Below are 72,089 nucleotides of genomic sequence, written 5' to 3'. Positions count from 1 at the left end.
AGCATCTGCAGTTCTGTGTGAGCCCTCTACTGATGGCTCAGGGATCTCTGACAGTGTGCAGGAGATCCTCAGTTTCAGTCACTGGTGGTTTGTTAGCAGGACCCCCCCACACACACACACACAGTCATATGTTGTCAGCCAACTTCACATGCCCTACATATCACATACATTATTATGTCACTGGCCTATGTCAGGTTTTCTGGTATGTATGGCCATGGCCTCCTACACCATCTACATAGTAGGCCATCTTGGCCAAAATAATGTCACATGAGTATTTGTCACCTCTGCCTCTTTCTAAGAGGAAGGAGCCCTGTTTACATAGTGCCTGGATGATAACTTCATTCCCTGCTTGACTGTATGATGTTTTACAGTATATAAATGTCTTGGGTGCCATAGCCCTGTATGAGTTGAAACATATAAGAAACGTAAAATACACAATTAAGACACAAGTGATTGTTAACAAAACAAATATGCTAACAAAACAAATATGTATGTATAAATGTATCAATCATGTACAAAATAATTAAAAAATTAAAGCTCCATATTAATACACACAAGTAAATACAGAACTCCACTCACCAAAAGAATAAATGAAATGAAAAGCAAGTATACAAGTTATGTAAGGAAAACAACAGGTGTGTAACTGTGTGAAGCATTAACAAAAGCAATGTATACTTTTACATTACAAATGGCTAAAACTGTTGTTGGATGTCTGCTTGTGTGGAAGGGGGCATAACACATTTTGTGGGCTACAAACTTCAAAACCCTGACCTTACTATTAAATGATACAACACTGTTCTGCAATAACTGGTCAGATGTGTATAGAAAATTTTCCATAATGTCATGTTACATTCTTCAGAAGGATTTGCAATGGAAAAATAACTGATATACATGACTATACCACTTGCAAGGGGCAAACAATGCAGAGAGTAAAGCAGGGGCATATTGTGAAATACAATCCATCAGTAAAAAATAGCAATGTACCTTTGGATGAAGTCAGTTGTGGAACTAGAAAGAAGTTTTGCAAGCAAATAGCAGCATGGAACTCTGATTCCAATCAGTCTCTCTTGCCACAACACAATTTCCTTACCTACAGGATTATCTTGATACAGTCCAGATGCAGCCCTCTGAGCACTGTGAATCTGTAAAATAAGTGTGAACTCATTATCGTTTATGAATTCCAAAATCTGCACTAAGTGTAGGGAACTTAAACATGGTATAAGGACCTATACAACTGCATGCACGTGCCTTACCTCTTCAAGGATGAGCACTGAGAAGTGTTACTTGCTAAGGGCTTGCAAGTGTGAATGATTACTCTGACTGCATGAGCAATCAGTGTTTCACAGTCTGTCCTCTTTGATGTACTCTTATCAAGGGTGTGTCAGGGAGAAGAGACTTAACACTAAATTCAGGGATTACATTAACTGAGTTAGAAGAACACTATTCCTAATATTTTCATGAACTGTTTATGACCACACTTTGTGCCCCTGAGCAACAATTATTCTGCAATTCTAAGGATGTACTATACTCATTAAAACACGTCAATAGAATTACAAAGGAGATACCACTGTTCTTAGAAAATCATAGATAAGGGAATGTTGTTCACAAAATAAAAGAGGAAAACATATTCAGTACTGAAATATTTGTTTTATAACCTGTGAGGAAAATCACACATCTACTGGCACATTACAAAGAACAGTTTGCAGAGCTCATTTTTGTTGCATTTTTAATGCAAATTGATACAGTCTCACATCTTCCTAATATGTAATCTAGTTTCCTTTATTCCTCTCATATGCCTCTGTCTGTGGCAAATACTGATATTTGTTTGTTGTTAATTCACTGGTTTGATGGTTCATATCCAAAGAAGGTTCTGTTTGTGTGACGTTACTGATGCTTAAGTAGCATATGCTCATGTTGAAAGACAACAAAGTGGAGGTAACATCTAGGGTTACTACCTTTCTATGTGACAAAAAAAAACAGATCAAAGCCACACCCCCTTGCATTTCCTACAACCCTGCCTATCGCTGCCTATTTCTCCCATCCACCTGACCCACTTGCCCACCCATTTTATGACATAAATGCTTACATCACCTCACAGTGGAACACCTTCCTATGCTTTTTTCTCTAGTTTTAACCAGTCCCATCACTTTTAGTGATGTGTTTCAATTGAAACGTTTTTCTGTGGCTGCTTTTTACAAACTCCAGCATTCTGTTTGTGCAGATAAACAGAATACCAGAGTCTGTACACTGCTTTCTGGACTACCAGACCACCATTCTGATTTCTGGGTAGTCTGAAAAAATACTGGGTGGGTGGCAACACTAGTAACATCAGAAACATACATTTTAAAGAAATGTTTCACAATGTTTCCTTTACTTTATATAATTTTTTTTTGCTGCATCCTTTGCATGCCTTTTGGTATTGAACACTGTTGACTGACAGTGTTCCCTAGCAGTGAACAAATGTTCACTTCCTAAGGTAAAAACTGAAAAATTGAATGTTAAATTGCACCAGTAGTGCAATTGAGACTGGAGCTTGTGCAATTTCTTCAGCACTTTGGACAGTGCTGAGTGATGAAATTCTACCTGTCACCTCTGTCTGTGGCACAAGTTGTGAGTAACGTAAGCTTAGAGAAAGTGGCCACATGATGCAGGGTTCAGATCCAGTTTTCAGGTATTTTTTTATGACCGGATTCAGAATAAATACTGACACCCAGTGTTGCATATGAAATAAAAAGGCTAAAGTATGTGATAAATGATATAAATCTTACCTGTAGTGCCTGTGAATTGATGTTACAAATGTGTTGTTTTTGCAAACTCACCTCTTCTCATTAGTCAAAAGCAATATTGTGCCATATATGCTGGCAAACATTCATATTTCACAAGTATTCATCATGACAGTTATACAATATATTGCAAACTTTGATGTCATGAGTAATTGTACACACTGTGGCAAGAATGACTTCCTATAATTTCTTATGTGTCTCTTTTCAGAAGAATTGCAATTATATGAAATCCTGATTATGTGTAACCTAAATGTGCATGTGATGTTGCAAGCAAATGTGAAAAAGATGACTGTATCATGCTAATGATATAACACATTTGTTTTTGCTGCATATACTAATTACACATGCTACTTTGTAATACAAGCTAATTTTTTTAAGTTATTTCTTTTTGTAGTGCCTTTTGCATTAGTGCTCAACAGTACACAAACATAGTTTACTGCCTAAAGAAAACAGCAAAAAAAAAATAATTTCACCTGTCGTTTGTAGCACAAACTAGCCTAGCACTGTTGCTCGGCTGTCAGCACTCTGGATAACACTCATTGAATAAAATGCACCTGCCAGGTGACTTTCTCTGTAGCACAAGGTATAAATGCAGTGAGCTTAGAGAATGAGAACAGATAATAAATCCAGTTTTGACATAATTTTACTGAGGGGATGTGAATACATATTGACACATATGTTGTTACATGATCGTGTTGTTTGATACAAAACTATTCTCACTGTTGCTAATAACATATGGGCTATTATCTCTCCCCTTTCCTATTATTTGTCATCACACAAAATCCTGATAATGTGTGCCAGAAATTAAATTTCTGATGTGGCAAAGGGATGTGAGGATAAATGTATCACCATAATGCACTTCTTGTTTTGGTCATTGTTGCATATATACTCTTAATTCATTTTTCTTTTTATGATGCCTTTTATAATTCCTTTTGCATTTGCCTTCTGCTTCATAGCATGCAAATATGATTCACTGCCTAAGGAAATGTGAAAAATTTCATTTGAACCAACTTTTGTAACACAAATGAGCCTGGTGATGGCGTGCAGCTGTCAGCATTCTGGATAGTACTCAGTGAATAAATTCCGCCTGTTAGGTAACTTTACTTGTGACACAATGTGTAAGTGCAGTGATCCTAAAGAAAAAAGACATGTGATGCAGGGATCAAATCCATTTTACAGATATTTTTACAGAGAGGATCAGAATGCCATCTGTCACAACATTTTGATTAGGAATATAGCAATAAATGCAAATGAGTACCATAAATATGTTTATTGCAAGAAATGTATCATTACTGCTTACTATAGAAGCCCAATATAATGTGTGTAAATTATTTTAAACTGGACAGTGATGATATTTAATGTGGAATGTACTTTCATAGTTAATAATATGCACAATATTGTTGTTACAATTCTTAAGACTTGCCACATATCATAAGTATGTGTTTATGTCACTATGTCTTGTGAAGTATATATTTTACCTAACCTACCATGTGTTACTCGGGTCATGCAACTAAATGCATCTGAAATGTCTTTGCAAAGACAAATACTGCCTTTTACATAGAAGTGCACTCCCATGACTAAGAAAAGTCATAGACATACAGGCACCTCTGACTTATACCTCTAGTCATTGTTACATCATTATACCTCCAACTACCATGTTAAAAAGCAATTTATCCTGTGGCACTGACAGTTAATAATTAAAGTTTAACAGTTCATCCTTTTTCTTATGAGTTCTATTCCCAGATTGTACTACTCAAGCTTACCAGTGTGTAACTCCCAACAGGCCAATATACCACAAGTCATACCATTTTTACCTCCAACCAACCATGATTATAACAAACAGCATAAAGCATGTCATTGTTTAACATTCAATAGTTTTAGCACTATTCTTGGGCCAATATCACTGCCATATTCCATAACTGTGCTTTTAGATGTAATCAGTGCCAGTGTGTCTGGCGTGCCATTGCTGTGCTTCCAATTGAACAAATGCAGTTGGCAAAGCTGTGTGTATTTGTGCACAAGTTGTTACACATGAGATCTGAATTAGGCATCAGTTCAGACATATTTCTAGCTTGACTGCTGCAGACATGGCTGATGATGGTAGGGATGGTGTTCCATTTAGATCACAAAGGCGGGGTGTTAAGGAGTCAAAAGTTTTTGTGGCAGTCCTCATGAAGCATTATAGATGGAGGTTGCAGTGGGATTGTACAGGGCCTCAGTTTAAGGAGTCAAGGATTTTTGTGGCAGTCCTCATGAAGCATTATAGATGGAGGTTGCAGTGGGATTGTACAGGGTCTCAGCTTAAGGAGTCAAGGATTTTTGTGGCAGTCCTCATGAAGCATTATAGATGGAGGTTGCAGTGGGATTGTACAGGGTCTCAGTTTAAGGAGTCAAGGATTTTTGTGGCAGTCCTCATGAAGCATTATAGATGGAGGTTGCAGTGGGATTGTACAGGGTCTCAGCTTAAGGAGTCAAGGATTTTTGTGGCAGTCCTCATGAAGCATTATAGATGGAGGTTGTAGTGGAATTGTACAGGGTTTCAGTTTAAGGCTGAAGTTTGGAATAGCTTAGCCAAGGCTGTCTGCAGTGCAACATCCCATGAACTAGGAAGCAATGTTGTCACCACTACAGCAACTTGAAAAAAAGCATAAGTAGGATCTCCTGAGTTGATGAGAGGATGCATTTAAGACTGTAAACACCCCTCAGGTGTCTACATATACTGACTCATCACTTGTGCATGATATGGCATTAATTATGCAGTTATTCATTATACTTGCATGTATCTATTTTTTCTCTACTGTACAGCTGTAACAGACATAGCAGAAAACTGTGAGGTGCATCAGGATAGTCAAAGTCTTCTCAGAGAGGCACTGGGTAATTATGCATCATGTCTAAATGTAAGGCAGAGAAGTATTTTCAGTCCATCACTCTACTATATATAATCTTCAGCAGGCATACCTTAACTTTTATAACAAGCATACATGCCTGCACCAATAGCTCTTGGTGATTGCATAAGGCAATGAGTACATCAGTTGAACTGTATGTGTGTTCAAGACACAGACACAGCATTATAAAACTACCCCCCATTAATATTCAAAAATGTGCACGCTGATTGGTCAGTGTGCACATTGTAAATCCAAGTTATAGTAATGGAAAAAGGTCCGGTCGCCCAGACTTTTTCCATTACTATAACTCTTTCAGCAACACTGTCTTGCTATGTTAAATGAGTTTAACATAGCGAGACAGCATTAAAAAAGCAACGGAGATTCTCCGTTGCTTTTTTTAAAGTTGTCTCGCTATATTAAACCCATTTAACATAGCGAAAGAGTTTGTAAAAAGCAACGGAGATCTTGCTTTCTCCGTTGCTTTTTTCAAAACTGTCTCGCTATGTTAATTGGGTTTAACATAGCGAGACAGCTTTAAAATAAGCAACTGAGATTCTCCGTTGCTTTTTTTAAAGCTGTCTCGCTATGTTAAACCCATTTAACATAGCAAAACAGTTTGTAAAAAGCAACGGAGATCTTGCTTTCTCCGTTGCTTTTGCCCACAGCTCTGATGTACTGCGTAGGCATACGCATGACCAGTACATCAGAACTGCCGCAGAATACCAGACAGCTGCGGAAGGGCAGCAAGGAGGCATTATATAATGCCATTATTTAAGAAAAGTAATTATTTTTTTTCTTAAATAATGTCATTGTATAATAGCAATAACCCACTTCTGGGTGTGGGTAATGCTGGATTTACCCACGGCTGGCTTTGTTTGGCCACTCGGGCTTTGCTCTCGTGACCAAACCACACCAACCATGGGTAAATACAGCATTACCCACACCCAGGCATGGGTTATTGCTATATTTTATAACAGGGTAGTATTTATTAGATATTAGAATCAATACTGCATGACATTAACAATTTAATTTTTGCAAATGCAGTTATTAGCTTTAAAAGTAGATGTCTAATACAGCATAGTCAAATATATCATTCTTTTTGTCATACCTTATCATACCATTAGGCTCCATTGATGGTATAACACATTAATGCCTTCCCATCATATCTGGATGTGGCCAAGGTGTACTTTGTTTTTTTTTCTCATGCCATCAATTTAATTCTCTCTTTTTTGCCTCCTTCCACCCTATCTCTCCTTTTTCATATATACTTTTGTAATACATTGCTGCTAAAAAATGACCATCAGCACAGAGAGGTAGACAGACCACTGGGGTTTAGACTGCAATACCTCAACAAATGGCTGAGGTGGAAACACTACAGGCAGGGCAGACACGCAGCAGAACTGAGTCACAACCTGTCAGCATTACCTCCACAGCTCCTGCACTACCTGTGCCACCTGAATCATGTAGCTCTTCCCCAGGTGCTGGTGCACTGGTACCTCCTGACAACACTTTGTCCATCACCATCTCTGTCTGTCTTGTATGTCCTGCATGTCTGCACCTGCAACCTAACTTACCCTACCTACCCAACCTTCTCATTTCCAATCACCTTCCCCAACATTCTTCTTTCTCCAAACAAAATTTTGCTCCATGCATAGCTCTCCACTTCACCTATTTGACATCTTGACAAACTTGATTTGGTCCAATTGTCTGTTCAACATTATTCTGTTGCTGCCACCCATCCCTGGTGTGGTGACTCTCCAAATTCATGAAATTCTGTGTGCAATACTACACTTATGCTGTGAAGAGGCAAATAGTTATGGTGTTCTCCCACCACTCTCCTGCAAATTCCTGTATTCTTTCCCCTGTGTCCTACCCTCTGCTTGCAATCCCCATTTTCACCACTGTCCTATCAACCCCTTTTTCACACATTTAATCTGGTCTAAAAATAGAATCACACACAACACACATGACCAGAAATGGCCCATTGAAAAGCCTTCACTTTTTGTTCTCAGCATTTGGATAGAGGTTGGCACTGTGCACCAGTGCTGAGTGATTTACTTATTTATTTATTTTATTTATTTAATTTGTTAACCAGGTAGTGTCCAACTGGGCCAGAAGCCCGTTTTCAGCAGAGACCCAGATGAGAAAAGCTCCAAGAAGGTTACATTTTACATTTGAGATAAGCAAATTTTAGAAAGAAGATATAAAATAACTATGCAAATAGAACTTCAAATTATAAGGTTCTTAACATGGTGTCTATAAAGTAAACAAAATTAAACAGTTTTACCATACATTTCACATTCAAATTACAAGGTTCTAATACATTATACCTATAAAGTGTGGAAGGATTAAACAATCACTTTTAGCATACATTATTTTTTTGAATGGGAAGTTACGTTCTGATGGTGAATGGCATTTAACTTCCTATGGCAAAAGCTGAAAATTTTAGTTTTCACCACAATAGTCTGGTTACTTTCACTCAAATGTGCTTATGTCTGCTGCATTGCAAGAATACAGAATAAGAGCAGTAATGTGAAACAGTTACTCTAACAGTTGTTATGCTACTGGATGTAATGAACTGGAAGTTCCTATGTGGTGTTTTCAGATTCTTCCCCTCTTTGAAGAATAATATTTTGGCTAGTGTCATGGGTCTGATTACAGCTACATGTCAAATTATTATTTCATGACATTTTCTATTCTTATTATATGTTTAACTGCAAATGTCTGTATTTATTTCTATTTACTACATTACATGAACATACCATATGAATAGTGCAACAAGAAAGCATTTGCAAAAAACATTCCATCCCCAGCAGAGAGACTATAATATTCTGTTCATGCCTTAATCTTGTCTCTAATCGCCTACCTCTTTTTGTTAGCAAACACTTCATTTGTACAGAGAATGACAGATTAATAATAAGACTCTCTTCACTCCTTCTGCTTCAGTAATTTGTCAGTGTCCCTTCAATTGTGTGACAAAGTGTGTGAAGTAGGAGTCCCTTTGTGGCATGATATGAACACATTTAGATTTTTGTGTACTTTCAAGGGATCTAATCTGGGCATTAACAAACTGTTATTGACTGTTTTTAGTACATTATTTGAAATGTAGCTGTTGCCTGCATATTCTTTTGTGTCACCACTGTTACTTGCCCTCTGTAACATCGATGACAAGCAGGCGGGGTATTTCGTTTAGATGTTTAAATACATAGAAACACATCAGGATGGATAGCAGCATTATAAAATATAAACAAACCAGTTAACAGACAGACCTTACAGACATGCATGCTTACATCTCAACAGCTTACTACAAAATGGCAGACTCGCAGGTACTCAGTATATATACACTTGTGCATGCCCTTGGATAGCTTCTTAAAGGTACATACACACATTGATCTACAACCACTATCCTACTTCTGTCAGAATCTAATTGGTCTCTGCCTCCTTCTCCCCGTCTATGTATTTTCCCCTTCAGTGTCATTAGTCTTCCTTCTCTGCATTTGCACAGTGTCTGGCACCAAGCAGTATCTGTAACTTAGGGGAAATGGAAGTAACAGCTTATGGCAAAATCTTGTGAGTTTTTGCCTTTAGCCAGCTTAATTTGTTGTCCTTCATATGGCTGTGCTTAGCCTCACTGCCCTATGCACATTCAGGCCAATCTTCTCTTGAACAGGCTGAAGAGCTGAATGTCCACCACACAGGATGTTCCAGTTGTTAGCAAGCATGCTGTCTATATATTCCTGGCTTCTTGACAAATGTGTAAATCATAACACATAACCACTTAACATATAGCACATCTCTGTTCTGTACTGGATCATTTGTCATCCTGCTGGCTGTAATGTAAACATTCTGCAATGTTAAAATTGTCATTATTGTGATGAAGGCTGATGCTTTCATTCTCTCTTGCCTCATTTTTTGTGACTGCTCACTCAAACCAGTATAATTAACATTGTGAAGTAGCAGTTCCTGTGTAGTTTGTTAACACAAGTCACATGTCTATAAAATTCTTATAGCATAGCATCAATGGTTTCCATCCAGAAATATGTGAAAATAATATTTAATGTTGTATTCATATTATTAGATGTGTAAATGATGTCTGCATATATTCTACTTATGTCTCAGCCATGGTTATAAATTCCAATCCTGATTTTCCCCATTGGAAACACTTGGCTGTACACAGCATGACAGATTACCTATAAGGAAAAACATAACATACCCCAAGGATGAAAAAATGCCCCAGAAAAGTATAACGCTCTTTTTGCTGTCTTTATCACTGTCTCCATATCTCTGTATGTTCCCTCTTCTGTACCATCACTTTTTACTGTTTCAGATTTATTAGGCTAATGGATGTAATGTACATATTACAGAATTTTACAATTGTGATGAGGGCAATGAAAACTAATACATACATCCTTCCTGACTTTAATCTGTTGTCATATTTGAACTTTGTGAGGTAGGAGTTTATTTTTTCTTTTTAATTTCTCCAAATCTTTTGGGTTTCTAATACTATGATGGGAATGGACACCATTCTTAATTCAAAGTATGATTAAAGTTCATGAATTTAGTATTGTTTCACTCTTTGATGTCATCCAGAAGTGCTCTTCGTAGCACCCGCAATGTGCCCAGTAATGACTCCTTCTGCAATTCGTAAGGAGTTACGGGTCTACTTTAGGACCTTGAAAGCTTAATAGCTCAAATGCATATGGCTCGAACCATATGCATAAAACTATTAAACAATCGAAGTCCAAAAAAAAAAATACACAAAAAAAAAAAGAATTTAAACTAGTGTAGGCGGGGGGGTGGGCAAGCCCCCCTGCACTCCCCACACCTCCGCTACTTAAATATACCAACTCCGAGATCACACTACATTGAAGTAAACAGAAATCTCCACCTACAGAGATTTCCGTTTACATTTTCGATGTATTGCACTTTCGGTGTACTCGTGTCGAGAATATCGTATTCGATATTCTTGGACTTCGAGCACATAAAGTAGACCCAGGAGTTACATGTATTGTTAGCATATCTAAATAGGATTGTAGACTCTTTTATAAGACCCATTGCTCCTACTACTATTGGAACTATCTGGGTATCTTTCTGCCACATTTCTCTCATTTCTGCTTGCAAATCATGATATTTTATGACTTTGTGTCTCTCTGTATGAAGGACACTGCAGTCACAGGGTACGGTGATTTCAATGATCAATGCTACTTTTGTCTTCTTTTCCTGGATCACTATATCTGGTTTTCTAGCATCTATCTTTTGAACTGTTGGTAACGGATGATCCCATGTAATGTAGACTTCATCATTTTCTATGATGCTTTGTGGTTCACGTTTCCAGTGTTTTTCAGACACTTCAGTACCATAATGTTTGCACAATCCCCAGTGCAACAGTCTTGCCACATTATTATGCCTTTCAGTATACAGTCCTACTGACATTAGTATGTCGCAACCAGCAAAAAGGTGTGCAACTGTTTCCAATTCTGTTTTACAAAACCTCCATTTGTCTGTTTCTCCCACATGTTCCAAGAACTTTGTAAACCATTGTGTATGTAACCCACTATCTTGTGCTGCCAATGTTAACCTTTCATCTCTTGGTTTGAATTCACCTCTCCTTAACCATTCTTGCATTCTTTCATGATCAGCATGAGGATTTTTCCAGAAGTTTTCTATACTTTCAACTATATTTATGCATTTTCCATATTTCTTGCCTTCTCATCTAGTCCTTCACCTTATATTTTTTTCTTTTGTTTTTTTGGCAAATTCAGTTGCTGCCTTGTTTTTCTTCACTTGTGGTCTGATTTCCATTCCTGCTTGATGCCGATATGCTCCTACTAGCCTAAGCAGGGAAGTCATCTTAGATTTATTCTCCTCATGTTTCAAAACTTTAATTACATTTGGGTCTTGTGAGGTCAGCAGATATGTGTGGAGTCCCTTGATGCAGCTCTGTACATGTAATCAGTTTCAAGGAGGCCCATCCCTCCTTCAGATCAGGGAATATATAATCTTGATATGCACTGACTTTTATAAATCATTTGGTGAGCATGACGCATCCTTCTTGTTTTCCTATCTAATCTATCCAACATGTTTTGGGGCCAGTCAATCACTCAAAAACTAGTAAGTTAGGACAGGAACAGCAAACTGGTGTATAGTTTGGATTTTGTTCCTAGATGTCAACGCTGTTTTCAGGATTAATTTAAGTCTTCTAAAGTACCCCTTACTAAGTTTTATTCGCATCTGTTCATGTTTTATTGTTGATCCTTCATCAATTCCCAAATATTTATACACTCCCTCTTGCTCAAGTTTTTTATATCACATTTCTGTCCCAAACTGATGTTTTCTTGGTGCTGCAGTTTTCCTGCTTTAAAGGTTGCTTTTGTACATTTATCAAGACCAAATGGCATTCTTCTATCATCTGAAAAAGTTTTGACAACTTGCAGTTGTACTTTCAGTTCCTTATCTGATAAGCTATAGTTTCAAATCATCGACAAAGAGAAGCTGAGAAGTCTTTACACTTTGTTGTTTTCTAGGAGCCAAATTATAGCAGTATCCTAAGCTGTTAAGTAGACAGCTTAATGGGTTAAGGGCAAGACAGAATAGCAGCAGTGACAGAGAGTCACCATGGAATATCCCCCTTTGAATTTTTATCCCTGGAATAATAATTTGTCCTTTATCATGGCTTAATTACAAAGTGGTCTACCACTGTTTCATGGTCACTGTAATGTAGTTAATCAGTGTAGGGCGTATCTTATACATTTTTAAGCACTCTTTTATCCATGAATGTGGGATACTGTCAAATGCTTTTTTGTAGTCAACCCATGCCATACTTAAATTCATTCCCTTTTTACAGTTCTCCACTATGACTTTATTTAACAACAAATTATCCTTTTTTCCATATGGCTTTCTTTTATTGCCCTTTTTTTCTATTGCCATAATTAAGTTTTCTTCTAAATGACTATAGACTCTATCGGCATCAATTCCAGTGTATAGTTTATACGTTATCGGAAGGCAAGTTATTGGTCTATAATTTTTAGGGTAGCTTGCAGGTTCATTCTTAAGTAGGAGTATACTTTTTCCTGTTGTTAGCCAGGTTGGTGTCTGTTCTGGGTGGGCATATAAATAGTTCTTACTCATAGCTAAATCTTGAAGCAAAGATGTTAATACTTTTAACCAGAAGTTAGGTACTGCATCTGTGTCTGGGGTTTTCCAATTTGAGGCTTTTCTTAACTTTGTTTCAATCTCTCTGGATGTTACTTCATCCCATTTCATATCCTGTACTTTTAAACTTCTTATTCTTTCTTTTACTTCTTCTATCCATTTAGCATCTTTATTATGTTCCACGGGATCTTCATAGATATTTCTCCAAAATGTATTTATTTCTTCTTTTTTTGGTGGTCTTTCAATTCCTTTTGCCTTGTTTTCCAGTTCTCTATAAAACTTTTTTGGGTCATCAATAAATTGATTATTTTCTACTTTTTCTTTATATTTATCTTCATATCTTCTAAGTTTTTTCACCTGTGCTGAGATTTTTAGTTTGTAATTTGCAATAGTGCATGATAGATCCTGATCTGTTTTTATACTACCGGATGTTTCTATGTGGTGTGATTAGGTAATACTCAGATCTGTAGATTTGTTTTGGAATAATATCAAGGATCAAATCCTGATGTATGCCAAAGTGTTTTTGAATGTTTTGTATGACTCCTATGGGTGTAAGTGCTGGCTACAGACTTTCTTAATACACCATTAACTTGTTGGTGTATTAATGCACTTGCTCCCTGTTGGGAATGCTGTACAGACCTTTATGATGATAAACCAAAGAGTAACACAACTAACCTCTTAATATGTCTGTTTGTGCATTCCTGTCACAAACTATCTACCTTTCTCCACCTCTTCTGTATCATCAAATAAACCTCCTTGATTCAAAACTGTTTCCATAAGACATGCTTCCATTAGCAATTATGTGCTTTGCCCATCTTGTGTTTCATAATACACCTATATCATACAAGTTGGGAGTGAAGGACTGCGACTGTCATAACACACGTGTATATCATGCACAGTGACCACCATGACCATAACACATATCTGTTGTGTATTCTGTCACATTCAGACACAGATGTATGTGATTGTGCTTATTGCAGGAAGTTCAACATGAAACACCACAGAGTACTGCTAATTCCCTTTCTAAGGTCATCACCTCAGGATGTGATTACACATACACTAATACTTTGCCATCAGCTCCCCAGTGCTCTACTTCTGCAATTGGTTTAAAAAATACTACAACAAAGAATTATGTGATTAACTTGCACAACTTCTGTATGTGTTACTGCAATTGTGAAAACAAGATATCTGCATTTTACAAGGATGTTGATTAAATTCATTAATTCTGTTAATGTATGTCTACGCTGCAATGGTTAAATTTGCAACTCTGTTACAATGGTGTGTAAAATTTTCCACACATAATCCATCAGTGTTATTCTGAAGTGCACTATCATATTTTGGAAATGTCTGTTTGTATTGTCAGTGCACGTTGTGCAGGCACAAGCCAAGTAAACTGACAGTGATGCAGTAAATGGTTACTATTTGCATGCAATCATCCCAGGAAGAACTATCATGAATGCTTGCTTGACAATCCACTGTTTTATAATTGCAATTGTCATTGACACTCCATACCATGAAACAGGTATATATCCCTCACAGTAATGCATTTACATGAATGACAGTATATACATTTTAACAGAGAATTATGTCACTACATGGGAAAAGCACAGTGCTGTTGCAGTTTTAGCCAGACACATGTATTTGTACCAAAACCTGTGACACACAGTAGTTGATGTTGCAAACAGTGAAGTTTTATCACTTATAAATGTGCATTTTCACATCATTAATATCTGACCTCTCTGGCACTTGTGATTAATACTGTGTTCTCTAGATATGTAACTAGATAGGTAGAAGGTTCAGTTGTCACAGTCATGAACTTGTGTGTGATGCTAGTGACCACTAAGCAAAGCCTCAACAAGGTACTCTGTCCACTTCCACTCAAGAGAAGAAATTAACTTTGGACACAGCTCTTGCTCTGAACTTTCTCTCACTTTTAACACAAACATCTTCTCTGCAACACACTGATGAGGTTATCCTTCCATAAGTGCAGTCTCTCACTACAAAAGTCAGACTTCTGTGCTGCTTGCAGTTACTACTGTGTTGTCTAGATTGTGTAACTAGATACAGTAGGTACTAGGTTCACTGTGTTGAACCTATGTGTGTGGCTTCATTGTTAGGTATATGCAGCCTCCTGATCAGATGTGCTAAGTCAGCTTCCAGTCATGAGAAAATTTTAACCTGGGAGAGGATTCCCCAATTCCCATATCCCCTGTTGTGCTGTGTAGAGAAGGCTTCTAATGCATGTAGTATGTGTTGCTTTGTAGTGTTACTGTGCACTTCAACCACCTTCATACCTTTTCAGCAGAACATCACAGTATTAAAGAATGGTGATGTCATTCATCAAAATGTGCACTCTCCCAATTGCAAAACAATATCTTAAGTGGCACATGCAATTCAGGCAGTGTTTTGTGACCTGGGATTTTAGGTAGTTGGTTCAAATCTAGCTATTGCTCCTTAGATTCACTTTTATCACAAACAAGTTCTCTGCAACATAGTGATGAGGTCATTCTTTCATAAGTGCACTATCTAACTATAAAAGTCAGACTTTTCCCATGATACTTCCAGCTAATGCTGTGTTCTTTAGATTGTGTGACTAGATAAGTAGGAGCTTTAACTCTAACAGTGGTGAACTTGTGTGTGTGTGTGTGTGTGTGTGTGTGTGTGTGTGTGTGTGTGTGTGTGTGTGTGTGTGTGTGTGTGTGTGTGTGTGTGCGTGTGTGTGTGTGTGACTACAATATCAAGTGTGTGTATAGTTTTGGAACAGAAGTGCTGTATCAACTTCCATTCAGGGAAAGATTTTAACATGGCAAAAGATCCTTCTATTCCCTTGTCCCACTTTTACAGCAATTATCTTCTCTGTATCACATGATGAAGTCATATCAAAAGTACACCCTCTGCCCCTCAGAGTTAGACTTCTCCTGTGGTGGTTGTGACTAACACTGTGTTCTCTAGATGCTGTAATTAGACAGGTAGATGTTTCAAATCTCACAATGTTGAAATTGTGTGCGTGACAATGATATCAAGTGCATATAGCTTCCAGAACAGGTGTGCTGTTTCAACTTTCACACTGAGGAAGATTTAACATGGGAGAGGATCCTCCCATTCCCTTATCCCACTTTTACCACAAACATTTTCTCTGTGTAACACTGATTATGTCATCATATCAAAAGTGCACTTTCTACCTTTGCAAATCAGACTATTGATGTGATGCTTGCAGCTAAATCTGTGTTCTATAGATTGTGTAACCAGATAGCTAGGGGATTGAATCTGTTATTGGATAACTTATGTGATTATGTGTACTGATATGCAAAACTGTGTCTGTAATAACATCCTTTATGTAAAGTTCCACTTAGGAGATGTATTTTCAGCGACAGAGGTCTACCCTATAATGCCCAAGCAATACCCAGATTTGGAAACATAATGGTTACATCATGCTCTAAAAATGGACTACATCAGAGTTGTAGTATGAGTTATCGTGTGGTCCTGGTTGGTGATAATGTGCTCTTTTGGCTGTGTAACTAAAGAGGGAAAAACTTTAAATCCAGTAATAATTGACTACTGAGTGTGTGTTTGTCTGCCATACTGTGTAGACAAGGCTTTTAATACATTTAGTATGTGTAGCTGTCTATTGCTACTGTGCAACCACCTTCATATTTTTAGCAGAATGTCACAGTATTAAAGAATGGCAATATCATCCATTCAAATGTACACTGCCACAATTCAGAAACAACATCTTGTGTAACATGTGCAATTCAGGCAGTGTTCTACACTTTGTGATATCAGGTAGTCAGTTCAAATCCAGCCTCACTCCTTAGACTCAGTTGTATCAGTATGAATGTGAATATGTATGTAGGTACAATGTTGTCACCCAGCTGTCTGCTGTGTACATGTATAGCCGGGGATTTCTATTACAGGAATTTATGCTACTTTTTCACACAGATTTATTAGATAATGATGATGCCAAGGGATGACATTTGACTTTCATATGAGAACTACTAAGGCTTTTTCTGTGGCATGCGGACATGAGACAATGTTCTACATGCTGTGTGATGACCCACCACTGGACCAGTAATAAAGGAGCCTCAGTCCTCACCACTGGCACCAGCGGGGGATGTACACTGGGAGGATGACATATATATGCACACAGTATTTCCAGATGCAACTATGTGCATCAAATGCAATTTCCCTTAAGAGCACACAGAGACCACAGTCAGTCCGGGGCTGGTTTCTCCCTCTTTTTCCAGATCCCCAATAATAATCCCCACTGGCACAGCTATAGAGTTGAGTCCTTAGCCAGGGTTCCAAGTCATGTCCTCCAACCATCTCTGTCCAACCAATGCTTCATGTCTCTGCCCAAGTAGCTGACAGGCACACACACTCTTGGAGATTTGTTTTACACACACACACACACACACACACACACACACACACACACACACACACACACACACACACACACACACACACACACACACACACACACACACACACCTGGGAATGGCTGGCACAGGTTTACAAGCTATGTCCCCTTCTGCCAAGACTATAAGGTAGTTATCATTGCCACCAGAGCCCCTTATCAGATACTTTAAGGCCCTTAACAAAGGGTATTCAATTTTACTGTGTATTATTAATATTAATACAAATTATAGTTTATCCAAGAACAAGACTATTAGTACTGGCCCACACAGTGTCACCAAATAAATATGCAAGTACTCTCAAAACGTAAAAATCTCTAGACAGATCAGCCACAATGAAAGGTTTAAATGTATTTAATAATAATTAATAAAATAACAAGAAAATACTCAGTATATAATCACATGATATCAGAATTCAAAATCACAGGAAATATTTAAAACAACATCGCATTACAGTCTCAAATAAATAAAAAAATATCTAAGCTAAGTTTGCTATATTCCTGACTATATCCAAGAGATTTATACTGTTCCCTAGATACTTATTTCATCAGAGCAAAGCAGACATATGGTGAATGGTTCTTGTCAGGTCCAAGATCAAATACAGAACCTGTCTCTCTAATAGAGTTCTCAAATTAATATCTCAAATATTCCTGCTGGGATAGCTTGCAGAATGGTATAATTTCTTGTCATTTGACTCTATCCCAGGTGAAACCCCCCACTGCTGGAAGCTTGGCAGTATTTAGCATCTACCTCTGAAAATACATAGACTTCAGATCTTTGGCAGATGGAAGTCATAAAACAATTGCATTCCTTCATACCTTCAGAGGTAGTAATTAGTTCACTCTGAAGACAATATAGAAAGCTTCTCAGCACAGACTCTGTGTCTTTTGTTGCACTGAAACTGAAAAATATCATCTTTTATTGCATTGCCATAAAATAATTTAATTTCAGCTATTTTTCTGAAGTTAACCTCCTGTATTCCAGTTTCCACTGTTAAAATGCATACATTTAAACAGTTACAATAATGCATGTACATTTGTGTTTTATTCCAGTAGGGTGCACTGTGGTTATATTTTAAGCGCAAGCACTTTAAAATATAGCTTTTTAACACACGTCTGTACAAACCTAGTTTGATATACACATGACATAGAGTTCTAATACTGTTGTAACACAAGAATCTTATATAAATCATGTTGATATTCACAAATGATATATAATTATTTACAAAATTCCAGATAGCGGTGCTAGTAGTCTCTCCCTTTGTCACATGCTGTTACCTTAGTAAGACGTGTTCAAATTCATAACTATCCAAATATTGTGCATGGCTGCCATTTTCCATCCTATTGATGACTGGGTTATACAGTGCATGTGCTACCTAGCAGCAGGCAATGTTATGTGAAAAATAGACATATAGCAATAGTCTTTTAAAGAAATTACAGGCACATATATCCCTTTCAGGAATAACATGATGTCACAGCTTCAAAGACAGAAATATCTCACAATTTTAGAAACACTTGTACCATGGAACATCCCTTCTTCTTGATATCATGTAGCTTCCATCATCACATAGTTACATGTTCAAAATCCACACTGACTGACTATATGCATTGTATGTCCTAAAGCTGTTATACATGAGTTACATCCACAACTGTTATAATGTATACAATTACAGTGGGAGAACCCCTCCCCCTTCCTTTTAGCTCATTCAGATTGTTTGCAACACAATCATGTGGTGAAGTCTCTCAGCTTTGTTAAGACATTTCTTGTGGCGCATGTGATTCATACACATCATTAGTGGGCTTTCATAGCTTAAATCAAAATTTTACAATGACTGCTGATTAGTATTCCAAAACGTGCACGCTGATTGGCCAGCCCAACCAGCGTGCCCATTGTAAATCCGGCATATACTAATGGAAAAAGGTTCGGTCACCCGGACTTTTTCCATTAGTATACGTCTTGATTTTTTTTTGTTTGTGTTAGGTAACAACGGAGAATGGAATTTCTCCTTTGCTGTAATCTCGCTATGCTATACATTTAACATAGCGAGATATCTTAAAAAAAAAGCAACGGAGAACTTCCTTTCTCCATTGCTTTTTTTAAAGATATCTATAGCGAGACAACTTTAAAAAAGGGAATGAAGATCTTCCTTTCTCCATTGCTTTTTTTAAAGATATCTCGCTATGTTAAACTCATTTAACATATCGAGACAGCTTTAAAAAAGCAGCAGTGATTTTCCTTTTGCCGTTGCTTCCTCTACACAGCTCTAATGTACTGCATAAGCATACACATGCACAGTACATCAGAAAAAGCCCCAGGATAGTGGAAAACTGTGGAAGGGCACCATACAGGTATTATACAAAGGCATTATTTAAGAAAAGTAAGTATTTTTTTTCTTAAATAATGTCATTGTATAATAGCAATAACTGACCTCTGCGTGTGGGTAATGCTAGATTTACCCACGGTTGTGGATAAATCTAACATTACCCACACCCAGACATGGGTTATTGCTTAAATAAACCACCAAATGAAAAGCAGCACCGAGGATTTATTTGAAAACCAACTGCTGAGCACTTTCAGCTGTAAAAGCCTTCATCAGAACTTACTGCAAATAAACAGTACAACCATTTAAATACAATTCATTTCGGTCAACAATTGAATTAAAAAATTAATAAAAACACGTTTTCCCTCCAATACTCACTAAATAAAAACTTGTGAACTAAATAAAACACATTAAAAGCAGTTACAAGATCATTTGCATTTGTTTTTTATGCTGATTCCTAATGAGCAGTACTTTATAATTCATGTTTTTATTAAGCCTTGGTGAACTGTAAGCATGAAAAATGATCTGCCAGTTGAGCTCTCTATACTCAAGCTTATTGTTCCTGTTTCCTTCAAAACTAGGATCTACATGATCTATTACCAGAAAGTGAAATTTCTTAAAGTTGGGACAAACTGTAAAATGCTGAATCAAAGCACTTCAAGATGTTCAACTTTGATAGCATACTGGTGTTTGTATATTCTTTTTCTTAATTCTCTTTATGTGTTGCCTATAGAAAAAGCTTCACAAGACAAAAACTGAACAAAATATACCACATATTGAGATAGGCAAGTAAATAATCCAGGTCCCCAAAAAGTTCTACCTGTCCTAACGTCAGTAAAAAAGGAGGTCTCATTGCTAAAGCTACATTGGGAGCAATTGTAACATCTTCATGTCCCTTCTACCCCCTTCTTGCAATAAGTGTTGGCCCTTCTTTCAATAATGGATTTCAAATTTATAGCTTCTTTTACCAACAAAATAGATTTGTCACCTACTGACCTCTTAACCTCTGCATCTACCTCAAAAATCTTCCAATTATCACATATAGCTTTTTTGATAGCCACACTATCTAACACAAAAAACAAAGGCATTCCAAAAGACCAACCTTGTGCAGGCTCAGCTGTGATTTTCTTTTTACTCAGTACTGCATAACTGCCATCTACCTTGAGAATATTTTCAACAATACTCTGTGGGTAACCCCTATTCAGGAACCTCTGGTGTAGTGCTTTGACAAAAGTATCTGTTCTGTCAATATCGGTAGTAAGCATTTTCAGCCTAACTAACTGCCCTTTGATAATGTACTTCATGTAAGAGGGGTGCATGCCAGAATAAAACAACAGGGCATTACATGATACATTTTTGTAACTAGTCACAGTTTGCAACTTGAAAGCTCCAGATTTTTATAAACTTCTAATTCTAAAAAATGAACCTCGCAAATGTGATAAGCATACGAAAACCTTAAAAATTCAGTACTTACATTGATCCTCTCAATGAAACTGTTCAATTCACTTACTGACTTCTTCCAAACAAAATCATCATCTATAAAATGAAAACAAGAACCCACTTTCTTATATCCTTCTACTAATGGTAAAAAATGAGCCTTTCAATATGCCATAACCAAATTTGAAAAATTGGGAGCCATAGAGACACCCATGGCTACTCCCCTCTTTTGTAGATAATAAATATCTTCAGAGGTAAAATAATTATTGGACAGAACCTGATCTATGCACTCCATAAGAAACTTAACCTCTCCTACTGCGTAGTCATTGTTGTGAGAAGCATAAAACTCATCCATTCAATACCTGTGTCATCAGGAATAGAGTGTACAAAGAATGGACATCTACTGTAACCAAAAAATCATCAGGCCCCATCTCTACTTCCTTAATCTTCTCTATGAAATTGTGTGAATCCCGAATAAAGGAAAGGATGTGTGTTATTGAAGTGAGCATTACTCTCTCCACAAACTTAGACACTGCCTCCAATTTTGAAAAAGGTGTGTACTACTGGTCTATAAGGAAGTAGAATTGCATTTTTGTGCACTTTAGGCATGCCAAACAACTTACCAATTCTATGATAAGGAATGAAAAAAAAACTGTACATACTGTCAGAAATAATACCTTCAACAAGGATGGAATAAAGCCATGAATCAGTCTGTCTATATGCCTTATGAACTTCATATTTACCAACTTTTGAATAAAAAGTGTCAACATTTAACAAAGTAAGCATGCTCTTTACATAACCACAATGGCTGACCACAGCTGTTGCTCCCCCTTATCTGCTCCCATAATCCTAATGTCTTTATTACTATATTGTTTGAGACTCTGTCTCTCAGCTACAGACAAACTGTAGAACTTGTTACTGCTCTTGTTGCTCAATATATAGTTCTAATGTCTTTTTCACAGTTCTCCTCAAGTACCTTAATAACGGGGTGCAGCGGAGGATTATAAATACTTGGAATGACAGAGTCACCTTTAGTTTTATGGTAACCATCAGCAAATAGCACATTAAAATTAAGTTTCCTGATGTACCCTTAAAGTCTATAATAGTCTGTGCCAAATCAGACCTTGCTGCAGGTATAAAAGAAAAGCCCTTTTGCAGTACTTTAAACTCTGTGACATCTAGCACCTTACTGGATAAATTAAATATCTTGTGCTGCTTGGGCATTAACTTCTCAAAGTCCATTGTGTCATCTCATGGGCTTGTGGAAAAAGGGAAGCCGAGTGTTGAACTGAAGAAATCCAAGTATTATCTCGCTGTTGTGCTTGAACCAAATCTATTACGTCAGTTTCAGTGTCTGAATCCTCATTTCATTTGTCAGTATTTCTGGATCATTTATTCTTCTGTTTGATCCATTTGGATCTCCAAGGTGAATTTCTAGCCATAGAAGGTGCAGTAATTCCAAATGATTGTTTAATACTTTCAGTAGAGGGATGATTCATCTCACTTCCATCTCCTTTATGTAGGCTATTCACATCTTCTCACCTTAAGTGGTTCCATTAAAGTTCTCATACTCTCTCCTCTGTCTTTCAGTTTTAATTTTTTTCTTTTTAATTTCTACATCACGTATGGGAATCTTCTCTTTTACAATGGCTAGTCTCTCATTCATTTGAGTGACAGCAATAGCCAAGCTTAATTTATCATGTAAGCCTTGAATCCATTTCTCAAGTTTAGCACTTTCATCTATGCAATGTTGCCTTAAAAGTTTGACGAAAGCTAGACCAGCGGCCTCACAAATACTATCCCATTCATTTAAAAATGATTATCTATACACATCATTAGTTTTTTTTGTATTTTTAAACCTCTTACACTCTTCTGGCTTTAATGCAAAAGTCAAAGAACGCAATGTCCCGCTGTAATTTCTTTGCATTAAGCAAAGATGGTTCTAAATTTTTGTATTCCTTATTAAGAATGGCTGTTGGAATACCTGACGGTATATTGGAGAGATTGACAATATTGTCCATTAAGAATCAACATAAAAACAAATGCAAATGTATTTTATTTAGTTCACAAGTTTTTATTTAGTGAATATTGGGGGTAGAACATGTTTTTATTCTTTAATTCAATTGTTTTATTGGGATCATGTGACCAGAATAGATTGTGTTTAATACAAACATATCTTCAAACCCTCTGACTGTCCAGCCCTTAATTCAGTCTTCACCCACTACCACCCTAACAGGCCCCTTAGATCAGAGAACACAAATTTACTCCAAGTTCACAAGCCTAAATGGCCTCCTGGACAACTTATCTTCTCTTTCTTCCTTGCTAAAAAATGGAATGATCTCCCATTATCTCTCAGAACAACTCTTAACCCTTTCAATTTTAAACCCTCTCTACATTCATACCTTTCCACTACCTGGAACTGTCCTTGTTCATAATCCTATACTAATCTCCCAATAAAACCTTATAACTCTTCTCTTTACTAACCTATTAACTATATTTTTGTATGTATGTGTGTATGTAGGTATATATAGGAAGGCTGTATGCTTATCGATAAATCTTGTTTAGTAAATCATTGGTATGATATTACTTTACAATGTGTTAAATACCCAATACTGTCAATTGTATTACTGTACTTTACGATTCTACTGTCTTTGTACTATGCAATTTCTATTTTACTGTGGAGTTTTTCTCCCCAGGCCGCCACTTAAAATGGGTTCATTATGGCCCAGTGGACTTCTACGGGTAACAAACTGCAAATAAATAATAAATAAAGAAATGGTTATATTGTTTATTTGCAGAAAGTTCTGATGAAGGCTTTTATAGCTTAAAGCGCTCAAGAATTGGTTTTCAAATAAATCCTCAGAGTTGCCTTTCATTTGGTGGTTTATTTCGGTTCGTTCATTTGTCACCACCTGAGGGACTTACATTATTGTTTTTTGAAGTGGCTTACATGGCTGTTCAATTCCAGAAAATCTGAACATAATATGAATGTACAACATTACACAAACAACACTGCATGAAGTTGTTATTCTCAGTTTTAACTTTGGAGAAACTAATTTCCAGCAAGTCAAACAGTTGTTCTGTGAATGTTGTGGTGTGAATGCTTTTGCAGTACATCCATTGAGTTATAACATATCAACACTGATACAGTGTGGTTCAATTGTGGGACAATGTTGTTGTGCAATATAACAGAAAAAGCTTCCTTGGCTGAGAAATTTCGATATTGCACTGCTGACAGTTGTGTGAACATTGGCATAATTACCTCATGATTTTCACAAAATCATATTGTACAAGTTATCCTCAAATGTCCTTTATTACTTCAAATATTAATTTCATCTGTTTGAGACACGATCCATTGCTGTTTTGTGTGGCAGGCAGTCAATGCATAGTTCTGTTGTGTGTAGTAGGCAGGGGGTTGAATTTGGTAACATCTGTCTCTCACATAACTGTGTCAGACAGGATTGGCTTAGGCAAAGAAAGTATTTATGGCACAGTTAGAGGGCAAATAGTTTTAAGGAGGCATCACCCCCCCCCAAGGTAGGGTATCCATACCCATTACAATAGAGAAGTGCTGTAAGCCCATCAACTGTGTTCACCTTGACAAACAGATAAGCCTATTTCTGTGGTGTCACAGGTTGATACACATCTTTCTGATATCTGTCCTGGCATGTGTTTGAGTCTGGCAAGATGCAAATGTTGTGTGTGTCATTGATTGTTCACAGGCCTTACTTAATTTACAAATAAGAATCCACTGTATTGCATGTCTTCCTCCAAACACTTATGTATTACTGGAAGTTTTCTTCACACTGTATAGCTTTATATGAGATGATGACTGACATAACATTCTTTACTGTGTGACATTATACAAGATCATCATAAAGTGTGGCTGGGTCTGTGATAGGACACTTTCTTGTGCACTTGTGTTGTTCACATGCTGTTATGGCAGTGTTTGCTGTAATTTCTTCTGAGCATGCCCAGTATAATCATGTAGTAGATGTGCTCCATTTATGAATGGAGACCTTGAACTACTGCAATATCATCAGATCTTTGTTGTCAGTTCTCACTTGTGTATTTTAAGTGTTACTATATTACTATTTAGGACATTGATGATTATAAAACACACACTTGTCTAACACATTTCAAGGTAATATCCCCCCATCTCTGGTTGCCAAATGGCAACAAATGGTAAAACGTGTCCCTTTCTGATGTACAAGACACAACAGCTGTAGGGTTCTTTCTTTTTGTTTACAAATGATGAAGTGAAAAATACACTACTACTGTCAGTTATCACACATACTTTCCCTTTATATACATGCCATTTTCAGTGACTGCAGTCTATGCGCATAGCTCCTACTGTATCCAGTGTTCTTACTAAATGTTACCTCAGCTCATCATGTCATTAAAATTCATATCGCATTTATTCCCCTTTGTTACAATGTTGCATTGTGTTTCTCACGCATCTATTATGTCCATTTTTAATTATGTACAAAGGTAAAGAACTGAGAACAGGATTAATTATTATTACATCAATATGGAAGTATTTTTTTAAATGTTTCTTTGTGACATGATTATATTTGACTACATTAACTGAGTGCATTTTTTCTGTTTACCCTCCCCTTGTACTTATGTCTGTACTATTGACATTATTTTCTGTATAAATTCTCTCCAACTTATGTCCCCTGCATCTTACTTCTTGTAATCTACTTGCCGTTGCTTCATATAAGTTATCTGTGCAAGCTCACATAATAGGTTTGCCTACAGGAAAGTAGTTTTGTTTGCGTTGAGTGCTAATTCTTCCCAGCACTGTTTCATGGCACCAATACTGTTCCTGGCCATGAAATGGTGCTTACAAACATGTAAATGCAATGAGCAGCTTGCATATTCAATGAGTGCTGCTACTCATTGCACTAATGCTCCGTAACAGTGTAAGCTTCACATGATGCCTACACGATTGTTAATGAATCCCAGGTGTAGGTTTCGCACAAAGCCTACACGATTGTTAATGAATCCCAGCAGATGCCACTGGTTTCCACTGGAAGTCCATATTCTAACTGAGACATTATAATTCTTTCACAGTGGTTGCATGATCCTCATAGTTGAGAAATCTGAAAAACAAATTCCAATAGCTATGTAACATTTTGTTGCTTTTAGCCTTCACTTTCTTTGCATAGCCTTCCACACTAAGAGATAAGTACAAACATACTTCTAAATATTTTAAAGTACATTCAGTTCATAGCTGTGATATCTAATTATATGTCTAAGATATTAGTTGGGAAGCATGCACACGTTTGTATATAGTTCCAAAAATCATTTATTTACCTTTTGTTTCAAAGTATGTAAAGTTTTTATATTTGCTTTGGTTTTAAACAAATCAGAAAAGCTGTCAGCTTGAAGAATGGCTGTCATAGTCTGATGTGAACAAGCAAGTTAGAAATCACAAAGTGATCCACAAAAGGGCAAAAAGAAGAGAAGGAAAGTCACACGGAAGTGATAAATGCTTCTTAAGCCATAGAGGGTCATCATAGAATGTAAAGATATCATAATGGTCTAGAGACCATGACCTGTGGAACATTTGTGTAAACCTTTCCAAGTGAAATGAGAAAGGAGAGTGCATTTTCCAGAAAAGTCCTAATAAACAAAACAAAACAAAAAAAAATAGAAAAGAGAAACAGGCCAGAATAAAAGCCTTGGTCCAATTTGGAGTTAAATGCTGGGAAAGCTTGCTTCATTTAGCCAAACTGAAAGCACTAGTCTGATCCACAAGCAGAGCTTCAGTTAATAGTCTTTTATGTTGACCACAAAGAATGGTATCAGCTGGCATCCATAAGACCATTGTGGGACTTCAGCCCCTAATGAAGCCACGCTGCCAAATGACATCAAGCATCATCACTAAAGTGTTGTACAAATCATTTCCTAAATCATTTAAGGCATTCTGGAATGAGAAAGTGTTGATATCTGACAATCCTGATGAGGCAGTTGAAAAAATAGTTACTAGTGAGAGGACACAGTTAAAATGCAGCAAGTGAAAAGGATTCCCTTGAACTGACAGTCACTGATGTATTTGGGCAAGTAAAAGATGAGTGAGATGAAAAATTGAGTTTGACAGAGAAGATTGCCTTGTTTGCAACAATGACAATTGATACAAGATGGTCAGATCAGCTGTGGAATTTGAAATAAACTGGTAGCTTGAGGCAAATGAAAGTATATGTCTCATTATGCTTCAAACAAAGATTGGTAATAAAGAGACAGATGCTGACTGTGTTCCTATTGAAACTGAAATATTTTGTTAAACTGTACTCTTTATCGAATGTGCCATAAAGGTAACTTTTTACAATGCAGTATACGAGCACCTGTACAACTGCATGGACTCAGCCATACCCGACAGAACTAAAACCTGCTCCTCAAGGAAACACAAACCTGTCTGGTAGACATCCTCTATCAACAGGCTTTACAACTAAAGGAAGAAGCTGTTGTCCAAGTGTAAAAAGGAACAAATTCCAAACTGGAAAAACTCCCTCCTTAGCCTCAATAAGCAAATTAGATCACTACTGAAAACCACCAAAGCCAATTATGAATCAAAACTAGTCTCTGAAACAAAGGGAAACCACAAAGCCTTCTTCAGTTATGTCAAGAACCTTTGTTCTAACTTAGTCCTTAACGGTTCCACTTACACTGATCCTGTTGACTTAGCCAACCTGCTAGCAGATAGGTTCAGCTCTAACGTCACCCCCCTTTCCCCTCAAAGGCCGATTCAACATCCCCAATACTTATCCCACACCTCACATCTCCATAGATCAAGTGTTAAAGGCCCTGTCCAAGGCAAAGACCACAGCTTCCATGGGACATGATAGCATCCCAGGCTGTATTCTGCCCCATCTCCAGCAAGAACTAGCTTCGCCATTGAGCACCCTATTCAATCACAGCCTAAGTACAGGCTTCATTCCAGTAGAGTGGAGAACTGCCATTGTCATCCCCTTGTACAAAGGTGGTGCCACTACTGACCCTGGAAACTATTTCCCCATTATCTTGACAAGTCTGAACTGTAAAGCCATGGAGTGTATTATTATGGATTTCATAAACAAGGACATAGGCAATCTCCAAGCACTTGACCCCACGCAGTTCAGATTCATCAAGGGCAGATCTTGCTTGCTGAACCCTGTTGAATGCTTTGAGACTGTTGCCAAGGGCCTGGATGAGGAAACGTCAATACATACAGCTTACCTTGACTTGGCCAAAGCCTTTGACACAATCCCTCACTCAGTCATCATTGAAAAGCTAACACAACTTGGCATAAATCTCTATCTCATCAGGTGGGTGGCCAACTGGCTCACTGATAGGACCCACAGGGTCAAAATAGGTGCCTCCACCTCTGACAGCAGACCTCCCACTAATGGTGTTCCCCAGGTATCTGTCTTGGAACCCCGACTGTTTGGCATTTACTTCTCAGAGGTACAGGCAAAGAAAAAAGGCCTGTGGTTGATCATGTTTGCAGACAGCTGTAAGTTGGGTTCTGTCATTGACTCTCCAAATTATGTTAACATACTGCAAGAGGGTCTGGCAGCAACAAATGACTGGTGTCAAAGTCATGGCTTTAAGTTAAATGCAAAAAATGTATTATCATACCAAAACATGGCCCCTACTGATTACCACATCAATGGCAACCTCGTAAGCACACAACCTGTGGCAAGAGAGGGTACACAGGTTGACAACAATCTCAAATTTAACCATCATGTAGCAGCAGTGGTCATAAATGCCTTTTACTTGGTTCATCTCATAAGTAAATGGATTGCATCCAGAAAAAAGGAGGTTATTGCCTCTCTGCGGTCCTTCCTCATTAGGTCAATAATTTTGTTTAATGCCCCATTTGGTATGTACATCTCCAAATACCTGCACCAACTGGAAAGGCCACAGAAATACCTCACAAAGAGAATCCATGTCCTCCAAAACCTGTCCTATGCAGACAGGCTCAAATCACTATCACTCTACCCGGTATCGTACAGATTGCTCAGAGGTGATCTGTGTCTTGTCTACAAGGTAATCTTGGACCCTGCCCTACTAGAGATGCTCCATACCCATAAGTCTAACTCCTTGCGCATTACCTGCTCTAAAGGCCTAAATTTAATATGTGATATCAACAAAACCTGTTGGAGAAACAGGTTTGTCTCCCAGAGGCTACCCCATCTCTGGAATAGACTCTCCATACATGTCAAGCAGAGTAGCTTGCTGACCCTCTTCAAGCACAACCTTGATGAGTGGATGGGAAACTGAGGTTTCTTTTTTGAGGATAAACTCTTGGCTAGGCTTGTAAGGGCCCCAGGGCCATTAGCCTAGTAACCTCCTCTGATCCTATGATCTATATATTTATTTTATGGTTGACTCCTATTTGTTTTGTAAAAGTAAAGTGATGTTTCCATACGGCAGAATTTAACTATAGCTTAATGTTTCCAGAGTTGTTTAATATGAGTTAAGTGATGGATTAAAGGGTTAAAGTTTTAAAGATTCTCAAGAAAAGGATGTGTATTATTCCCCTCTTATTTGAATGCATTCTGCAATAGTACTTGGTGATGTTTAATCAGATGCTTATAGAAATATTGTATAATACAGCCAATCAGCACAGAGGATTTAGTCTATGAACTGTTACAGAGGTGCTTCCTGTAGTCCAGGGTTTGATTATCTCAGCATCCATTTAGGTGTGACTATGAGCAAGTCATGTAACAGACAGTATGCTAGAACATTTGGGAAACTTATCTAGGGTCCTCAGTGGTTTCCTGATCTGCATGCCTAGTAGCTATTTATGAACCTCTGCATCTGTTCCCTTGCAATCACTGACCACAGAAAAAAAGTTCTTCATTGTGGTCAAGATTCATATTCATGACATGCATTGCTAGTGAGATCCTGTGAGTTAGATAACCATGAAAGGACCTGTTTATGATTCAGACATAGTCTGGCTCTGAATCTCAAAGTCAAAGCTAGTATTTTTGCTGGCCACCATCAGACAGACCTCCTGAACAGAGTGGTGTACAAGTTATCTCTGTGCTGCAACTCCATTTTTTCATGTAGAGTTTAGCCACAGTAACAGACGGGTCAGATGCACATCAAAGATACTTGGCTTACACTGTGCACATCTGGCTCATGCAGCCTGTGCAGATACAGATAAGGGCTGAGGCAAGTCTAGTAAATCCAAAGCTTGTGTGTAGGTAAGGTTGCATGGACTACCATACCACAGAAACTGTGCTATGACAGCTGTCATACATGCCTGACCTGGCCACTATTCAAAAACGCCTATATTGCTAGAGCAGAAAGGACTAATGTCACTTTTACATTGTATGTTGGATCTCCATTAAATTACATTTCAAGTACATGCAAAGTAAACATTTGTCATGAATTGCTTATTATGTTATGCTACTGGGGGATGAGACTGAAAGAGGAAGGTGGGGGGTAAGAGATACTAAGCAAATATAAAATAAAAAAGATCACACTTGATAGAGGAAAGCACTTAACTGTATAATAAAATTGCTGTTTTCCCAATTATTTTATTCTTCTTAGTGTTTTTTTTTTTTTTTAGTTTTATTCACTAATTATTTTATTGGTGGCCATGGTGGTGCAACAGTTAGTGTTGTCACCTCACAGCAAGAGGTTCTCCAGTTCAATTATCGGCTGGGGTGCCTTCTGTGCAGAGTCTGCATGTCCTCCCTCTGGTCAAGTGGGTTTCCTCCCGGTGCTCCAGTTTCCTCCCACATCCCAAAGACATGCTGTAGGTGGATTGGACACGCTAAACTGGCCCTAGGCATGAGTATGTGCATGTGTGTGCCTTCTGTAGAAGGTTGGGTGCCAGGCTAGTAACTTGACACCATAAAACTCCACTGCCAATCATGAGCAGACAGGTGATCCACTGTGGCAACCCCTAACCAGGAAAAGCTGAAAGAAAAAGAAGATTCACTAGTTATTTTATTATTGGTCACAACTTTTTGCTGTTATCATTAAACTAAACAAATATGAAATATAAGGTAAGAGACAGGCAGGACAATATAAACTAAATAAAGATCCCTGCCACTGAAATGCATGGGAGAAGTAGAAATATTTTATTTATTAAACAAAGTTGCCAGGGACTGAACTACAAGAAGGGGTATGAGGTTCAAGATATTATGGTTTTATGTACCAGTATGCTGGGGATATTACAATATGGGGTCTGGGTGGGAAATGTCTGTTACTGTGCTTGTGAAATACTTCATTTTCCACATTTTCTATATACGTTTGCTAGCACACGGTCCATGAAGTACATCAAGGGGTTCCAGTATATAGCCTGGGCTAAATGCTTATTTACTGGATTCTATGTGGCCTGGACCTCATAGGATGAAAGTTGTATCCTGCTGACCTGCTGTACTACATGGGATCCTTCTTCATCCTCAGGGCATGCCATAATGCTCAATCCCCCTCCCCATACACACATGCACACACAATTACAACAAATCTGAAAAGCTAAACACACTTATAAAGTGTGTTTTTTTCCGGGTACAGAGTAATATTCATATATATTTATCATTCACTGTATTTCCATGTAAACATACCAACTCAACTCCCACCAGTACTGAGAAAGACGTCTGTTCATAGGTAATTGCTAGGCTAATGATTCCAAGGCCTGTTTAAACCCAGGCATGCATTTCAAAGAAGAGAATCAAGCCCTATAGTTTGTGCCTGCAAGATAAGCACCTTAACCTTCAGGCCAACCCCCAATCCTGAAGATGAGAAGATTGTATGCAATTCAGTGTGTCTACAATTTATGCAGTAGTTTTACTTCTTCATCGTCAAGTATCAAGATGGTTTAAATTATTTTCTACTACAGCACCTGTTAACATATGTTTTGTAAGTACTATATGTCGTCTTCTACAGGCATGGCCAACATAAATTCATGCAAGCATGATTGGGAAAATCTTTCACCTACAACTAATTTCAGTACCCAGAATGAAAGATCATCAGCATACATGATGCCCCTTTTTCTGCTTATAATCCACAGCAGAGCAGATTAGGTTCATACGTGTAATAGGCTAATGAACACTGGAGCCTTTTTAAGCCTAACCATGCATCCACATTTCTGACAAGTTCTGGTACTTTGGTAGTGTAAGCAGGGGCTTGGAAGATGAAACATTAACAAGCATGGACTTGAGAGATCAACCACTTACAGACTGCCTGTGTACATTAGAGACATGGGCTCCAAACCAGGGGTGAATTTCCAGTTCTTCATCCAGTTGTCCAAGTTACACTTGATTTGGGTTACAGGGAACTCTGATTCATGTAGATGGGGAACCTGTTGCAGAGAAGAGGTAATCTGTGGGATTCATATCTGTCTCTCCAGCAGGTCATATGTATATGATAGACAAGGTTTAAGTCTTTAGAATGGGTAATTCTGTTGCTTTTTGTTTTGCAGATATGCAGAAGTTCCTTCAGAATGGGTTACAAAGATGCCTTTTATGCCAGGCATAGACCTCCCCTCAACAGCCCATAAAAAATAGACTACAGGAACAGAGCCTTGAAGTAGTTTGCATAGGAGATGTTATTTATGCCCTGTATTCTTTTGGTGCATAACTACCATGGACATTCCAATTGTTGGATGTGCCTGGTTAGGTGCATACCAAAGGGGGCATTGTACTCACTGTTAGGTCTGATGGATGCCAAATACAATGAAACGATGACCTCCTTGGACCTACATGCCATCATATCTCTCAACCTGTTAGCACCAGGCATCTGGAGAAAGCCATCCTTCATCCCTAAACAAATTACAATCTTGCTAATATAAAATAGCAAAATTTGCCACTAGACAGCCTAATCACGCACACACCATTGCCTTGCCATAAAATAATTGAACTGATTTGAATTCCCCCATTGCCTAACATACACCCAACTAACTCTTGCCCACAAACTATAGTCCTGATAAGTGTCCTTCTCTTCAGAATATTCGGGAACCATGCACCCCTCCCAGAAGTCTTCACTCTAGTAATAAACAGCTACTAAACATGAGCAGACCCAGCAGATGAGCTGGATAAAGCCTTTATTCATATTCTGTTGACAAACTACGGACTGTACTGCCTCCTTCAATCACTCAATTGGACACTATAAAACCTTTTAAATCTGCACTTAGAAACCACTACCTTAACCATTATACCTGCCTATACATGCACATCACTAAGCTTCCTTGAATAAAGTTTACCATTCTATCCACTTTTTATACTTACTAACCTACACCTTGCGTCTTCCTAGAAACTTCTTTACTAGCCCTTGCAATAACAGTTTCAAAAGTCTCAAAGATTATTCCCCTTACTAACTTTTCCTACTACTGACTCTTCAATCTGCCTACTATCAGATTAAACTATTTTCTCTCCTTTGAACTTTATACTTCTCAGATTTATTGTATACTTTTTATATATGTTTATTATGATCAGTTTTATCGCTTGTTGTATTGTTTGTTTGCCTAAAATGCTCAGTCCGTATCAAAATTGAATATTATCTCCTTTGTACTATACTATTTGTGACAATGATGTCAATATTTTGTATTTTTCTGGAGCTTTTCTCCCCAGGCCTTCACTGAAAATGGGTCTCTAACCCAGTGGACTTTCCCGGTCAATAAATGTCAATAAATAAATATTTTTTTTGATAAGATGGAAGAATCGCAGCTTAAGGCAAGGAGCTACAAATGAGTTATAGCCTTTACACCTGGGTTTGATTCCCACAAGTTCTGCTTATATGACATGTTACTATAGAGAATTCAGTCATATGACTAACTCAGTACTCCTTTCTTAGTTCTGTTAAGAGACATATACATATGCATATGAAACAGACTAGTAAAAGGCCTGCAGACAGCCAGCACCCGTACACATCATATAGTCTTGAGCCCATGAGGCAATTTTGCATAGCAGGGATATGGGTGGAATCCCATGGATGTATTTTCTGTTTCCCATCCAGTTAACCAGGTGGTGCTTAAAAAGGGCTAAAGAGGTACTCTGCTTGACATGTAGAGGGAGTCTATTCCACAGATAGGGAGTCTCTGGGGCATAAATCTGTCCTGCCAACAAGTCCTATTGATGTCACAGACCAGGTTGAGGTCTCATGTGTGGGTTACTTGAGTGGAGCTTGACTTGCGTATATGCAGCAGTCCCATCAAGGCAGGGTCAAAGATCACCTTGTATGCCAGACTGAGGTCACCTCTGTGGAATCTGTATGAAACTGAGTAGAGGGATAGGGCTTTTAGCCTATCTGTGTATGGAAGATTTTTGAGGCCCTGGATTCTCCTGATGAGGAACCTCTGTGGTCTCTCCAGCTGCTGCATGTGCTTTCCGAGGTACGTGCTGAATGGGGTGTTGTACTCAATAATGGGCCTTATAAGGGAAGAATAGAGGGATGTTATGACCTCCTTGTCCCTGGATAAGATACCCTTACTTATGAGGTGGGCCATGTGAAAAGCTTTCCATACAACGGAAGCAACATGGTGGTCAAAAGTCAAGTTGCTATCAACCTGGGTGCCCAAATCCCTCAAGATCGAAGGCGTGCTTAGGACGTTGTTATTAATGTGATAATTTGTGGGGATGTCACTCTCCCCAAATGGGATGATGATGCATTTTTTTGGTATTCATATTGAGGCCATGTTTCTGGCACAAGTCATTTGTTGGGTAAGACCCTCTTGGAGGATGTCCACATCACTAGGGGAATTGATGAAAGCGCCCATCTTGCAATCATCTGCAAACTTGGTCAGCCATAGTCCACTGCTTTTGGCCTGCACCTCAGAAAAGTATATTTCAAATAACAGAGGCCCCAAGAATGAACCCTGGGTTACGATGCTCATTATGGGTTTACTGCTTGAGGTGGCTTCCCCTATTTTGACTAGGTGGGTTCTATCAGTGAGCCAGTTAGCTGCCCATCTGGTAACATACTGACTGATGCCTAATTGAGACAGTTTATCTATTATGCCCAAGTGGAGAACAGTGTCAAAGGCTTTGGCCAGTTCAAGGTGGGGGGTGTGCAAAGTCTTCCTCTCGTCCATGGCTTTGGTGATGGTCTCAAAGAATTCAACCATATTTAACAGACATGACTTCCCCTCGATGAAGCCAAAATGTGTGGAATCAACTGTTTGCAGATTGCCAATGTCCCTGTTAATGAGGTCCATGATAATTAATTCCATGGCCTTGCAGATCAAGATAGTTAGACTGATGGGTTTATAATTTCCCGGATCAGTGGATGTTCCACCTTTGTGTAAAGGGATGACAGTGGCTGTCCTCCCCTCAGCTGGGACAAAGTTAGTACCCCAGGCTATGGTTGAATGGTACTGTAAGGTCCTGCCTAAGTTCATGTAGGATGCAGCCTGAGATGTTATCAGGTCCCATGAAGGAGGTACTTTTTTTGCCTTTGAGAGAGCAGTGATGACCTGTTCCCTAGATATAAGGGGAAGGGGCAGGTACTGGGAATGTCCTGATTTACTGATGAGGGACAGAGGGATTAAGTTTTCACTGAATATGTCAGCCAGCAAGTTTGCTATATCTACGGCATTTGTATATGTGGTGTCCATGAACACCAGTTCTGAACAGATCTGGCTGCTTCCTTTGAGATTGCAGACATATTTAAAGAAGGCCTTATGATTGTCTCTAGCAGATGTAGCCAATTTGGACTCGAAATTTGCTTTGGAGGATTTAACTAGTGCTCTTATTTGCTTGTTCAGGCTAAGGAGAGATTGCTTCCAATTGGGCACCTCCTCCTTCTTGGTCCTAGGACAGCAATTTTTTTTCCTTTTATTATAGAGTCTCTTTATTGCAGATGTACATCAGACTGGTTTACTCTTCCTTGTGGAGGATGATTTAGTCCTGTCTGGTATTCCTGATTCCATGCATCTATATAAATGCTCGTATAGTGCTTTAGTAAAGTTTTGGATACTGGTACCAGTTCCTAAAGGGGGAGGGGGCTGTGAAGCTGTTTATACCATCCCTCAGGAGGCTGTAATCAGCTTTGGAGAAGTTTTTTTGTTTGACTCTAGCTAGAGGGGAGTCAGCGGAGATGGTGACTTCAAAAGTGACCACTTTATGGTCAGATCTTACCAGGGAGGATGATACTGCAGGGATGCTGCAGTGATAACTCATGTTGGTTAATACCAAGTCCAAGATATTATCACCTCTTGTGGGGGTATCAACTAGCTGCACCAAAGCATTTGCATTAACAAAATCAAGGAATCTCTGGGCATTTGTATTCTGGCATGAGCCATTTCTCCAGTCTATGTTTGGGTAGTTAAAGTCACCCGCAGGATCAGGATAAAGGGTTGAATCTTGATAGATTCAAAGAGGTCCAGGTAGGTGGATTCGGTATCTTGAGTCAGATTTGAGGGTTGGTAGCTAGCTATGATTTGTATAGGGGTCTTGTCAACAGTTAACTGCACCTTGAGTGTCTCCTCTGTGTCATACTGTTTAACCAGCCTGGAGATGTCTATGTCTTTAATATATATTGAAACTTCACCTCCTTTGGTTTTAATGCCCACTTTTTGGGATCTGAATGTATGATAGGATGAGTAACAAGGTAAGGCTGGGGTGCTCTCCTCAGCTTTGAACCAAGCTTCTGTGACTGCACAGATGTCAGCATTTTCCAGGGTTAATAATGGTTGCAATGAGTGCAGTTTCATGTTTAGACTCCTAGCATTTAGCAGCATGACCTTTAATTTGCGTTTTGTTGAAATTTTTATGTTGGTAGATTTAACCTCATCACTTTTCCTAAAAAAGGCACTGTGGGGGAGGTAAGTGTCTTTGCCAGAAGCTTGAAGCCCAAGTGAGACAGATGCAGGCCATCTCTGCAAGCATCATGGTCTTTCTATCATATCTTCCCAGGCTGTCAGGTACTGGATCTCCTTGGAATGACACCAGAAACTAAGCCAATGTTAAAGTCAATCATTTCTTGTTTATATTGAGGCATCATTCTGTGTGATGGTAGAATGCTGCTTAAGGCTAGGGATATACCTGCCTGGGACACATATTCAGTGAATTCAATCATGCCTCTCATCATATAGTCCAGGGAGATACGCCTCAAGTCATTCACGCCAACATAGACTATGACAGAGTCATAACAGTACCTGTTGTTGAGACACTTGAGCGCGTATGTGATATGGCGGATTCTGGCCCCTGACAGACAACTAACCATGACTTTCTCCTTATCCATCCTGGTGAGAAGCACATCTGTGTGTCAAAATGGAGCCTTCTATGACTAATATGTTGGGTTTATGGTTAAGCCTTAGTGGCTGTGAGATACAGGTGTGTGAACTATGCATGGTATGTGGTGTGAAGGGTGTGGAGATTGCACATGTTTTTGCCTCAGAGGTCTCCTTTGTTTGGGTATGTTTTGGTTAAAGACCTCTGCATATGTGGGTGGGTGTTATGTAGGTGTGAGTGGTGTTTAAGGTGTAGTGATTGTGTTGACAGTCTTCTCAGCGCCAGATATACTGGCTTGTGAGGGAGAGAGCATAGACTCTAGGTTCCTAATGTAACTGCATCTCTCACAAATTGTGTTCCTAGGTGGTAGTAGTAGTAGATGGTTATCTGTGTACATAATACAGTTGCTACACTGTCTCAGGATGCCCATATCAACCAGACTGGCAAGAGAAACTGTAGGAAATTGTCCATCCATATTTGTCAAAACCTGAGGGAGAAAGGCCAGGGAGAGCTAAGGGGTAGGCCTAAAGCCCAAGTGCTTAAACCAAAACCAAGAGGCTTAGAATAACACAATTTAAACAGGCTATAAACAAATAGTAATGAATGCAACAGAAAAGATGCAATTTAACACTTTAGAGAACAAGCAGCAGCAAGTAGCAGAAAAAGCAAGACGAAGTAGTAGAGTAAGAGTTGGAAAAACAAATACAGTAAAAGCAGCTGAATAAAATATTTTTTTTGTTAGTAAAGTGAAAAGGGAGAGAGGAGGAAAAGAAGATAATTGATGTTTAAGGAACTATGGGGTCTTGCCTTCCCAAATGAATTCTGTATTAGGTAAAATGAGCTAATGAGATGGGACTTGGTGGAGTGTCCCAGATCAAATTTACAGTAGGGGCAGGCAACAGCAAAAGCCCCCAACTTTAAGAACACAACAGCAGTTGGGTGGAAGGGTGAAAAAAAAATTCAACTAGAGGTCAGAAAATATATAAATGCAGACACCGAAAAGTAAATAATTCAGTCAAGTAAATATATAAAACCAGTGCAGTACTTTTAAGAAAATAAATAAAACCAGAGCAGTATTGATAAACACTGAACAGTTAGATAAAGTGCAAAAAGTATAATTATGTGAGCTCTGTATACATCAGTGGACATGAAATAAAATTTGTAGGGTCATAACTTCACCTTGGGCACATCACATATGATGTTACTTAACTTTTCTTACTCTCTGGAGAAAGTTGAACCTTTGCTTACAACTGTTCAGCTCTATTTCTGATGTTTTGCTTATTATTGCTGTATCTTCATGGTACATTTATATATATAGTTTTCACTTTCCATTTCATGTCAACATTTTGTACATTGACAGCTATTTCTGATGTTTATTTTGAAATTGTTGCTATAGTTACCTATATTCAACCTTTTACTGTATTGTTGTTTTACTATGTATTCAAACAATTGCTGCTATTCTCTCTAGGTCTCCACTGAAAGCAGGATCCTTTGGGCTCAGTGAAACTTTCCTAGTAAACAAATGTCAATAAATACATAAATAAATAAATAAAGTGAAAACAGTCATGTCTTTGGTTTTCAGAGAAAACCTTACTTACTAAGTAGAACAATTCCACTATGAAACTCCGACTTCCTGAAAGTTGACACTTCAACAAAACAAAAATAAAATGCCCGAAATCCCAAACTCCCTTTTTTTTTTTTTGCAAGGGGGGCACCCCCAGGTGTGGAAAGCAAGCCCCCCCACCCAGTGTAGAATTATAAATTGCACTAACAATGATTTCCTGAGGAGAAAAGTATTTAACCTTATGCCGTTCAACTTTTTTTCCATGAGCTATTGACACTTTCTACTCAAGATTGTGTAGGGAAGCCAAGCAGCACATTCTAGGATATCACTTATGGGATGCCCAACATTCTTTCTGCATACTGACGTTACATGTCTTTTAAAATGGTATCATCTACTCCCAAAGCCTCTATATGATGGACATATTCTTATATATATATATATATATATATATATATATATATATATATATATATATATAAAATAAATATTCTGATAGAAGTACCTCACCAAGAGTATCACTGGCTTCAAACAGATGCCCTATGCAGCTCAACTGACGAAACTCCAGCTGTACTTGGTTGCATACCGCCTACTCAGAGGTGATCTCTGCCTGACATACAAGGCCATGTCCAACCCAAAACTGATCAACATGCTCCACCTAAAGAAAAGCTTATCCCCTCGAGCCACACCCTAGGGATCTAAACCTCACCACAACAATAAATAGGATGAGCTGGAGGCATAGATTCCTGTCACAGAGACTTCCCATGCTTTGGAACAAGATTCCAATCTACATTAGGCAGAGCTCCTCGTTAACACTCTTCAAGAGAAACCTTGACGAGTGGATGGGAAACAGAAAGTTTACCTCTGGGATCACTTCAGTGGCTCTGCTGGACAGAGGCACAGGGAACTAATCTAAGGGGGCAGCAAAAGCCAACACATTCTGGCTAGGCTTATAAATGCCTTCAGGCAGATAGCCTAGTACCTACCTATGAACCTATGAACCTATATTTTACTAGTCCCTAACTATGGATAATGCTATTTTGGTCCAGATTTTTACATATATTTATTTGCAGTGTGGACCAAGTATAACATAAAAAGCTATAATTCTGTATATTAATGTAAATTAGCTCTGTCTTCTTTACCATGAATATGAAACCATCTATCTATTCTACAGTCTTTTAAAAACTTAAGTAAGAAATGAATGAACAATAGTTCTGCAGGACTGCTAGCTTAGTACAGTTGTTTCATTTAGACAAAGTATGAATCACAGCTCCTTTGTTTTATAATTCTGCCTGTATTAGTATTAGTATGATTTTCTTGGAAAACCTTTTCCTCGGGTATCTAGAAGTGAACAAATCTAAAATCAAAATTATCAAAAAAGGAACACAACTGGATTCCTTTACTGATCATTAAACCCTAAACTTAACACAACCTTTACATCAGATTTGTCTAAATAGTGGTTTGTTAAGTGAAAGAGTTTTTGTAAGTGGAGATGTATGTTCAACTGAAGGGTGTGTACATTTTGTGATGTAACAGTGAGTGATTTGAGTTGCATTTGAGTGCTATTAGTGTCAGAAGAGGAAAGCTGTACTGCATAAAATAAATGTTTTTTAAGTATATCAAAACTTTCAATATTAGAGGTGGGAGTGGGTGTGCAAGTGTTTCCGGGTTAGGGTTACAGTGAGAACTAGGGAAGGGGATACATTTACTGTAGTGTGTGATGGTGCTTGAAATGAGTTAGGAGTGTGTGTGTGATTATTTCTAAGTTAGGGTTAGAGTAAGGGCTAAGCAAGGGGCTATATGTAATGTGCATGTGTGTTTTTGTAAGTGGTATTTGAGTGTCTTGTGTTGCAGAAGTGGTTATTGTAGTAACAGTAGTAGTAACAGTAGTAGCACTAGTAGCAATGGCACTAGTGGCAGCAACAGTAGTAGCAGTAGTAGCAGCAACAGTAGTAGCAGTAGTAGCAGTAGTAGCACTAGTAGCAATGGCACTAGTAGCAGCAACAGTAGTAGCAGTAGTAGCAGTAGCAGAAGCAGCAGTAGAAGTAAGGTTCCCTATTAGGTGATCGAAGACACTGTTCTTCGAATGTGTAATAGTCGAACCAAAAACATTGCAAACACTAAACCGCGAACGGCCACATATGCAAATTTTTTTCCTAGGGAAAAAATTCAGTTGGCCATTCTCACAGTTTGCCCTGTTCCTCAAAGTTGAGCGATCTTGGAGTTGGTATATTTATTTAGGGGGGGTGTGGGGAGGCAGCCCCCCATGTTGGGGGGTGTGGGGGTCGAATTCCCCCACTTGATTAGGATTGTGTGTGTTTCGTTTGTTTACGGCCATTCGCAGTTATGTGTTTTCGATGTTTTGGGTTCAAATAGTACATGTTCAAAGACAAGTGTCTTTGATCACGTAATATAGACCCGTAGTAAAGGCAGGAGTAGCAGTAGTAGTAACAGTAGTCACAGTAGTAGTAGTAACAGAGTAGCAGTAGTAGTAGTAACAGTAGTAGTAGCAGTAGTTGTAACAGTTGTAATAGAAGCAGTAGTAGTAGTAGTAGTAGTAAAGGCAGGAGAAGCAGTAGTAGTAGCAGTGGTAACAGTAGTAACAGTAGCAGTAGAAACAGTAGCATTAGCACTAGTAACAGCAGTAGTAGCAGTAGTGTTACAGAAAGGTTTTGTTCTAAGATAAGGTGTTGAGTTGGGAATTGGACCAGGGTTAGGGTTAGGGTTATGGCTAAGGTTAGCACACATTAATTAGTAAGGTGGTACAATGACAATTTGCACCTTTCCTTGAAAAACCCTTCTGGAATAATACCACTATTCAGAGAAATTAGGTTAGAATGTAGTGGTAAGGTACTGGTTCATGGATCAGAAAAAGAAACTGTTTTCCTTTCTTTTGCAGTCTTTTTTGTTTCCACTGCTTTTGATTTTCATTTACTTGATTTTTTTCAAAATGCAAGCATCATAACCTGTGGCAGCTATTGCTACAAAGGCTGTAGTATGCATTAAAAGAATGCTGAATCACTGATGCTGCATGAAGAAACATGCTACATGTACAGACGTATCCCACTGCAGTTGGTATCTGTAGGCACATCCTGTATGCACAGCTGCATATATGAATATGGATAAAAAAATATCGTAACTAGCATATATGAATCATATATCTAACATCAAATGTCTGCTGGTACATAATAACTGTGTTATTAGCCTGAGGCTATACACTGAATAAACTGCTATCTCATCACATTGCACCATAACTACCCTAACCTGACACAGAGTAGTGATTCATGATTCTCTTCCACAGTGCCCCAGTTTGGGACAGAGCACAAGCATTAAGAATAAAGTAAAACATAACATTACTTACTCTACTGAAACACCAAGTAACAACATACAGTGACCAAATGATAAGCAGCAGACCTGGAACTCCGTATGAAGTCTTAAGTTTACAAAAAAAAAAAACACAACAAACCATTCACAATACTCATATATCATGCCTGCAAAAGATAAAGGGTCATCCAGCAGTAACCTACACCCTCCAGTATGTATTTTAAAAGTTTACTTAAAGTAATTTTCAGGGTAACAATATAAATGGCAATGTCTAACAATCAAAACATACAACAACTTATAAATGATTCCATGTCTTGGCAAGCATTTCTAAGCATGAAATACTTTTTCCAGGCTAAAGTAGTAAAAAATAAATAATTCTTAGAGTCAGTAACTCATATCAGATTTAGCAAAAAAAAAAAAAAAACATAACTAACTCATCGGTTATGCGCTCTAGCAATTCTTATGTGACTTACTTACATTTTATAGACTGTGTATACTTTTCAGTACCATGCAAAATACATGACAATATGGCTGTGTTTAAGTGTAAGCACCATTACTCCTTCCTTAATTGTTTGATCCTGTGTGTTGTATTAACCAAACAAGAAATATAAAAAAATAGTGCCTCTGACTAATCATCTTGCAACTGTGGGAGGAAAACAGTCGATGGTGTATAGGGAAAGCTTGGATTAGTCTTTTAAGTTTGAGGCTGTGCAACTGTATAAACATGAATGGAAACACCATTCCTTGTCTCCCCATGAATCTTAGTCACCATTACTAATTACCCTCCAACCTCCACTCTATTCCAGTTACTTTTACTTACTCACTCCACCTTCTACTGTTTGGGGTCATCTAGCTTCCACTTGTGCAGGTCATCATATCAGTTATGTACCTGCTTCCCAGTATGATTAATCCTGGTTGGTTAGAAAAAGTCTATGGCCAAGTTCTCCCAGTTATCTGTTATCCAAAAGGTGACCTTCAACTCTTTGAAGCAGCAGTCCTTTTACCCTCACAATAGGTTCAGCATCGGCAAAGTCTCCCACTGTTCCCAAATTGCTGCATAATATCCCTTAGGCTTTTGAGTATGTGATGATGACTGCAATACCATTACAACTGTCTCCAAAGTCTCAAATCAAAAGGCTGACCCACAATGTTTGAAGAATACCAATGTACCAGCAACATCTCCTGTTCACTGTGCATTCTTACTGCATCATTGTTTATGCATACATATCCTACACCCATACCTGTCAACCAGCAGACACTGAAAATAGGTGCAAAGAGCCTTGAAAAGTAAGTACATCCATAAAAAACTGGACATCTAATTAGCACGAAATCTGAATACTAAACATAATTCTTCTTGCTTTCAACAGGAATGTGGGATAGCTCTCAGAAACACATTTAAAAAACAAAGAATAACAAAAAAGATGGAGAAATATAAGCACATTACCAGAATGACACTGAAATATCTGTAGACTTTAGTGAACTGTATAGAAAATTCTACCACACAAGGTCATTTACTTTTGCTTCTGAAAAAAATGAGACAGCTTCAAAATTCACGCGTGATGAGGAGGGATTCAGAAAATTATGTGAAGAGGTAAATCAAACTTGAAAATAGGGACACGACCTACAAAATAGGTACATCATGTGTGGGGGTAAAGCAGGTCTGAAAACAGGAACATTCCTTCAAAACTGGTACAAATAAGAAGTTGCTGTGAGTGTTTCACTGCTCAATATATGAAAAATTACAGGATGTCACTACCCTAATGTTATATGTAATGCCATTCAAAAATGTGATTAACAAACACTCTGTATGCATGCCATTCTGCTATAAAAATCAAGATAGTGCATAATAATGGTGCTCATATGTTACTGATATAGAGGAATACCTCTGATGAAAGAAGCTATGCTTACATTTTTAAGAAAAGTAACTGCCTGTAGTAAATGCAGACCTGAAAAACAGATGTATGTAATCTTTTGGATCTATATTTATATACTATGGAATGCTGCAGACTTTAGGGTGGATATGCATATTTGTCAGACGTTTTCAGTAGTACTCGAAAATGTTGCATTAAACCTTGCAATGTGGTGTTTCATACAGAACATTACATATGTATTTGATTAAAACATTTGTAGAGTCAGGAGACTTGCGTGTGGTTTAGAATGACTCCATACTAGTATGTGTATTTGCTTATATGAATATTATACTATACTATTTTATAGTACGGTTCCTTTAGCTAGCTATTAGGTGATGCATGACAATTTTATGCCTGAAGAAAGGGTGATATCCTCATGAGGCATTAAGATATATGGCCTGTCTCCCTGGGAACATGAGTTGGCTGACAGTACAGTGACCATTTGCTGGAGGACATCTTCCATGATGCAAATACTATGGGGATTTATAGACACACTGTTTATGCCTACCACTGTATAATGGACATGCATGACCATGCAGTTCTGTGGCCAAGAGGCACTGTTGCAGGTCAGAATGCCACTGCAGTCCACAATCTTCCCCTAATGGGAACAAGTCAGTTCTTTGAGTCATTAAATGGTCATAGCACATAGGCAGCTATGGGTGATGAGATAAAAGCTGGCATGTCTGCAGAACCCATAATAATGCACTTCCCATTTGGGAATGCTTTTAACGTTTACACTGGCTGTGATGTGGCAGTCACATATCTTCCCTTTAAATAATATGAACATGTACAAATTCAGTGCCATGGCACCTACCTTCAGACTCTGAGGATGTAGGTATGTGCCATGCATGTTATTCTGTGTAGACCTGGCTATGCTAGTCAAGATGATACGCATGGGTAACATGCATGTGATTAGAAAACCATTATATGTGTAGCAGTTGGAGGTAAGGCTTGGAGGTGGATTTGGCTTCGGTAATTTTTCTGATAGCTTGAAATATGATCCCATGTTTAAACCTCAGGTATATAGTGCTAAAAGTTTTTTGATCATGTAACGCATTGTAGGTATAACTGAAAAGTCTGATTATCCATGTGGCAGCAGGCCACACCAGGATGCCAACAGCATTGCTGGCACTTTAGCTGACAGATCAGTTTCTAATGCAGCGCTGTTGATTTGTTCAGCCATGGATAATGTTTTCAATAAGCTTTTTGGGCATGCATTTGTATTTAATGTATTCAATGTGTAGGAATCTCATATTCCAAGCTTCACTGGAGACCTTACTTGAATTTGCCACCTATCAATGAACACTGAAATACTCTTATCTCTAAACTGTTCATCCATATCACCTTTAAATATTGAAAAACTTGGTGCATTTCTTTTCCTTAAATGCAGTTCATTTCATAGTTTATCTGCCCTGTTATGACATGATCATCTCCCCCAAACAGTACTGTACGATGGAGTATCACAAAAAAAAAAACAGTTGTACCAGCATGATGAGTTTTAAACTCTAGCCCTAGAATAGCTGATAAAATAACATTGTCTTTACATTTATAGATTAAAAATAAGACCACCCCTTACCAATCTATAATTAATGGTGCCTCCACTGTGTCTGATGTGGCTACTATTGTGTCACACATTGTGGAGGAGGATTGTGCAGAAACACATGCAAACTATGTATCCACCACTTCCAGGGTAATGTAGATAGTGGTGATGACATCACATAGCACTGTGACACTGTTGGACTAAGTCAACAGCTAGTAGCAGCTCAGGGTATTCTCCCTACAGATCCTGATACAGATAAAGCTCACATATTTATTGGGCCACACAGTCTACCTTTGCATATCCATGTGTCCTCAGGGACATCAATGTGCACCTCCCATGTGACCAAGATGCGACAATCTGTTATTGGCCTAGTTGTTACACTAATATCCTAGGACACTGACAACGAGAAGTAGGACTCGAGGATTGTGGTATCATCCAGAGGGGTTTAGGAAATTTTTTTTCAATGCTCCTGTCATACCTGTTTGTGGCTAAAGGCCATTATGTAGTGTCTGTTATGCTGAAACTTTGTGAGTGTACAGTTTTTTACAACTTTTCTTGCAGTTAGAATGCAAGTGTTCCTTGTCAGGCTTATACATCTCTATAATCTTAGAATGATGGCTTCAAATTTGGGCCTTTATTGAAGTGTAACTCTTGCAACAGGACTCTTGCAACTCCATCCGTCTTATATGGATAAGCTGGCATTTGCTATTCACTCCTACCCATCCTTGGCAAGTTCCACCAGAAATTGCAACTCTACTTAAACCCAGGTTATCTGCATGATAACCCGAGTTGTGCAGGTGACTTCCCAATGCCTGACTTTCGCAGTAGGTCACACATACCTATGGTGAAAACTCAGCTAATTTACAGAGTGTGTGTTATATACACTGCACACAATGCATGAATATTCCTCAAATGTGAATGAATTCAATCCATACATGCCAATGTGCAACATCATTACATGAAATGATATGGGTGTGAAAGAAACTATGTATGAAACTGTGATAGAAACATGCCAGTCATCAATACTAATACATAGTGATCTTGATCTGGCATGGCCCACAATTCCCAGACAAAGGGTGCTGGAGCATTCCCATGATGTATCACAAGCAGATTCTTAGCTCTTCCTGGATACAATTGGCACTGATGTTGTACTGTTTCTGTGCAGCTCTTGATGATTCCAGTCACAGCAGCATGTGACCATATCCAAAGATCTGCCTCAGGATCCTGCATTCCTTGCATTCCTCTCTCTCTTACAGACGTGCACAGACGCACACACACACAAACACACACACACACGCACACACACACACACACACACGCACACACATGCACACACACGCGCACACGCACACACACACACACACACACACACACACACACACACACCTTTCGTTAATTCAAGCATCACCACTCATTTGAAGCAGGGAACCTCTGGCAGCAGCAATCCTGACTGTCATCTGGGTAAGGTATGTGCTGGATTTTCTCATGATCTTGTACATTCACTGTCAGCATGGTATGGATGACCCACTGAGAAATGAGGGGGCTTGTCTGTTATGTTAATGCTTTTCATCCACTGAGAGAATATGGTGTACACAAACCACTATGCCCCATATGTGACCTGTAACCTGCGCAAATGATGATGATGATGATGGTTGTGCCATCAGTCATGTTTCCTGTATAGTTAGAATGGTGTTGATATCTGATGATACAAGCTAAGAGGACATGTACTGGTCAGCATGCTCTGTACCTGGCAAATCATTGTAATTCCCCAAATGTATGCATCATGCTGCTTACTGTGCACAGCGCATGACTGTCATGTCTTGTTACATACTATACTACCAGATGTTGCTGTGTTAGTTACACCTGAGCATCCTGGACCCAGTTACCTCTCATGTGCTCATGATGTCCCATCCCATTGACATAACTGAGTCGGTTTTGTCTTCCTCGTGTGGACTGTGTGGGTTTTTGATGTTTAAGTTTGTGGTGATAGGGTTGCAGCACCTCTCAGTGGGAGGCCGTAGTGCTTTCCTGTTATCATGCTTGAATGCAGCCTGGCACATCCAGTAACTAGGCTGTTTTCTAGGGTGTACAATGGAGGAAAGTTTGCATTATGTTCAAGCTCTTGAAGTGGGATTTAAATAGTTTTACCAAATACTGTCTCACCAGCCTGGTCTTTTGTGTAGTTCTGTTGAAATGTGAGGGTTCTGAATATATGTTATCAATCAGAGCAATAGTGGGTAATTGATATCATCTACAATGCTAAATAATGTTCTGTTAGACATGGCCATGCTGTTATTGTTGCTAATTACTCAGCTTGGTGCTTTCTGTATTTATTTTGGCTTAATATTCCTCACCTTCAAGATGGCCATGATGAAAATGAATACATGTAAACCTCTAATGTGGCCTGTACATCATCTAGGTGTGCACACTATGCATGCCCCAGGGTACCAAAAGCAACCATTTGTTCTCATGATAGCTGTACTGTGGCATTTAGCACAGATGGGTTTTCTTCTGTCAGCCTCCATTTGTCTAACCCGTGGCACTGAACAAGCCACTTAGCTAGTCATTACTGCTGATCTGAGTCTGAAAAAAAAAACAATCTCCATGAGTCTCAGTGTTCTACCTCAGTTAATGAATGTAAATAAATAAATGCCTGTTTATAGAGTGCCTTCCTTTCTGGAAATGCACATGTATGCATCCTCACCATAGGGGTGCTTGCCTTTAATATGGATACAGATAGTAATACTCAGGAGTCTGGAGAAATATATTAAATGTAAAATACTTTTATGACTGCAAGGCACTTGGGTGACTTTGACAGGAACTATATAATTTTCCAATTTACCCAACAAGATGGTCAAGTGTTTTTTTTTTTTCCCAGGATACATAACACATTGGTATGTTACATTCTTTCTCTATCTCCTACTATATCACTCGAATATCTGAGATGGCAGTATACCCTTTGACAAGTTTGCCTTAATTTCTATATGAATATGGTTTATTCAAAGACTGCACCTTATGATGTGTGGAGTACACATTTGCATACAGCCTGCACCAATTTTAGTTTATTGAATGCCTGCAAATTATACTTTTGTAAGAAAGCTGCTTGACGAATAGCACTGCACAGGGTTGGGGTCTTTACCTGACTGCATGGTCCCTGATGAAGGCAGAACATTTGCTTGCTAGATTCTGTCTTTAGTATGTTGATACATGTTTGCATTCTGTTTCAGTACTGTAGGTATGATACAGTTGGTTAGATCTGTATACTACATGTCCTCATCTGCACTTCACTTTTACTGCTTTTTCCTAAGAATCATTTAAAAAAAAAAAAAAAAAAAAAAAAATATATATATATATATATATATATATATATATATATATATATATGTGTGTGTGTGTGTGTGTGTGTGTGTGTGTGTGTGTGTGTGTGTGTGTGTGTTTGGGTCCCCTACACATGGTTGAAATTTCACAAAGCTAAAGACCATATGGCCGAGACCATATGATCGACTTTTGAAATATTGACCATGCGGAACAGTCATCTCCATACAGTACAGAATGGGAAGCTTTCCATTTTCCGCACTGTAGTGCGATCTCGGAGTTGGTCTATTTAAATTTCGCTGTGTGTGGGATGCAGGGGTCTGCTAGCAATGTGAAGGTTAGTGTTTGTTTTGTTTGTTTTTTTTCTAAAGTCGATCATATGGTCTCGGCCATATCTGATTTGGCTTTGTGAGATTTCGATCATGTATAGTAGACCCCAGTATATATATATATATATATATATATATATATATATATATATATATATATATATAATAGGTCTACTTGTAAATTTCGAACTTTCAAAAAGTTGAATTTCTTATGGTTGAGACCATAAAACCGAAGTTTTAAAACTTCAAATCACTTAAATGGAGATCACTGTACAGTGAGGAACAGTATATTTACCAGTTTCCTTGCTGTAGTGCGATCTCAGAGTTAGTATATTTAATTAGCAGGGTGTGTCTGGGTGCAGGGGGCTTACCCCCCTTCAAAAACGTAAAAATGATCTTATGGTCTCAATCATAATAAATTTGATGTTTTGAAAGTTCGAAATACAGAAGTAGACTCCTACATACATATATATAAATATATATGTGTGTGTGTGTGTGTGTGTGTGTGTGTGTGTGTGTGTGTGCATATATATATATATATATATATATATATATATATATATACACACACAACCTCTTGCCCTATGAATAAATTGTTTTGAAGTCCAACCTGCTATCTCTTTTCTGAGGCTTTATATATTCCTCACTTAAACACTTAAACATGTTTATCTTTCACTTTAGTGACTCAATAATGTTTCCGCTTGGTTCATCCAAACTGCATTTTTATTTAATTTTCTCATTTAAAAGCATATTATTTGCAGCTTTATATAAATGGCACTACATTCATTTAATTTTACATTATAATCCAAGATACAAATTACGATAAAGTATTCATGAATATGTGAATTTTTTTAAGTTAGATGGGTAATTTAAGAAATTGTCTCTGTTTACTGACCAGATTCCTTTGTAAAAATTTGAGTCGTTGCCATTCTGCTATGTCTGGATAAGTTATTTGGAGGTTGAGCTTTATTTGGTCATCTTGGGGGTACAGCTTGTTACTCTGTGCCATCAAGAGTTTGTGGGATTAAACAGTAATGATTCCAAAGGGTAAGGCATTACATAACAAGAGATCTTTGCTACTTCAGCAATATGACAGTACTTGATTGGGCTGTGCTGGGCTAATGTGGTGTTTGGTTTCCAGGAGCTCATGCTGTTTCATTGTGTCAGAAATGTCAGGGGTCTTTGCTTCTTCTTTAACTTCATTTGACTGTGGTCTTCGTGCAGTGCTTAGATATGACAGGACAATACAGGTATTTTGACTTTGCAATCTTCTCAGAACATTTTTTTTTTCAGTTATATGCTGCTGAATCACCTGGAACTTCTAATTTGCTTGGTAAATGTTTCTGAGACATGATCATATCAATATAGCTTTTGTCACCTTGAAAGAGTTAAATACTTGTTTGGCGTCCTGCTTGTGGTTACTATGGTAAGCATGTTTTCAGCTGGATATATTTCTGAGGAATTTTGTTGTTATTAGAAGGCTTTTTATTGAAATTGGCTTTGTGGCTCTGTCTCTCTGTAGTTCTGTCTTGCTAAGCCAATTTCAATAAAAGTCACTCTAATAATGACAGAGGGACAATATTTTAGTCTTAAGTAAAATATTGTCCCTCTGTCATTACCAAGACAATACACATAACACACACACACACACACACACACACACACACACACACACACACACACACACACACACACACACACACACACACACAAACATGCAGATAATGTGATTATTTTCAGTACCTGCACAAACTGCAAGAAGCGTAACTCCAGCATTGCTTAAGAAATTCTGATTTCTCCCTTAATCTCACTGATAAGTGGGATGGTGGTGTTGATATGTGTGTGTGTCTAGTGTGGGAAAGGGAGGCGAAGTACTTTTGAGTAAACGGTTACTTGTTATTAAACTTGAGTAACTTCAAACCCAAAATAACACAACTACGAACAACACAATATCCAGCAGTATGTTCATTCTTGTACTTAAAGGCAGTGTGACAGTCTGTCTACCTATGTGCACAGTAGCATCAACCCCATCTCTAAGTTCTAACCTACAGAGGGACTCCACAGCGTCTTTCCATATCTTCAGATGCTTACTTTTTTCTGAACTACTTTCTGGCAGTTGGTCCATATCACATACTGATAATTGCAATCAGAGGTCATCTCATTGCTCGTGATGATTTTAGGGACAATGCAAAATAGAGTTAGCTGTGCTCAATTATTAAAAAGTACAAGCATGTCCCAGCCAAGCAACATTTTACACTTCAAGGGAGTCACACTACATAGTAGTAACTGAGCTGTAAGATGGACTGCCTAGTGTTTTGCACAGCCTAACTTCAACTGCACCAACAACCACCAGAGATGACTATTTGGGACACTTATCAATCTCGCACAGCTGTCCCAACTTCCACAGCACATTGCACATAATATTGTCACTGCACAGTCAATCCCACACCAATCATGCTGTGCGATCTCAGAGTTAGTATATTTAAGTGGGGGGGTGTGGGGAGCTCATGGAGGCTTGCCCCCCTGCAAAAGTGTGTTTAATGAAGTTTATTTATATAGGTTTTCCTTACCTGTATGGCGCTGTTATTTTTGGAAATGTGTTCAGCGTCCTGCTTTTCGATGTTTACGTCTTTTGCTCTTTTAGCAGTTCAGCGTTTATGTGTTGCTGTTGTATTCGCAGTTGTGAACGTTCGGTCTTTTAATATAGACCCAGAGAGAGTAGCATGGAATTCCTCCACTGTGTTTTATGACAGAATCCACAGCATATTGTGGATATTGGTAGTTTAATGGGAATAATGGGAATATTCCTGAAGCACCTTTATATTCTGTCAGTGTCTTTTCCATATATTACAGATGTGTTCATCTGGCTTTGTATACCTGTCAAACACATACCTTAATAACCTACCTATGGACATTGTTTTGATTATGACTGTCACTGCACTTGTATTACTGCTTATCTTTTGTGGCTGCATTACACTGAGATGTACTTTGCAGACCAAGATGCAGTCACATATTACAGGCCTAAGCCTTATATGTATCCTACTTTAACATTATTCAAATTCCTTCTTTGCCTTATATAAGACATGCTAAATTACAGCCAACTCCTAAGATAACTGAGTCAGTTATATCACATACCACACTGGCACTGTATTCTCTCTCTCATAGGATCATAGGAAATATAAGGAACTGAGTGAGTCACCAGACCATTTCTGTATCAACTTTGTATCAGTTCTGTACCTCTTCTACATTCTGTGTGCTTCACTCAGTTTCTTTGTTGCTATACTTTGCATTTGCCTGCCTGGTTCATGGCTGAACATTATTTTCAGACCAGCTCACACATACAATTAACAGACATAATTTAAATAAATAAGTAAATATTTCTGCAAAGGCTTTCCATTGTTAAGTTACAGCAATTATATGTTCTGAATGCCTGCCACGATGATGTCAATTTATGCATCACATAAAAGCCGAACATAAAACATGGTCATGCTTTTCTTCATTTTTAGTTAAAATTATATTGCTTTTTTAAATCCAGCTGAGTGTATCTAAAAGGAGCTGTGGGGTGCTGAGTTATCAAAAAGGTTTTTTGCTATTTTGATACAATTTTAAGTGATGTTCTCCTGTCTATGGATCATCAGTATTAACAGCAAATGTTTTACATTGAAATTAATATTTATATATTAGTAATATTTAAGTCCATATTCTTAGCTTATTTATTTCTTAATAGTGAGCAGGAGCTCTTCAAATGTGCTTTCATATTAATCAAGGATAAAGCTGGAACAACCTACGGGAGTCTGGAAGTGCTTAAAATGCTTAAGTAAATACTATACCCTGCAAGTCAACAATAACAAAAAATAGTGAAATATACTAATTATTCTCAAACAGGTAAATAACACCATATGTCAATCAGAAATCATTACCCTATACTTTGTCAGTTGTAAAGTGAATAACCTTCAAACTCTTCAAGCTTCACTTCCTGATGTTGAACTATCTGACTGTTACTCCTCTTAGCAAATTAATGTCAGGGTGGTGTCTATTTCTTCAGAGGCTTTTTCTCCATGGTGTGCAACCATAGAGATGGTATATATAAGTGGCTGTAGAGGTCAAAGGAATCTTGCCCTCTACAAAATTAATTTTTTGGATGGGTTTCACTGAGTTGAAGGTTCATCCATGTGTTTCACCTCTGCGGAGTTTTGGGGAATTTAAATGGTGAAGCATAGGCAAACTATTAAAAGAGGAAGATACACTGATTAGAAAAATGTAGTATTTATTTCAGAATATGCATCTGAGCTAAATAAATTTTATTCTTAGTTTAATAAAGCCCCAAGCACAGAAACATGTTTCAGATTTATGTGGGTAGCTTTCATTATTGTGTTATCTACAACAGAAATGTATGAGAATATCAAACAACTACAGACCAGTAACCCTAACACCTGACCTTCATAAAAACTTTTCAGTAACACTGCCACAACACAAGACACACCCAGAAACACAAAAACACAAACAACAATAGATCTATCCCCTTACCTAATCTTAACCATAACCCTAAAATACATGCACTCACACACAAACATATAAAACCTATCCCCTCAACTATTTCCAACCTTAACACTAGCTCTAACACACACACGTGCACAAACATTCATATGGCCTCTAACCCCACTCAACTTTTTCAGCGTAACATTTTCTTAACATTTTGACCAATTGGCTATCAGTAGGTTCGAAATAAAACACCACCCTACCATATGTCGACCCAATGGGTATTTGACAAAATGCAAGGGATCCATAGATAGATAAAAAGATAATGTCATTCCCAAGTATATCTTATTTGCCTATTTTTCATAATTATAATACTGTTTATTTGTTTCCTAATTGTTTTGTATATGTTTGTGGTTTTGGAATTTTATGTAAATGTAATAGTACTATTCACATTTTGCATTTGTTTAATGAATGGACATCATCACATAAAGGCATGAGGACAGTTCAAGTGACTTTTGGTTACTATTTTTTGTAGACTAGTTGAGTTTCTTTTCATTATTGTTTGACTGGAAGAGAAAATTTAGGGTGAAGGCATGATTTTGGTAAGTTTCATTTTCTGTCTGACTTATCAGTCCATGGGAAAGGGGTGATACCTTACACAAGATAGAATGCCAGCAAAAATAATGCCATAAAACTGAATCCAAAATGCAGAACTATTAAAACAATTACAGCTTGAATATAATAACTATATATATATATTTATATTTATTTATTTATACTAGAATGTCAAATTAATGTGAAATTAAAGGAAACGGATGAAAATATCAAAATCAATAAAAAGCAAACATGTTGACTAGTAAAACATGTGGTCAGGTCTCTGTCATAGAGGACTGAATCCACGGCTATGCTGACCTTGGTTTGATTGGCAGTCTCAGTTCTGGAGTAACCAGTGTGGAGAGGGGGAGGAGTGATGAGGTAATGCCTGCTTGTCTCTTTCAGGGGAGAATGCTTGCATGAAGCATGTATGCTTTTGCAGCCCAGGTTGACACTGGAAATGAGATAGGCATGCCAGACAGTAGCAATGGAGGAGAGTAATAGAAAGGAGCAAATCACTGCATGGATGGGGAAGGCTTCCTTGGAATGCCCATTTCCTACTCTCAGTGGATATGTCACTCACCTCACCTGAGAGAACAGGGTGTAAAGCCAAGCTGTGAAGTGAGCTTGATGTTGTGTTGGCCTTCATCTGTTCACCACCCAGCCCTACTTTCAGCAATACTGATCAATCATTAAATGGTAGAACTGGTGGACTTAAATCTGAAGGATGATTTTGAAAGTGGGTGAAATGGAACTGGGAGAAGAAAGGCAGACTGCATTTACCAACTCACTGTCACAGACCCCTCGTAAAACCAAGTCAGAAAAAACTGTACAGGGGACGGAGCCTAGATGGCCAACTGGTAACAGCTTTTTTCTTGAGCTCCATATCAGTTACTAAGAAACAGGAAAATTATTATTTAAAATTCTATTACCAGCTCCTTAAAGTTATACAATCTATTTTGGAATCTATAATCTACTAGATTCTCAACTTTGGAGCCTTTTCTTAAAAAAATTCCTGTCAAAACTAAGGATTATACAACTAAACAGAGATGAGCAACTCAAAATCTTCACATCCTGATTCCACATTAAGGAAGGAGATCCAGTCTATATCTACCACTCTCCAGGAACTGTCTTTAAAAATGAATAGATTTACTGACAATCTTGAAACTTTAAAGATGAACTGTCAACAACAAACTGATGTTCTGAAGGAAATTCTCCAGCAGCAACAATCCAAAATTCTGAACATTGAAACTTCACTGAATGACATAGATAAAAGGCTTAAGGAAGATGAATCCCACTGTGAGACCATACTGCAACAAAATAACTGGCTGATAAATAAAGTAGGCGACATTGAAAACGAGAGGAGAACAAATATTAGAATCTTTGGTCTCGCTAAAAAAAACAGGAGAAGATATTATTTCCTTCCTAAATTCCTGGCTGCCTGAATTCTTGGACTTAAAAGAAGGTCTGTCCTACGGGATCGAGAGAGCACATAGAGCCATAGGGTAAACCTATTTCTTCTTCCCCTAATGCTTTTCCAAGATCTATTGTTGTGAAATTCCTATCCTTCTTAGATAAAGAACTAATTCTGAGAACAGCTTGGAGGAAAAGTCCCTTATCTTTTAAAGGAAACCAAATAAGGCTAGACAATGATTATTCCACAAGAGTCCTGGAAATGAGAAAAAGCTCTTGGCCACTGGTAAGGCTGCTAAAGCAAAATAAAATTAAAGCACAATTAGTCTGTCCAGCCAAAATCAAAATCCACCAGAATGAGATGAGATCTTTCAAAAATATAGAATAAGCTGCTTCTTTTATCCAAAACAATAACATCATTACAATCCCAGAAGGTATGGACTGGACACCATCTATGACTCTTAAAAGATCATCTGAGAAAAACAACTGGCTGGATGTAAGAAAGAAGAAATTGAAAACTGGACTTCCTAATTCTCTCAAAGATCAAACTAAGTCATAAAAGTTTATGGAAACCTAACCCTAAAGAAGTATGTGTCATCACTTTATTTGTCTTGTATATGTCTTTATAAAATTTGCAATCTAAAATTAACAATGCTATACTATTATTAGATACAACTGCTAGTGATACCTAGGGTGCATAGTTAGTTGAATCCTACACACATATGTTCATTTATTTATTGAATTGTCTTTCCTTCATTCCATTACTTTGCTAAGGGAAGAAAAGGGAAGTGGTGTAGGGAGAGTTTTCAACAGGTAATTTTTGAACTGTCCATTTAATTAGCAATCCGAAATAGATAATTTCAGAATCTGATTTTATATATACAATGCAAAGAACTCTTGTTATATGTTTATTTATTTATTTTTCCTTTTTTTGAAGTCATTTCAAGCATTCTATCAGTATATGACTTCAACATATTATAATATTCTTTCCCGACTCTATTTCCAGCTTAGCGTTTTAACATTTCAAACTGTCATTTCTTTCTTTCATGAGGAAAGTAACCTCGAGCACTACACTGAATTCAAAAGTTGCTTCTTACTTTTTTTCTCACTCAAATACTCTCATGGCTGCCTGTAAACTGAGCTGTGCTTAACATTAAGAAGCTCGTCTGAGTTGTCTTGGCGTACTGTGTTAGAAATCCGTGGTCAGCTGTACGAGTGTTGCTGATGTGTAACGGAGATCTCATTTGCCTATCTCGCTGATTCAGCAGCCTGAAGTTACTTGAAACATAACACAAATAAGACATTAAACTAAATGTTAGAAATTATTAGAGTTGTTAATTTGATCCAAGTAAAATTAATTAGAAACTGATCTCTGTAGTAACCAGGGTGGGACTATGTAGATGGCGATGACATCACTGCTACATTACAAGTCTCCTCGAGTGTTTGGGAAATTAACAGATCAAAAATTATTAGATTTGGCTTTACATAATATGTCACTAATAATTAAATACATTATTACTCTAGACTACACACAAGCAACTGTATATATATAAAAAATGAAAGTATTCTGTAAATAATGGATAGGAAAAGATAATAAAAAGAAAAAAAAAGGAATCTTTCTGTTGAAGGGAAGCATGCTTACAGCTGTCATCATTTGTAAGTTCTGGCTGTTAATGACAAATGGAGCTTGGAGATGGGCAAATGCTTCACTTCATTGGGACTTGCCAGTCCCTCTCTAGCTTGTTTCTTGAGTGGTTTTGGACTAATTGTATGAAAGTGGGGCATGGAAAGCTACCTCGTTGTGGGAAAAAGTTTAGTTTATGGATTTCCTAGAAATCTTCATCATTCAAATAGCCTTTGGTAAAGTGCTATTACTCTTGAGTAACATGAATGAGGAAATGCTATAGCACACTGTGCTGTTTACGCTAACATATTCTTTATTGAGGAAATAACCGAACGTCACTCGACCATGGAGGGGACATGCAGGCTTTGCACAGTTGGGGGTTGAATGGGAGAGCCTATTGCTGTGGGGCAACAATGGTATAGTCTAGAATGATATAGTAAAATCCTAGATCAATAAATCAAAAAAAGTTAACATGACAAACTAAAGTGGTTATGACAACTGTGAAAAATGAGCCATGAACATCAGATAAGGTAATCTTCGTTGAGTATATCCATCTGTGCTAATTAAGAAAAGGCCTGAATCAGCTTATATTTATTTTTGCATCTAAGTACAGTATTGCTTTTGACTATATCATAATCTCCTTTAGTACAGAACTCCACCATTCACAAACCGACTGTAACATGAGCATAACATCAGAACAGATGTTGTTCCATTCTGAGGATGCCACATAAATAATACAACTGATATATTGTGAAATCCTGTGAATTTGTACATACATTAAGCATGCCTGGTACCCTGATCACTGCTGTGCACAAAAGAATATGCAAGGAGGAAAGCAAATCAGGCATTTGTTATTAATTCATACCTTTTAAAGGGTTCTAGGGCAAGTATAAGTTATAGATATGAGCCCATACATTGTCCATCATAGCTGACAGCAACTAATATATGTTTAAACATGTTCTGATGACTCATAAAAATATTAAAAGCTCTGTACTAAGACCTCAGTTTGTGATCAAGAGCTGTCATAATAATCTGGTGACAAGTTAGTAGAATATAGTATAAATATTTAGTTACAATTGGCTCTAGCACATCTAAACTGTTCCTGTTTAAAATCTCCCAGTGGGTAAAACAGTAAGGACAGTCATAGGAAGCATATAAAATCATTTTCTAGTACCATCCTTTCATATTTGGACTCAGGCTCTTTCAGTTTTGATTTGAGATATCTGCTTCATGTGGTACAACTATGCTGTACCTTATAGTGTAGCTATTGTGGAAATACACAATATAACTGTTATAGGGGCTGGCCCATGAGGCACAAATATCCAAGATATTAATAAATTTCTGCTTAACCATGCATAGTGATATTACAGTTAATCTCCATCCTGCAGTTGGTATATAAAGAAGTTAAGCTAATTTCAAAATGTGAAAGCCCTAGAGGATTACTACTATTGGAATGTTGTCCTCATATACAATAGTGGGGGGAAAAGGATAGTAGATAGATGTCTAGCTAGATATGTGATTTTAGAACTCTTTGAACATTTATTGAAATAAGAGTTAAATGAAAATGAGTCTACCTTATTATGTACACACAATGACGTCTGCAATATAGACTCTACTATATTTATCAGTATATGATATGTGTTACAGAGATTGTCTGATAACTACAATAACAAATAATTGGACAACACGTTAAGAAGGGGAATTTTCTTTTAATTCCATTCTCAAACTTTTCTTTCAAACACAAAGGCTCTCTTGGTTATTGACAAAATTAATACAGAGCATGTAAATCAACATATATGTGCATAATGATATGTAGACATAAATATGTGCTTATATATATATATATATATATATATATATATATATATATATATATATATAAAAATATATAAGGATACATAAGAATATGAACATGTATTTATATATATATATATATATATATATATATATATATATATATATATATATATATATGTATACAAAAGAAAACAACTATTATGATGAAAACAAAGTTTATACACAAACACAGTACTATTGCAGTTAACTAGGTCACCAAGTCTGACCTGAGTAAAAAGCTGAAGATTAACTATGTAGTAACGGGGACTCACTGTGCAGTGCTCAAATGTTCAACTCAATACATAAGGAATGTAATGACAATGCTAAAGATTATATAGCAAATGTTTCTTTTCATTAAAAGAAGGTTGAAAGAGAAATAGAAAGAGGAAATAAATAAAGAGGAAAGAAGTAAATATACATGTACAAAAAAAAAGAGTTTTTCTTGAATAAGTAATGACTCTGCATTTAAATATGTTGAAATTGTTGACTCTTCCAAGTTTTGTCTTACAATAGTGAAGACTATTCAATTGTTGGTGAAATATTAAGACATGCTTTTTTATATAAAACCTTGCATAATTTGTTAGAAAGTAAATTTATATTTATTAATTATTGTCGGAGTCTTTCCATGGTTATATGAACTTACTGAGTTTGTGATAAATAGGAATTGCTTGAGCAGTATCTCCTCTGTCAACCATCATCATTTGTAAATATGCATCCCATTTCCATATCTTCTGCTTATGATTATGCTATTGTAATATTGTTACTAACTAGGGAAATATGTGAAATTACTGTATAAAGGAGTGACAATCACATAACACCTCATAGTGAGAGAAATGCTTTAGCAATTAGTTACATGTAATATCTGTTACTATAAATAATTTAAATGCTGATCTACTACTGTACTGATTTATCCTGGTTAACAATGTTACGTTTACCTATCTTTAAATTATTGGAAATTTTACGTATTCAGATGCTCTTTGAGACCTTAATTGATAAATATCACCTATATATGCTCATTTTCAAATTGTAACTTCTTTGCTGCTATAATAATTCATACGGAAGTGAGGATATGTATTTTTTTAATCAGTCAAAGGCTTATTACTGAAATTTAGTTGTACTAAATATAATCAAACTATATATTACATCAATATAGTGTTGTACGCTCATATCAATTAATCTATAGAATTTCATAAAATACATACTCTGGAGCCTCAAGTTTGGCAAACTTATTCCAAAAATTGGAAGTGATGGTTAATCTGACTAGATTTTTTTTCCTGTCAGATTAGGAATGTTTTACATTCCATGTCAGTTAATGGATTTACTGATTGTTAAACGTTTAGCTTTAAATATTTTTTTTAGGCCTCAGTCTGATATTAAATTGTATTTTATATTCAGAATCAGCACCTCGTTGCTAAAGTGTAACTTTTCCAAGAAGGGTACACAAATCCTAAATATTAAGACTACTTTGTTATCACACCTATTACACTCTATAACATTGAATAAATAAGATGGATTTGATTTTTCTTTCCTTAAGTGTTAATGGATTAAATAATCCATGGGAAAGACTCAACCTGTTAAAATACTTGAAATTAAATAAAGCACAAGTAATATTTTTACAAGAAACCCACTTCAAAATAAAGGATAGTTTTAGCTGGAACCCGAACGAATACATAAAACTATCCAACTCCTCATACACCAAAAAGACCGGAGATGTTCTAACACTATGGAGGAAAAGTGTTATTTCTCCTCAAATTTTGTATAATTATGAAGATAAGGAAGGACTTTTATCAATTATAATAATAAAATTTAGAAATAGAATTTGGACACTGGTCAATGTCTATTGGTTTCTGGGAATTGGGGTAACAACAATAAAAAAACACTTAGAACTAATCACTAACAATTCTAAGGGTAGTTTGATTTTTAGGAGGTGACTTTAATTGTTTGCTGAATGACTCAGAAACTACTAACAAGAGACCTTTTCGTATTACTCCTGTAGGGAAAAATCTTAAAAAATGGCTAGATAACTTACAGTTATTTGATTTATTTTATCTTAGAAATGATAATTCAATAGAATTTTCCCACTGTGATTTTAAATACAGGACTCAAACCAGAATTGATAAAGTATTTATATCCCAAGATCTAAAAACAAAAATATCATGCTTTACAATAGTCCCGTGCCCTATGTCTGATCACAATGCACTTACTTTTAATCATCAAACAGCTTTTAAAAAACTATCTTTCACTAAAAGAATACCAGCTTATATTATTAAATTGAAACAGTTCAAACCTTGGCTTGATACAGAGATCAAATTTTTCTTAGATACAAATTTAACCAGTGAAGTAAATACAGTAATACCTTGGGATTCATTGAAAGCCTATTTATATGGCAAAATTATCGCATCGTTTAATAATAAAATGAAGGAATGGGAGTCGGAACTATCTAATATGCAAAAACAAATTGATCAATTAATAAAGATAATACTAGAACCATTCCACACGAGAAAAAAGAAATTGAATCCTTAAACAAAAAATATAACAACATTTTAACTCATAAAACCAACTTGGCCCTAGAAAAATTTAAATTAAATTCTTTCTCTGTATCTCCAAAATATATGCATAATTTAACAATGTGAGTGAAAAGAAATTCCATTGAAAATAATATTGTGAGTATACTCCACAAAGGGAGAAATAATAAAAAAATTTCTGATATTGGTGATATCTTGGATGCCTTTAAGTATCACTTCTCGGAACACTACAAAAACAAAGACATTCAACATGAATTCTCAGAGCATAGCTTGAACTTCCCAGAATTTAAGAATCTAGCAGAGACTTTGATTAATGAGATTCAGAAACAAATCTCTCTAAAGGAAATTAAAGAGAAAATTCAAGAAAGCAAAAATAATAAATCACCGGGTATAGATGGTATTATTAATGAAATATATAAGCTTCTGCCACCCTCTGCTATACCACTCTTACACAAAGCCCTAAATTAATCTTATTTACAAGGTACAATTCAACCCTCATGGAGATGCACACTAATTACGCCCATATTAAAAGAAAATAAAGACTCACATTTATGCAAATCATATAGACCAATTTCTTTGATTAACAATGATTACAAACTATTAATGTCTATACTAGTTAACAGATTTAAGAAATCATTAACCCATCTCATCTCAGAAGACCAAACTGGATTTATTTATAATAGACATACCCATGATAATATCCAAAGAATTATAACTACTATACATATCCTAAATAGAGACAAACAAGAGGCTCTTATAATCACTCTTGATATTGAGAAGGCCTTTGACTCATTAAACTGGAATTATCTTTTTAAAATTCTAGAATTATATAAATTCCCCACTCAATTCATTACTTTTATAAAAAATATTTATTATAACAATTTAGCATATGTAAAATTAGGTCCATTTAAATCAGAATCAATTACAATTACTAAAGGTACCAAACAGGGATGCCCAATGTCTCCGATTTTATTTGCTTTAGCAATAGAACCCCTTTCTTTGGCCATTCAGTCAGATCCTAAAATTAAAGGCCTAAATATAAATAATTGATTTAAATCCAAGATAATGTTATTTGCAGATGATATCTTGTTTACTTTAATACATTCCGAAGAATCCTTACAAGAATTAGATATACTAGTCAAAAAATTTTACTATATTTCTGGCCTTAAAATTAGCAGCTCTAAATCTAATCATATACTCTTAAATAAAAAAAATTCTAATGATAATACTAATTCAACTACTAATGAAATAATTGGGAAACAGGTTTCTTCTTTGAAGTATCTAGGGATTGACCTATGTGAAAATATAGACCTAACTTTAAACACAAACTATAAAAACATTATAAACTCACTAAAAACTCTCACAGAGAAATGGAATAAATTACATCTAAAATTTGAAGATAGATTACAATTAATTAAAATGATCTTATTGCCAAAAATAAATTACATAGCTCTTTCTATTTATGTATTACCCAGTAAAAAACTTTTAAAAGAAATAAACAAAACACTATTAAAATTTTTATGGTACCCCAAAAAGCATAGAATAGCTCTAACCAATCATATCAGACCATGGGAGTTTGCAGAAATACATTTCCCAAATTTAGAATCCTATATTAAAGCCTGTAACCTAAAAACAATATTAAATTGGATAGATCCCAAATATTCTTTGGCTTGGAAAATGCTACATACAAGTATTATCCTAAATGAAAATAAACTAATAAAAAAATTACAATTAAGCAAATTAAGTAACAAACTTTGGTATGTACTTTATATTAATATACAGTATAATACTATTAAATTTACTAACCTAGATTACTCAAATCATATCTATATCTATAAGTCTTTGTAAATAACAATGTAAATAACAATATTGACATTAAAATATGGATCCAGCTTTTTTTCCCCTTTAAAGCTATAAAAAACTTTTTCAATAATATTAGTCTAGATACACTCAGCTATTGGGAAAGGAAAATATTTACATGCTGGTTTCACTGCACAAAGAATTTAGTTACCATAGATACACAAATTCCGATCAAAGAATATGATCTAGCATCATCAGACTGGCTAGTTCTCAATAGTCTGTTTCCATTCACTCAAGATTTGTGCAGAACAATACAGAGTTCTTCCTATAACTCTCCACCTAAATGCACAACTCTTATAAATGAAGTACTACATGGTGAATTTAACTGGAAAATGTTAATTTCAAAAATGTATAAAATTATTATTACTTATAAGACTACTCCTAATCAGAGGTTTGGGGATTTTGTTACTAAAGACTGCATATTGTCCCTAACTTCAACAAATAAATGAAATATTTTATATTCTCTTAAATTAACCTCTAACTTACAAATGTGGAAAATTTTCTCCTGGAAATTTTTGCACAGAAGTTTTTACACGCCTAGTAAGATTGCTAAATTTAACTCCTCAGAGCAGTTGACGTGTTGGAGATGCTCTTTAAAATGCAAGGCTGATTGGTCTCACATCTTTTATGACTGTTCACACATTAAAAAATTTTGGAATGATATTGAAAATTGTCTCCAAGCCATCTTTACTGACTCCTTTATATTATCAAAACCGTTAATTTTTCTGAATGTAAATGAATCTATTGTATTGAATAACAAAAATAAGTATCTTCTTTGGACAATCCTAGCAGCAGCCAAAAAATGTATTAGAAGAAGATAGAAGTCACCCTCCATTCCAACCTTACAAGATTTCAAGACCCTCTTGGTTGAAGTAGCGTCAATGTAAATAAAAGTTAAAGAAGCAAGAATATATCCCAGAAAATGGACTAACAACCCCTGGACAAAAGTTTTATCCCTTATTCAGTCATTGAATTTAGGTCTATCTCCATCAAATTAGTCACTTTGACAGTATGAATGAATGAATATTGTACCCTTCATTATATCTATAACATTTCATACAGTGTCTGAGGCCTTTGTAAAATTTGTATATAGTTTTATCATAATTTGTTGTTTAAATGATTGTTACTGAAACATCAATAAAAAAACTTTGGAGTAAAAAAAAAGAAAAAACTGTGCAAACATTTCAATTATGTCCATTTTTTTTAGTTTTTTTTTTTCTTTTGGGGGGGGGGCCTGTTTTGTTCTTCTTCTGAACTTGATTTCTGTCATGTTTAATAATTCTTCTCAATGCCATTTTGTGAGCCTTTCTATGATGATCATGTGAGTACTTTAACATTTATTAATTTCTAATTGTTATTTTATATATAGATGTATTGCATTTTAAATCATTTAGTGTAGACAAATGTGACTTCAGTTCATTTTTTTAAGTTATAGATTTCTGTTGTGGCTTGCACATGTTTTAGTAAGATATCTTTAGTTTTAATTGAGTTTGTTAAATTAGTGCTTAGTGCTGCTTCCTATTGTTTTTAAGGTTAGGTAAAGTACTTTAGTGTTGTGCCTGTGCTTGCTGTTAGGTGAGTAGGATAGCAAATAAATGGTGTATGAATTAAGTTCAGCTATTCATAATTTGGTAACAGTGGCAATCTGTTTGACATGAATATAGTGCTGAGAGTTAAAAGACCTTGTACAGTACATAATTTACATGCAGTTATCAAAACCTGACTTGCAGTTTTAAGGTTAGGATAAATATGTGTCTATAAGTATATGGGTCTACTACAAATGCTGGATTGTTAGTAGATTATGATATACTTGCGTGTGATACTTGTGCTCTAACTCCCAATGGCTCAATTTCCCATAACTAATTAGCCTTCCCAGCACCCAACCCTATAAGACTCTATAGCCCTAACAAAACCCTCACTCTAGCCTTAAAACTCCCACCCAGTTCCTAATCCAAGTCCTTGCTCCCTTACCCAAAAACTCCACTCCCTAAAACCTAAAGTTCTTGTCACTGCCTAAACATATAACTCCACCCCATCCCTAAACCTAAATTCCCATATCACTCTCCAACCCCAAAACTCCAGTCCTGTTTCTTGAATGAAAGACTCCCTTCCTGCTCCCTAATCCTAAAACTCCATTCAGTCTCCCAAACCTTAAACAGTACCTCCTGCTCTCTAACCCTAAAACTCTCATTCCATTTCCTAAAGCTAAATCCCCTTTAGGATTACTGACCTAGTCCACATTACTGCACCCCTCTCACTTCCTCCTCATGGGCTGCTCCATTTAACTCACTCATACTCAAATAATATGTAGGGGTAAGGTGTGGCAACTTACATGAACTACAAGATGTTTGAGTCCCTGGCTTTGAGACGGTGGTCTTCAAGTTTTTGTGACTTAAGCTCTTGTAGAATAACCTAAGTATATATGCAGTCATTTGCATGTGTGTGTGTGTGTGTGTGTGTGTGTGTGTGTGTGTGTGTGTGTGTGTGTGTGTGTGTGTGTGTGTGTGTGTGTGTGTGTGTGTGTGTGTGTGTGTGTGTGTGTGAGAGAGAGAGAGAGAGAGAGAGAGAGAGAGAGAGAGAGAAAGAGACAGAGAAAGATAAATTGTGATTCTGAGTTTTTTTTATCATGAATAATGTTCTTTTGCTTTAAGTCTAACTTATTTGGGTTCTTGTGTATGAAGATTATGCAAGTTTATGTGAAAACATTTATATTTTAGTGTTTTAAGAGGAATTGTTTGACTTGTGAGAATGACACATTTCCTGTATTAATTTAACACTTTTAGGTTCTAGAATGATCATCTTAAGCTTTTGTTTCATGCTAATTTAGTATTTCTTAGTTTGACACCTTGTATTTGTTAAACGTTATATTGTGAAAGTTCACAGCAGTGTTCATTCTCTCTCACAACTAATATAGCATAGGCAGCTGTTGTAAAATAATTCCTGCTTTGCTTCCAACTTGCTTCAAGAGGTATAAAGCTCACAGTAAATCATATGAATTTACCTCATAGTTAGTGTCACTGCCAAACCTCCAAGCATCCCATTGATACTGTCAGTGACCCTTTAGCAACAAAACTGTGGACTTTATTGTACCTCAAAACCACTTTCTGTACTATCATGTGGCAGATTTAGAAAGTGATTTTCTGGGTATATAATTCATAGCTGTTGAGCAGCATAGCTGTCTTTTTTTTAATACAGAGAACAATAGAATATAAATTAATCTGTGAAGTCAGAAGTATGGCATTTCTTCAAAACTATTCATAGTACTGTTGCAGCATTCGTTGCTGGGTGAATAAGATTATAAATGAAAAACAGCAAGATTTTGTGAAGTATCAGAATAGAGAAATGTAGAAAGTAGTATCAGGCACACATTATGCTATACCAATGTATAGCAAGTCTCATAAAGTAAATCTGCATTTAAAATTACTTGCAGGAAGTTGTACAATTAATCCAGGTTTAAGACAAGCAATTAACTGTATTAAAGTTTGTTTTGTCCTAGCCTAGTATAGTTTGGGTCTGATTTTATACATCGGTTTAACAGATCATACATATGCATTTTCTTTACAATTGCATATGTACTTGGATTAAAACTTTGGATATGGAATACACTTCCATTTTTGCTTTTTTTTAATAGATTCATAGGTTCATAGGTGTGTACTAGGCTAATGGCCCAGGTGCCTTTACAAGCCTAGCTCATAGGATTACCCTGGCGTTGTGCCACCCAACCTTAGTTCTCAGTGCTTCTGTCGAATAAAGCCACCGGAGTGATTCCTGGGGTGAATTTTCTATTTCCCATCCACTCATCAAGATTTCTCTTGAAGAGGACCAGTGAGGTGCTCTGCTTGACATGTATGGGAAGTCAATTCCATAGCATGGGCAGTCCCAGGGTTATGATCCTGTCCCTCCAGCATGTTCTGTTGGTTATGGTAATGAGGTTGAGGTCTCCGGAGTGTGTGGTGTGGAGGGATTGGGATTTCTTCAGATGTAGCATTTCTAACAGAGTTGGATTAGACATGGCTTCGTAAGTCAAGCAGAGATCACCTCTAAGTATGGTCTGTATGAGACAGAGTTGGAGTTTTTTTAGTCTGTCCCTATAGGACAAATGTTTAAGGCCTAGGATCCTCTTTGTGAGGTACTTTTGTGGCCTTTCCAGTTGTTGCAGATGTTTAGTGAGGTACATGCCAAATGGGGCATTGTACTCAATGATTAGCCTAATGAGGGAAGAGTAGAGGGAGACAATGACCTCTTTCTTCCTGGATGCAAAACCCTTAGTAATGAGGTGTGCCACATAGAAGGACTTTCTGACCACAATGGCAATGTGGTGATCAAAAGAGAGGTTGTTGTCCACCTGTGTTCCCCGATCTCTTATAAGGTCTTCTGTGTTCAGTGGACTACCATTGATGTGGTAATTCATGGGAACTGTGTTTTTCCCAAATGGGATGACAACACATTTTTTGCATTGAGCTTAAGGCCATGGTTCTGATAACAGTCGTTGGTCTTGGTGAGGCCTTTTTTTTGGTCAGTGAATAATGTGGTAAGCATACATATTGCTGTTTCAAGGATGACTGGCTATTTATTGCCTGTGTCATTGATTTACTCAAGTCAGTGACATGCAATAAAGAAGGTAACATACATGACTTAACCCATGTCTGCTTATCTAACTCAAATCTAGATTATTTTTATCATATCATTTAATACTGCTAGTCATAGTATTAATCAGAAATTGGTAGCCGTATTAACTGCTGCACTGCACCTAGATGCCATATTTCAGTTATCTGTTCGCTCCTTTAGGCTCTGCTAAGAAATGTTTACTTCCTGAAAGCAGGCATTCCAAAAAGAATGAAAAAAATGTTCAAAATCCAAAAGGGCAAAAAATCCTCCCTTTTTCATGTTTTTTTTTTTTTGCAGGTGGGCAAGCCCCCCTATACACCCTGATGTGAGAAACAAGCTCTCCACATCCCTTGAACATATACACACACACACACACACACACACACACACACACACACACACACACACACACACACACACACACACACACACATATATATATATATATATATATATATATATATATATATATATATTAGGGTGTTTTCATGTACATATGCAAAAAAAATTTGGATTTTTTGCTTGCATACCCCTGATTTTATGAGAATTGGCAGGACAAAGAACCATGTAAAATGTAAAACCTTAAACTCTAAGTAAGTGACAGCTCAGTGTACTTTAATTCTGAGATTTTTACATTTTTTTTCCAAATTGTGCCAACAGAAATGAAATATATTCACAAATCAGACACAAATGGCAAATATCAGTTTCATGCTAGATCTGAAATGTCTGTTTGTAATTCTGAGCAACACAAATGTCAAACAGTTTAGGAAAAAATAAGCCTAGTAAAAATTAACATTCATAGGTAGTAAGCTCAAGTTTACATTAGTTCATTTAAAGTACTATAGTGTCTTTTTAGTGATTCTGTGACTTGTTGTCAATGGTGTTCAATGATCTGATGTACCATCTTTCACTGTTCCTCATTGTGAGTCAGCACTTGACAGAAGTCAGTGGCTAATCTGACTGCTCTGTTGGCACAGTTGTTAACAACTCGCAAAGCTGTAACAGTTTGTTTCTCAATGATAAAGTCAGGCATGTCATTCCATGATGCAGGATCAGCTGTTGAGAAAGATGGGTTTATGTCGACAGCAGTGAACAGATCCATTGATCGTTCTGTTGCAAAGTCAGATAAGATCATGCCCTGGAAACTGGCAGCAGCTTTTGCATTGACTCTTCTTAGATCTTCCTTACTGAGTGGCTTTTTCAAGGCTTCAATAATGTGCTGTTTCTCTTCATTCTACACTTGATCTGAGAACAAGAACAATGCTATGAGATCTTTTCTCAAATACCAAAGGTGTCCCTTGAGCTTTCGCAAAGCAACTTGTGCCATCTGGTTGTCTATGGCTGTAAACGACTCTAGTGTCTGCAATAGGCAAAGATCATTGAGTGGAGCATTGCAAGTGTCAGCAGCTGAAAACCATACCTTAACGTACACTGTCACTGTGAAGAGGCAGATTCGGCAAAAAGCCTGAATTTCATGTGCAGTTAATCTAAACTGCTCCTGGAAGGAGTAGATTTTGAGGCAGTATATGCCTTTTGCCATCTACCTGGCACAATGGTATGCACCAGGTGGACTGAAAGCAAATGCTTCACCTTGTGGTTTGTCATTGAGGACTAGCAGTGACAGCTTGAGAAATTCAAGGTAGACATCACGAGGCTGTGTTTCACAAATCAGCTTGTCTCGCAGAAGTGCAACAACCTCACTTCACTTCTCAGCTTGCCAGTGTTTCTCAGTTTAACAGGCATCCATTACCTCCAGTTTCCTTAACCAGTGGTCCGTATGCATTCAAGTCAAGAAGTTTCCAGTATTCTTTAAATCTTCTAAAAATTATTTGTAATCCTGAAAATGGGAAGAACATGTCAAACAGTGCCGTCGAAATAATTTCTGAAATGTGATGTCTACATGGTATAAACAAGAGTCATTTCTGAAATGCTTGCTGGATCACTGTGATGGCACCTGTGTGCACACCAGTATTGGCACTGGTGGTATCAAAGCACAAACCAGCTAGCCATTCTGGAATACCTCGCCACTATGTAATGTCTGTACCACTGCTTGTCCCATCAGCTCACCAGTGCTTGATGGAAGTTGTGGTATGTCCAGCAGTTTTTCAGTATTTTGACCTGTAACAACAATTTGCATGTAATCAGCAAATTCTCCATCACTTTGAGGTAACAGCTTCCTACCAAAATGTGCTACAAGGGGTACTGATGGTTGACATTTTTTCTTTACTTTCTCTGCAATGGATTGCCATGCAGCTTGCCTTGCTCTGTGTATTGAACTTGTGGACATGACCAGATCATTTACATCAACGCCAGCTGCTTGCAGCACAGGTGCAACAACATGCATCACTTCATGAGAAGTTATTCTTGTGCAGTCCAAGCTGGCAACAAAAAGAGGATAATCCATCAGTCATCATTTTTTTGGATACCAATTCAGGCGATCCTGTATCTACTGTGCTCACTTCTTTGACAGGCTGTCTACCAGTTACTAAATTCTGGTGGTATTTTGACATGTTTGCTGCTGCTGCATCATCTTCATCATCATTTTCATACTGTCTTCTGCCTCTGTCAGCTCTCTAGCATCTCTGACTGTTTCTTTCAGCTGTTCTTTACCTTTGCGTTTCATTTCTTCCTGTAGTCGTTTTTTCTTTTCTGTCCATTCATTTTTTGAATTCAATGTCCTCTCCACCAATTATCATTTTTCTGTCAGTACATTCATCTTGTAGAAAATTCCAGTCTTCTTGAGTCTTTATCAATAACTCTGCATCAGCATGCCACACATCAAAAAGCTTCAAAAATGCATTGCTAAAATCTGTTTCTGACTGAGACTGTGTATCTGCCTGGTGCTTCTTATTCTTCCTGATTTTAGAATGCTTCTCATACAGACTTTTGAGTTTTGCCACTGCATTCAGCTTCTGCACTGTAGGTATGATAGCTAACTGCCATAACTGCAGAACTTCATCAACAGCATTTGAACAACTCGCTGAAAGAGTTAACTTGTTGGTTTTAAGATCATAGAACAGTCTGCGTAAAATGTGACTGCTTGTTGGAAGCTGATTTGAGCAAGTTGAAATATTAAGGCCAGGTAACTGCTGGTCAACAAGTCAGACATCAGTAGCAGCTCTGGTTGACTTTCTCACTGAGCTCATGGTTCACCATTAGGGAGACTGGGCTCTATCAATTAGCATTAACACTGTCAGCCACAAGTGCAGAAACTATATGAATTGATAAATCATCAAAAAGTAATTAAATAAAATGTTTCACTCTGCACAGTGTAAACAGGAAACAGCACAGCATTTTGAACAATAAAAATAGAATTAAATAGTGTACAAGGCTTTAAATAAGTAAGGTAGGTTGCAAGAGGTTATAGAAGCTCAAGTAAAACTGACTGGAGATAGATAAATACAACATTGGAATGCAATTAGTGGCACAGGAAACAGTGTGATTTTTTTTTACATGATGAGAACTGTCACTTAATGAAGTCAGAGAATTCTAATTTTTTGCATACAGTGGTGCTGCGGTAGCATTGTTGCCTCACAGTAAGACGCTGTCCTGTTCGATTCTCAGCTAGAGCGTCTTCTGCATGGAGACATGCGTGAATGGGTGTACCTTCATTGAAGGTTGTGCGACAGGGCTGGTAACTCAGCACATAAAAATCAACTACCAATCATTAGCGGACCGGAGTTCCGCTGTGGCAACCCCTAACCGGGAAAAGCCGAAAGACACAACAACAACAACACAACTCACCAAACCTTACATTTTAGAAACCTATGGAAAATTATTAGAGAAAAACAAATTTTTTGAAACACCCTAATATATATATATATATATATATATATATATATATATATATATATATATATATATATATATAGTTGCACCAATTCAAAGAAAGAAAAAAAATCCCCCTGTAGAAGTGAATTATTGCTGGCGCACAATTAGAAATTGCACCAGCAATGACTTCCTGTGGAAAAAATTAAGCATTATGTTGTTCATCTTTTTTTTTTTTT

Source organism: Protopterus annectens, chromosome 11.part0 (genome assembly GCF_019279795.1).
Source record: "Protopterus annectens isolate FY-2018-M chromosome 11.part0, PAN1.0, whole genome shotgun sequence".
Lineage (NCBI taxonomy): Eukaryota > Metazoa > Chordata > Ceratodontiformes > Protopteridae > Protopterus > Protopterus annectens.
Note: the sequence above shows the minus strand (reverse complement) of the source record.